The sequence below is a fragment of the Dermacentor andersoni genome, chromosome 7 (assembly GCF_023375885.2).
Source record: "Dermacentor andersoni chromosome 7, qqDerAnde1_hic_scaffold, whole genome shotgun sequence".
In the NCBI taxonomy this organism is placed as follows: domain Eukaryota; kingdom Metazoa; phylum Arthropoda; class Arachnida; order Ixodida; family Ixodidae; genus Dermacentor; species Dermacentor andersoni.
The window spans coordinates 35,740,629-35,812,717 of NC_092820.1; the positions used below are offsets into that span (position 1 = coordinate 35,740,629).

Below are 72,089 nucleotides of genomic sequence, written 5' to 3' on the forward strand. Positions count from 1 at the left end.
AAAACGGTAAGTGAGATCTTGCTGAGGGATAGTTGGTTCATATTTAGAACTGTGGTTAAACAGCGCGAATAAAACAAGGACAGATGGAAACAAATACCACAGACAAGCGCTTCCAGTTGCGATGTTGCAACAACAGTTGCGCTTCCTTTATCAGCTAGAAGAATGACGAAGTCTGGATTGCTTCGAATATGGTCGATAGCCTCAGGTTCCTCTAGCGACTGCGTGGAATTTGAAGAAGCGTTTCGAAGCCTAGAAAGTACATTAATAACACGCGTTGCAGTTGAAAAAACGTTCAAGAAATGTCATCGACCTTCAGTTGTAGGTAGGTGGTTTCAAAGTTTTGGTGATTGCATCAGAAAAACCAAATTCAATATATAGCAAGCATGGCGGTAATGTGTGAAGATTGCGAGAGTCCCTTAAGGTAGACGAGGGGAACGATGAGAATGGTGAGCAAATTGAGTCAATAGGCAGACACTGTGGTCTGGATGCTAGGCTAAAGGAAATGTAGGATGTCAAGGATGAGCTAGTGAAGCGGATCGAAGAGCTGAAAAACGAGCTCACTATGTAGTGTAATGCACGGAAGACGGCAGAAGAAAGACTTCACATAGCCGACGAAAAAGTGAACAGGGCAGTCATCACGAACGAAAATTGAAGGGATGGTGTTACGCCTGTTGTGCCGACAAAGTGCGTGGAATGCGAGGAACATGAGCCACGGGCAGCTGGTAGGAGGGTTACCTATCTTGAAGGTACCACAAAAGGAAAGCGGGAACGCAAGGATCAATGCCCGATGTCAAATCCGAATCACACGGAAACGGTTGACACGGGGAAACAAGAACAGGTGTCGTCAATAGGAAAGATTGAAAGGGTCATTATCACGGGTGCCTCAATTCTGTCTACGTGATCAGAGGTAGTTGTGGAGTGTGTAAAAGGCGAGAAAGGTCTGGCAGTAGCGGCCTTTCTAGGGCGTAAATTGGGTTATGTGAAAAAGCTAGCTAGAGAAAATGTTGTGGGAATGCACAGGGACAAACCTTTGTAGTAGCAGCGGGCAGCCTGAATAACGTGCGAGACAGGAAAGGGGCGGGGCTAAAACAAGGTTTGGCGAAAGGTGTAGACGACCTGAGCGTCATGTACCTTCATGCCGCAGATTGTGATGGGCAAAGTGCCGGAGCTCCGTGTACTTGACACTAACGTACAATGAGCAGTTGGCCACTAATCAGGAGGTTTGCAGAGTGAGGTAAGTGAAAGGTTTCTAGGTTGTAGAAGTCAACAGGGAAGTGAAAAGGTATGACGGCTTACAAAGAGCTTGAATACACTTCACTCACTGGCTTGACGAGAAGTGGGCAGGCGACTAGCAGGTCGGGCATTTGCTTGCTTCTTTTATATTTTTTTTGGTGGGGTGGGGGGACGGGCGCACAGGACGCCAGTGTAAGTAGTAAAAACGAAGGCGCCCTAAGGGCACTTCAGGTTAGCATCACTCGCAACGTAAAAACTAGAAAAAAAGAAAGAAAAGAACTCGACTTGCAATAGGTTACTCAACCATGTAGGGCGGCTGAACAAAAGTGGTTTGGAATATAGGAGTAGTTAAATAGAGAATAAATGGCTGAGTATGTCGTTACGGAAGCGCACGTTAGAGACCGGCAAGAGCAACTGATGATTCATAATTGTGTTTGGGCGCGTTGTAAGACAACAAATTGGGAAAGAAAGAGAGGGGGAGTCCGAATCTTTATACGTGCTGGAGCTAATGAGAAAGACGAAAGTCAAAATTTCAAGATCATTTTTGGCGCGCAAAAATTGCCAAGAATAGAATCTGCAGTTAGTGCAATGCCTTCGCCGCGATATTAAGAGTTTGAGAAATGTAACTGGAGTTATCCTGTTCATATTAATGCTCACATACTGGATCTAGACGGTTATACCGACAACAACGTGAATTTTATGTTAGGTTTATGTGAGCAACGTAACCTAGTTATCATAAATGCGTGGCCTAAATGTGATGGCCAGATCACACTGGAAGGCGGATTCAGGCAATTGGCCTTCGATTACTCTCTGATTACTGAAGGAGTTTGTTGTACGTGGAGAGAAATGATCATTGTCGAGGAAGGATGTAGCAGCATAGGGAGTAGACAACAACGCATAATTTTGCAAATTGGATTTGTTGTTGGGAAAAAGAGCAAGGAATGAAGAATTTCCAGTCCAAGTGTGAACTCTGAACTAACAAATATAGTTGCAATAGTCGAGGAAAGCTTGCCAAATGACCAAGCAATTAGTAGGAATATAGTTAGCGTTGATGTGTAATGACCAAGGAAATGAGAAAAGAGACGCAATATCATTGCTGGAAAGCGAAAATAAAGCCGCAAAGTTGACGGAATAGAGACGCATGGGAAGCGATCGACGAATCACAGAAAGGATCACGAGAGCACAGGGAGGCAAAAAACGCCCAGTTGCTGCAGGATGAAAGAGACAATGAATGGGAAATATATCAGGATAAAACAAAGAACATGGTTTAAACAGTATTTCAAGCAAAATGTGAAAGTGGAAATTGGTTCTGAGAAATGCGCGAGAAATATAGAATGCCGCACCTTGGGTATTTTGCAATCACATTAACTTACTAGGGAGAAAGTCGGGTGCAGTAGAACATTACCTAGAGGAGTATGGCAACGAACTTTAAGGATATGCCGAGTTAAATTTAATTCGAAAAACAACAGCCGAATCATTTCAAGGCCATGGCGAGGTTGTTTGTGAGGACAGTAAGAGAAGAAGAGAGAACCAGAATTGAAAGGAGCTGGTGCTGAGAAACTGGAAGGAAGGTGAGGAAAATATTCGTAAACGCACAGCCACAGGTTTAGACGAGCTTCTCTTTAGGCTAATTAATGAGCTAGGATCAAAAAGCAAGGAAGCTTTCTTGAAAAAGGTAGAAAAGACAGCTTACATTATAGGCAAATACCTGGATGCTTGCGACGAAGTAGAATGAACTTAGTATAACGAGCTAAGGGCAAAACAAAAATGAATTACTTCTGTAGTATGCAGGTTGGCAATGCAGGCCAACAGATAAAAACTGCAAGCACGGACAAATCAAAATGGTGTATTGGGAGAACTACAGGATGGATTGAAAATCGGTTGGCGTCTGCAAAATAACTTATTTGTTCTCCATCCGTGTATTGAAGTATCGAGAGTACTACGATGACGATAACATGTGGCTTTTTTTCTACATTGCCGGAGCGTATCACAACGTAGACCGCCACAGTCTGTGTTATTTTCTGGAAGGAGAAGGTGTAGGCTTCAACTGTCTAGAGCTTTTGAGGGAGATTTAGCAAGAAAATGACGTTTCCTCTGAATTAGAGGCGATAAGGAGCAAGCAGGCAGTTGATACCAGCAAGGGACATAGACAGGGGCGCCCTCCATCAGCGCTGTTGTTTATGGTGTACATGGTAAGGATGCAAAGGACGCTAGAAGGAATGACTATTGGTATTAGCCACTGAAGTAATCATGAAGGATGAATAGTGGAGCAGCAGACAGACAGACAGACAATGAACTTTTTTTGAGGTCTTGAGGCACTAGCCGGCGGAGACCCGTTGGGGCCCCCGGCTCGCCGCTGGCTGCTCCCATGTCGGAATCGGGAGGCCAAGCCTCTCCGCTCTTCCATGGGTCCTCTGCACGGCCATGGACTGGAGCTTGAGTTCCGTACTTGATGTGGCCTCGTCCCAGTCCCGTTGGCTGGTGAAGGACGTATCCCGTAACGCAGGACACTGCCAGAGCATATGAGATAGAGTGCTAACCTCCTCCCCACAATCCGGGCACTGTGGGTCAATTTCTGGGTAAATCCTGCTTAAGAAACCTCGCGAGGAATATGACCTCGTCTGAAGCATCCTAAGCGTGATCGATATGGATCTGCATAGATTTGGATGTGGATGCGGGAAGCGCCGGCGTTCCTCTTTATAATGGGAGACAATCTCATGAAAGGTTAATAAGGGGTCGCTGTGGCCGAGCTCCTCCGGATCCAATGTAGCCCCACCGCCGTCGCGGCGCGTTAATTCTCGCGCACGGCGGTGAGCAATCTCATTGGGGTTCGGGCGGCCCGGCAGCACGTTGTCGCTTATGTGAGCGGGGAACCATACAATATAATGCACGGGGTCACAATTAGTTCTGGACTTGTTTTTAAGAATCGCCTCCACCTGTCTGTCAACCATTCCCGAAGCGAAAGCCCTGATGGCCGCGCGTGAGTCAGTGTAGATATACGGCCTTTTTGAATCCTGCATCGCCAGCGCCACCGCCACCGCCACCTGTTCTGCCCCGTCGGCCGTCGCAGCGCCTACCGAGGCCGCAGATAGGTTCCAGATTTATTCTATGCGGACGACATTGTGTTGCTTGCTAACAAGCAAAATCATATGCAACGTCGGGCTGATATATGTCGACTAGAAGGTGAAAATTTATGATTAAAATTTAGCGTTCAAAATCAGGTTTTGTGGTACTAAATAAAAACAGTCAACGTACAGTGTTAATACAGTGCCGGGAATTACGTTGGGCAAAAGAATACAAGTACCTTGGTGCATCGACAAACAAATGTGATAGATCTCTGAAGCACAATCATCCTAAACGACTGCGTCCGCGTCTTCGACCTGAGGCGCAGCGTTTCATCGACAGCCTCTCGTGCCTCTAGCTGTCAAGGAAGAATGTGGGAATATTTCCTTAGCACTCAGTATTATTATTATTATTATTATTATTATTAATATTATTATTATTATTACTTCTGCGAGGAGCCAACACAAGCGGGAAGTTACGACGGCAGCTGCTGCGGGCCTTGGACGACGTCCTTTCCGTGTCGCCCAGTAAGCATTCAATACGTGAAGCGCCAATAGTGATGGCACACAAGAAGAAATACAGACAGGACAAGGCGCCTTGGACAGCGCCTTGTCCTGTCTGTATTTCTTCTTGTGTGCCGTCACTATTGGCGCTTCACCTATTGAAAGCTATGCACCAACTAGCCCCACAGCGTGTTTTAGTCCAGTAAGCGTTCGCGCCACATTATTTCGCCAAGACTACTGCAGCAGTCAGCTACCCCCGGTCAACGCTAGTGCGCGTGCGTGGCTACTTGCTGCGGCCTGCCGCTCAACGCAAAAGTGTCGGCCTCGCCGCCCTGCTCGTCATAGTAGTCGCTTTGGGCATGCTCGCTGCGAGGCGACAACACATGAAGACAGTTCTAGTGACAGTTGCGGCGCGCCATGAGCGATTTCTGCGCTTCGCCTGGTGAGCGATACTAGCTGTGTGGGTTTCGACAAGAATTCCTTCAATTAACTGTTTTCCTTCTTGTGACGCCTGTTCTGTAGACTAGTTTCCCGGCTCTTGTATATATGCATCTATTTATATTATCTAATCAGTTTGCTGTGTACAATGGGAATAGGTGAGAGCTGCATTTCCGGTCATAAGGCGCTGCCTACAGATGGAATAATAATGATGTGTGCTCAATGAAAATATTCGTATCATCTAGGACAGTCACGTTCCTGAATAGCAGCTAACACTTTCACGACTATGGGGAATGTCAAGAGAAAGAACGGGAAAACTCAGTAGATACTTAGAAGGGAACAACCTGCTACGTAACACTGAATTCGGCTTTCGCTCTCATCTATCGACGCAGGATGCCCTATTGTACCCGTACAAAGACCTCCTTGAGACACATCCCAATTCACAGCCAAGGGCCATCCTGGCACTTGATTTGAAAGGAGCGCTTGATAACCTGCATAAAAATATTCTGCAACCCTCGCTGGCACCAACTGTGGCGCCAGAGCCTACAACTATATCTAAAACTCCTTATCAGCAAGCCAAGCCTTTATAAACTTGGGTGGAATAAAATCAGACCCCATCACTCTAGGCCCGAGAGGAACTCCGCAAGGGGCGGTACAGTCACCCCTTTTGTTCACTTTGGCGGTGAAAGATCTCCCAGGCATTCTCTCCGAAATTCCGGGTATCAAACACACATTGTATGCGGATAATATCACTGTCTGGTGCAACCCTGGTACGCCAGGGAGAGAAGCCTCTACTGTGCGCCGGAAAAGTCCGAATTGCTCATCCTGAAGAAACCGAGGGCACACCTGGGGCAAGAGTAACGCTGTATATAGACAATGCGTGTATAGACAATATGTGCGGTATAAAACTAACCCTTATATATAGCTTTCATTATACAAGAAAGCGTTTGATTCTGTCGGAACCTCCGTAGTCATGGAGGCATTACGGAAGCAGGGTGTAGATGAGCCGTATGTACGAATACTGAAAGATATCTATAGCGGCTCCACAGCCACTGTTGTCCTCCATAAAGAAAGCAACAAAATCCCAATAAAGAAAGGCTTCAGGCAGGCAGATGCAATCTCTCCAATGCTATTCACAGCGTGTTTACAGGATAACATATTGAAGGCAAATAAGACGGGGACAGAGGGAGAGAACACATAAACAGCACGGGAGGTAACTTTCAACTGTTTTATTCACAGCAGCCCGTGGGCATATATAGGCCAATAGAACATGCGCAGATCGCAGCAAACAAGAATATACATCAGCTTAGCGTGGCAACCAATTATCAAAAAAATCTATTTCCTATTGAAACAACCTAATGGAGGTATCGCTAACACAGTCGTGGCCTTTCTTTTTTATGTGATAAGCCTCCATCAGCTCACGTGCAGTCTGGTCATGGCTTCTCCGCAGAATATTTATCTCCTCAAAAAGAGGTACACAGCGACAGGCATTGGAGTGCGCAGGTAAGTGCGCCAATTCATCTTTCGTTAACTTTTGTTCATGTTCCCTGGTTTGATCATTTAGGCACCGTCCAGGCTGCCCTATGTAGGACTTGCCACACGCCAGGGGGATTTCGTACACAACTCCTACATTCCATTTTGCATACGGCTTGGTGTGGTTTTTGCCTCAACCTTGCCTTACCTTAGGATCACGGAAGGTGCTAGGGCAGAGCCGCGCCTGCTTAAAAGGGGCTGAAAAGACAATGGGGACTCCATACCTGCCTGCCACCTTCCTTACGTTGTGAGCGACCCTGTGAATATACGGCACCACTTCAGGTCTCACGGCCATAGTAGTCACCCTTGCTTTGCCCCTAGATCCTTTTACCTTCTGCAGGAGGGTTTCCACCACTGGCTTTACCATCGAGTCAGGGAACCCTGCCGTCTTAAGACGGGAAATCTTATTGTCAAAGGCAAGCTGCATCTTGTGCACACACGATTTGCGGAGAGCCGATTCTGTGTGTGCACAAGATGCAGCTTGCCTTTGACAATCAGATTTCCCGTCTTAAGACGGCAGGGTTCCCTGACTCGATGGTAACGCCAGTGGTGGAAACCCTCCTGCAGAGGGTAAAAGGATCTAGGGGCAAAGCAAGGGTGAGGACGACTACTATGGCCGTAAGACCTGAAGTGGTGCCGTATATTCACAGGGTCGCTCCCAACGTAAGGAAGGTGGCAGGCAGATTTGGAGTCCCCCTTGTCTTTTCAGCCCCTTGTAAGCAGGCGTGGGTATGTCCCCGCACCTTCCGTGATCCTAAAGGAAGGCAAGGTTGTGGCAAGAACCACACCAAGCCGTATGCAACATGCAATGTAGGAGTTGTGTACGAAATCCCCCTGGCGTATGTCAAGTCCTACATAGGGCAGACTGGACGGTGCCTAAATGATTGAGCCAGGGAACATGAACAAAAGATAACGAAAGATGAATTGGCGCACTTACCTGTGCACTGCAATGCCTGTCGCTGTGTACCTCTTTTTGAGGAGATAAAGATTCTGGGGAGAAGCCATGACCAGGCTGCACGTGAACTGATGGAGGCTTATCACATAAAAAAGAAAGGCCAAGACTGTGTTAGCGATACCTCCATTAGGTTGTTTCAATAGGAAATAGATTTTTTTGATAATTGGTTGCCACGCTAAGCTGATGTGTATTCCTATTTGCTACGATCTGCGCATGTTTTATTTGCCTATATATGCCCGCGGGCTGCTGTGAATAAAACAGTTGAAAGTTACCGCCCGTGCTGTTTATGGGTTCTCTCCCTCTGTCCCCGTCTTATTTGCGGTCAATATGATATACAGTAAATACCAGCTAGGCCAAAGTGAAGTTCTTCTGTGTTTACAGGAGGTATTCAGAGACCTGGATTGGGAAGAATTGGCTATAAGAGTTAATGGAGAATAAATACATTAGTAACTTGCGATTAACTGGTGATATTGCCTTGCTTAGTAACTCAGTGGACCAATTGCAATACATGCTCACTGACCTGGACAGGCAAAGCAGAAGGGTGGGTCTAAAAATTATACTGCAGAAAACTTATGTTTAACAGTCTCAGAAGAGAACAGCTGTTTGCGATAGGTAGCCAGGCATTGGAAGTGGTAAGTGAATACATTTAGGGCAGGTAGTGACCGCGTATCCGGATCATGAGACTGAAATAATCATAATAAGAAGGGACTGGGGTGCGTGTGGCAGGCATTCTCAGATCAAAATAAAAGGGTATAAGAGCTGTCTCTTAGCAGTACTCACCTACGGGGCAGAAACCTGGAGGCTTACGAAAAGGGTTCTACTTAAATTGAGGACGACACAACGAGCTATGGAAAGAAGAATGATGGGTGTAACGTTAAGGGAGAAGAAAAGATCACGTTGGGTGAGGGAACAAACGCGGGTTAATTACATCTTAGTTGATATCAAGACAAAGAAACGGCATTGGCAGGACTGAATTCAGGAAGGAAGATAACCGATGGTCTTTAAGGGTTAAGGACTGGATTCCAAGGGAAGGGAAGTGTAGCAGCAGAAAGTTAGGTAGGCGGATGAGACTAAGAAGTTTGCAGGGACGACATGGCCACAATCAGCACATGACCGGGGTAGTCGGAGAAGTATGGGAGAGGCCTTTGCCCTGCAGTGGGCGTAAGCAGGCTGATGCTGATGATGTATAGGCAACCACTCAGTATGGAAACCCATGGATATCAAGAGTCTAGGGTTGTATATCCCTCAGGGGCGACAGAACACCACCACTATGAAGAAGATTACAACATCCACCGAGAAAATGCTCCGGATGATACATCATCTCAGAGTAAGCACCATGGCAAGAAGGAAAGGGCGCCATCCGCTTAGTGCAAGCTTACGTGATCTCTCGGATAATGTACGGGACGGCCTTCCTTAACCTCTCCAGGTCGCAAATTGAAAAGTTGGAGCCACTGATAACGAAGGTCTACAAGACGGCACTGGGGCTATCAAACTCCACACCACCGGCAAAGATCATGGCTCTAGGAGTACATAATACCCTCAAAGAGATGTGGGAAGCACAATGCCTGTCACAACTCAATAGGCTCGCACTCACAAAACCAGGTAGAGATCTGCTCGAAAAGATCCATATTAATCGGCCCTATACGATCGACCAAAGGGACGAGGTACTACCTGATGTGAGGACAAGCATCAACGTGTACCCCATTCCGCGGAACATGCATCCTGCATATAACATCGAAAGTGGAAAAGCATGAGGGGAAGCCCTAAGAAGAAATGGGACGAGCAACCTAAGATCCTTTACGTGGACGCTGCACGACCAAAGAACAATGGAATGATGACTATTGTTGTCTCAACGCCTTCAGGATTTTAACGGCGCCTCGATGAAAACATCCAACCCTATCACGCAGAGGAAGCAGCTATTGCATTAGCTGTAGCATCTAACCCTGAAGCTGATGTGCTCACTGATTCCCCAGAACGGCTGTCGCCACTTCAATAATGGATTAATTCACAGGTCAGGGCTTTCATTGCTGATTCAGCATCCACCCAGCAAAGCCTCAGTCATCTGGTTTCCCGGTCACCTGGAACTACCAGGAGGAAATGAAGCCGCTCACAGGCATGCCCGAGCTCTTCTATACCGGGACTCTCCCCCTGATTACCTTGAAGGGTGCTGTGACCTAACTGCTTTAGCAGTGTATGCTGACCATCTCGCACCATACAAAACAGCCAAGAAGGGGTACCCAACACCACATAAATCTCTCAATAAGTTAGAAGACAACAAACCAATACAAACCAATACAGAGACTACAAACCAATACATACCCAACCAATGGCCACGCTGTGGAGAGGTAGTTAACTTCTACCACATTGTGGGGGCATGACAACTTAATCCCAAAGTTGACCCCATTCCAAATCCCAAAGAAGAGCAGTGGGAGGCTATTCTGCTCAGCGATGATCTTGACCGTCAGCACTGGCTGGTGGCGAGGACCAGCGCAGCAGCAATAACCAGTGGACTACTAGACTAGCGGCCCACCCGCGAGTTCAACGAATATTCACCAAATGAAGATGTTTTCAATTAAACTCTGCAGGAAGAATGTTCTAGCAGCTTTATCGCAAGACTCTTGGCGGGTTTGCCCGTAGGTACCTATTTGCCACAGTATTCCTTGAGCCTTTGGTCCGGCCTGTCATGGCTTTGTACGAAAATTGAAGATCGCGGAGGGCCGTACGATCGTTAAAGATGCAGTGTGATCTACACCTCTATCTGGTGTACTGCTTAGCGTGTCGGCATGCTTGTGCAGTGCGATACCATACGGTGATGAAGTTGTCGTATCGTCGTTCATTGGTTAGGCAGTTTTGCAGCTCCCTTCTATTACCAGAGCCATAATAATGGTAGGTGTGGAGCCGACTGTTCAGCTGCCACTTCAGTTTCTATTGTCGCTAATTTCTTAACTTGAGTGATTTGCTGGGTGACAGGCGTTGCTGCCGTTGATCGGCGCGCAGTCGTCATGGCCCCTCGATACTCGACACTTCAAGCGTAAATTGAGGGACAGCGTCGGAATTTCGCACGTCATAAGTGCCAAAATGAAAATAAGTGGCATCAACGTTAAAATTCAAAATCAAGTTTAAACTGCGTATTACGGTGACGTTCAGGAGGCGGAAAGTCGTGGCTATCACCCGGTTCTTCCGTAGCCTTGCACGGCATTGAAGAAAGAGTGGGAGCACGGCGCAGAGGATCACAATGACCTCAGACTGCCACGAACCCTCCTTTTTTTTACCCATTGAAGTGATTTCTGCTCCTAAGTGTTTGTGAAATATTCTCTACATCGATAAAAGTCCTCGCAGGGCACTCTTAAATACCTTCGGGAGTCGCAAGTCCTCACAGAGCATCCTCCTTTTTTGGCGCAATAGTAATAATAATTTTCTGTCTTTCTTTCCTTTATTTACACGTATATAATTTACACGTATATAAAAAGTATATAATTAAATCAAAGCTTTCTTTCTCTATTTACCCGTATATAATTTACACGTATATAAAGAGTATATAATTACATCAAAGCTCTTCTGAAAGAACGGACAGCCACAGTGGGGATAGGACACTTACGCTCTGAGAAATTCGACATACCGCAAAAGGGAACGCCACAAGGCTCCGTAATTTCGCCCATGCTATTCAATCTGGCGATGAGCTCACTACCCAAGCAACTGAAGCAAATAGAAGGGATTGGTCACGCAATATATGCTGACGACCTCACCATCTGGACTACGGGAGGGTCGACAGGTAAACAGCAAGACGCTCTGCAAGAAGCGGTTGACACTACGGAAAAGTACCTGGAAGCATGTGGACTGACGTGCGCACCTGAAAAATCGGAGCTCTTGGTGCTAAAAAAGCGCACAAGAGGCCGACAACCGCAGCAGATACCAGACCCGGTAGTAAATATGGGAGGCATCATGATTCCGCAGGTTACGACGCTCCGCATCCTCGGACTCCTGATTCAAAAGGACGGGGCTGGGGGAGCAGAGTTGGAACAAATTCAGAGAGCAGTGCTACAAATAACCCACCTTATCAAAAGAGTGACGAGCAAAAGCCACGGACTCAAGGAAGAAGACTGCATGAAAATGATACATGCGCTGCTCACGAGCATCGTCACGTGCGGGACCCCATACGCTGACATGAAGAACAGTCAATGAGACAAAGTAAACGCCCTGATCAGAAAATCAAACAAAATTGCCTTGGGCCTCTCCCCTTCCACGTCCACAGCGAAATTACTCAAAATGGGAGTCCACAACACGTGGGAAGAGCTCGAGGAAGCGCACAACGTCAACCATCTGGAGAGACTAAAGCTGACAAAGACGGGAAGAGCCCTGCTGGAAGATCTGGGCTACCAAGTCAAGGATGAAAGAATGAACCCACCTCAGCGTATCCCACACGAGATCAGAGACAAGCTACACATAAGTAGCATTCCCAGAAACATGCATCCCGAGTACGACAAGGAAATGAGACAGCCGAGAATACAGGCGCTCAAGCGCATGCTCGAACGCACGAACAGCAAAGAAGAAAACGTGAGATATACGGATGCAGCTGCGTACAGTACCAACGACCGATTCGCAATCAGCGTGGTCGACGAGAAGGGCGACCAACTTACAGCCACATCCATACGTGCCAAGGACGCGAGCACAGCGGAAGAGGTGGGCATAGCCCTGGCCATCGCAACGTGCAAGAAGGCCATGGTTACCGTCGTGACGGACTCGCAAGAAGCATGCAGAAGGTATATGAACGAAAGGATTGGAAAGGCAGCACTTCAGGTCTTGAACAACACCAAGATAGAAGCAGCACAAATCCTCTGGACGCCGGGACACGAGTCTCTCACGGTGAACCAGGCGGCGCACGCCGCGGCTCGATATCATGCATGCCGAGCCATCTCCGACGCGCAGAGAACACGTACCAACGACTGTGACGAGGGTGATGAACGGATATCTAAGAAGTACTCGGATATCTTGGCGCACTACAGGAAGCAGAGGCGTCGCTACCCGCCCGCTCATAAGACGATGAGTAGGGACCAAGCGGTAAGCTGGAGAAGACTACAGGCTGGAACCTACCCACACGGAACACTGCTGCAAGCCATGTGCCCCGGAATCTACGGGCGAGACTGCAAGTTCTGCCCGCCGGACACGCCCAACACCTTGCGCCATATGGTGCTTGGATGCAGGAATAATCGAGATGCACCACCATCATCATCACCACCAGGCGATAACATGCAGAAAGAGGCGGATTCAGAAGAAGAATTGGAAGACCAGTGGGAGGCTCTGCTGGTGACACAAGACCCTCACAGCCAGCTGCGGTTGGTGAACAGGGCTCGGACGGCGGCAGCGAGCCATGGCTACCAGGACTGAGGAGGCCACCCACCATTGGGCTCAAGAGGCCTGGTCTCACAATAAAGTTTATTTCTCTCTCTCTTTCTTTATTTGTTTCCATTGCTAAATATACAATGGCGGGGGAAAAGATAAAAGGTGCAATGAGGCAGCTTGAGGTGCCCTTAGCCCCCGCGTTATATGGTGGCAGTGAGTCGCACCATCAACCGTATACAGAAACGTTACATATAAATCTTAAGTACAAGAATTATTCAATCTAAGAGAATTTTCAATAGGGGAACAAGGAAATGGCAACCATGAACCATGCAGATAGTGCACACCACCACATCACATACACTTGGCAATACGTAAATAAAACGGAAAATTGTGCACAGGATGATCCATTTTAAAGGGGAAAAGAAATGATACTCGATTAATATTGGAATGGTTTGAAGAATGAATAGGATGAGGAAAAATTATGTCAAACATATAACACGCATGTGTAAATATGGATGAAAAAGAAATTACGCTTGATTCAATAATTATGAGAACGTTCGTATAAGTGACAACAGTTCTGACCGTGATGTAATAATGATTCCAATGCCGGCGTCATGGAATGCAGCAGTCTGGGTAATTTATTTTTCGTCATTTGCAAGGCATAGCTCGTTCTTGAAAGGGCTGTATGTCACTGTGGATGAACTTGCTGTTCCACAGTTAAGGCCGTGAAGAAGATATATCTAACCAACTTTTTAACCCGCCGTGGTTGCTCAGTGGCTATGGTGTTAGGCTGCTGAGCACGAGGTCGCGGGATCGAATCCCGGCCACGGCGGCCGCATTTTCATGGGGGCGAAATGCGAAAACACCCGTGTACTTAGACTTAGGTGCACGTTAAAGAAACCCAGGTGGTCTAAATCTGTGGAGTCCCCCCACTACGGCGTGCATCATAATCAGAAAGTGGTTTTGGCACGCAAAACCCCATAATTTACTAATAATCTAACCAATTTCATCGCTTGTTTTATTGCGGCATGCAAGTTCTAGGTGGCATGCCATTAAAAAAAAGGAACCAGTATTACGTCAAACATCGTGTATATTGTTGAATAGAAATATGTTATAGTTGCTGGGATCGGGTATAAATCGGGCAGTGGCAAAACTGTTAATACGATTTTTTTTGCGAGCAGCCATCGTTATCTTCCTCGGCCACCTTTCATATATGACGCGTTCCGGCACCTGTGTATCGTGCGTGACGCTGCAAGATTAGAAGAAGATGAAGGAAGAATAAAAAAGTGCTTCTTCAGCACCCACAGGTCTGACGTCTTTCACTCTCGGACTCACATCTTGTTGTAGTGGACCTAACCTCAGTCCCGATAACGTCTAGACCCGGGCATGCTTGTAAGGGTTGGAGAATGTCATAGACGAGGCGGTGAACGTGAGACCGACGACCACTGTAGAGGGCCTCACCACGCTGTAGATTAGCCCGCCGTATTTTGGCTACTGTATTCTGGAGCCTGGTTTACACAGTCGCAAGTGATCTTCGACCTTCAGCGCTTTACCTCGCAACGCCCGAGGTTCTTCCACGCTGTCTCTGCATATATACAAAGGTGCTTGAGGAGCTCCAAAATGTTGTGGATGACACCGCCCCTATGACCACTGCAAAACGACGGGGCTGCAACGCAAGTTCCTGCCTGTGCGCAGGCGCCTCCATCAGCTTCTTAACGAAGAGAAGCTTGGCGAACATCGACCGTCAGAACTTGTACGTCCTATGTGGCGGCTCTTCATTGACTGCAGCCTAGAAACAAACAGTACGCATCTTCTTGAACTGTTCCTTCAGCACCTGACGCTGAATCTGGTTATTGCCTTGGCTACCACAACAGAAAACACGTCCCTCGACATTATTTCAGAGCTGTCCGACCGCGCCGCTGACTATTCAGCGGGAGGTGCTGTGGCAACAACGACCGTTGCGCTGTCACCGCTCGAAGATCGCCAGTCTCGCCTTAACCTAATGGTAGACGAACTCACTGAGACGAATAATGTGCTACGGTCATCGCCCTATTGTTGTCATCGAGACCCCAGTAGCCATTCCCGATTTTCTTCTCGGTGCAGCTCCCGTTCTGTCCCTCGTCGCGGCTCATACTGGTGGCATCACAACACATTTGGTGCCAGTGCACGCCAGTGCCTTTCCCCTGCAAAGGAATAAAACCATGCAGTAGTAGCTGGTGGCCTAAATTGCGTACTGAACAGGAACGCGAAGGGACTAGTCCAGCGTTTGACGAAGGATGTAGACGGCTTGCTAAAGATGACGCCTCGGGTGCACGTTGTGGTATACACGGTGCCGGAGGTACTTGTATTTGACACTAACCTATGAAGAGCACCTGTGGGCACTAATGAGATTTGGAAACTGAGCCCACTGAAAAGATTAGAGTTTGTGGAAGCCAGTAGGGAGGAAAGAAGGTATGGTGGTTTTCTAAGATACGGAATCCACTTTATTCACAGGCTTGCAGGAGAAGTGGGCCGGTCACTTGCTCGTCGTCCAATTGTTTATTTAAAGCACCCCGGAGGTGATCAAGGGGCAAGGCTAATTAGTAATGAAGAAGATGCCCTAGGGGAGCCTCAAACTAGCATCACCCGGAACAATAGAAACAACTAAAAATATACGAGCTCGCAGTGCAATGGGTTGCATAAACATGCAAAGCGGCAGATATGAAGGAGTCAGAGATTGAGGAACGCATAAAGTGAAAAAATTTCGCAGTGCCGCCCGAAAGGCGAAGCACTGATTGCGATAGAAAATTAGTTGATAGCTGTACGAAGTAAGGATAGTATATTTGTTAACCGCATAAACTTGTGAGCATTAGCTTGCTAATTAAATAACAATGTTAAGATGTGTAAGCGTCGCTCAACTAGGACGTAGAAAGAAACACTCACCGAGACAGAGCTGTCTTTGTGTGTGGTTCTTTCTACGTCCTTATTCAGTCGCGCTTACGCATTCTATAATGGATTCAAACAAAGTATCCCGCCAACGTGTTTTCACTAAATTACCAAGCACGATGTCGCGCCCGCAAAGGTAAACACGAACACATCTCGCTCGATGAGCGCGATAACTCGCTGTCAAAGCGCTGGAGTGAGGAATCACGGCAGCACCAAGTGAATTTGAACCTCGCACACCTTTCGCTTCAACGCCAACAAAACGTCGCAAGCACAGCGCATACGAAGCTTCCGGCACTACACGCACTCTACAAGCATCGCAGATCGCTTTGAAGCTGAGGCCCTCCCGGCGGCGCACTTTGACCACGTCGCAGATTGCTTTCCAGATATACAAGCGCCGGCACCGCGTCCCTACGGCGTCCGCCAAAGGCGTCGACTACGGCGTCCGCGATTCGCATGGCCAATGCCATATTAGACCCCGCTGTTTTTTCCACTCTGTATGGAGCGTCGGGCGAGGAAGACATCGAGGCACCCTGGCCGCCGCGTCAGAAAAATGCCCCTGTTCCCTCGCCTGACATCGTTGCCTCGCGCAACACAGGAGAGGGCATGCATCTAGGCGGCGTTCCTTGCTCGCGTTCGCCTGCTGACCCTCCCTGAGGAACAACCTGAATCTGAGCATTTTTGGTGTTTTTCACTCTTTGTTCCATCGGCCATTTTTGGTACGATCTCGTCGTAGTCGGTCACGCCACTGACTGCGGCGGATTTTCGCGTTAATGGGCATTTATAATGCTTTCGCATGAATAATCTGCTCTGTGCTCTAATATTTTTTTTTTCCTTCTATAGACACAAATCACAAATCAGGTCATGTTAGGTGCTTAGTAAGACCGAGAGCATATATAGATCACGTCCTGTTCATATTTGGCTAGTTTTCGGCACCCACTCCCTAACTGAATGATTTGCTTTTGTAACTTGTAGCCAAATAGCACGAGTAGAGGCATCTCTATGGACGTATTCTCGGATAATCACTCTCGCCGATATTATAGCCTTCGAGTAACGCAGTGCTCCTCCATCCAATAGGCAGTGGGTGCAGGATGAGTTTGGACCGTTGGCGCCTTTATGTGGCGGCGCCACGAGTGCAATGGCATTGTGCCGTTCGGGCCGGGCTCAGCAAGTGTTGCCGCCAGCTATGTTGATTTAATGTGTTCCGTCACTTTGTTTATGATTTGCGTTGCCTAAATACCACGTGAAACCAAATCCAAACAAACATGTTGTGTTTTTGGGTGCACGAACAGTTCTGAAACATGAATGCAGCTGCTTCGGCCTTTTACTTTAATCGTCGTTTTTAATCGCGGCCTCACCAGATGAAATGGCGGAAGGACTGGATACGCGCCTCCTTTAGGTAACAGTACGTGCAGTGATTAACCATTCACACGCGATACTCGAAGGGCACGCTCGACAGCGCCTTGTGCATAGACTGTAAGTGTTGTGTACACCGAGCTGATGCATCGTGGTATAGAGTGAAAGCGAGAACCATTGTAACGCATTATGACTTAATTTTGTCCCGCGCAGATCACGACGAGCTCACCTGTGGCGCAAAAAAAAGAAATGAAAAAAAAAGCGGTGGCATCCGTGCGCTCCGAGTTTGTCTTTCAATAGATCTGACACTGCATTGCTACGATCTTGCTGTTCCAGCATTATTAAAAGAGCCGTTAAAGTGGAATAGCTCCATGTCCCGTGAGAATTAGAAGTCTTCCCCGTCGCATCTGTAAAGGCTCCGAAACTAGGGCTACGAAGGCGAACGCTCAGATTTTATCACGATGGTTGGGCGAGTTGGTTGGGATTCATAGTAAGCTTCGTTACACCGCAACACAAGACAAGGACAAAAGTTGTTTGAGACCTTCTTTCGTCCTTGTCTTGCGTTGCACTTTAACGAACCTCACAACGAAACTCAGACTGTAGTCGCCTTTTGCCGTCTTATCAGTACATCAGTCTTCCTGTTAGATAGATTCTCTTTGAAGTGCTTCCAAACTGTAGTTGCGTCCAGCAAATGATTACTTGCTGTGCATTGGTGGCGAATGCGAACGAAGTGGTGTATTCAAACTTGGAACCACAGGTGGCTGTCGTCGCGCTAAGCGTTTTGAAAGGGCTCATGACTGAAGATTGGGCTCGTATGTACGACATTAAGAAATACGAAGCTTAAAGATAAGAATAATCTTAGCGAACAGCGAGCGGGAACTTACCAACACATGTGCCATCGGCTAAGCAGCTCAAAAACCAAAAGAGAAAGTCGTACCGTCTCGCTTCTTTGTCCATAGCTTTAGTGCAGTGCTCTTCGGCGCCCGTTCCTGCGTTGAGCATCGGCGTTTCCGAGCAAACGAGCACAGCGAAGGATAAAAGAGCGAACGCGAAGGGCAGCTGGGTATCAAAGACGGCGATAGCCTAGAGAGTGCAAAGCGGGCATTGCAACGAAACCATGAGCCAGAAGGCGGAGGAGTATGGTATTGCGAAACGGTGAGAAATAAAGCGTAGTGCCACGCAAGACGGGCTCGGCAGAGATGACTGCTACGAGTTGGCTCTAAAATAGCTCGCTATCGTCTGTGTACCGATGGCAGGCGGAGACCGCGTACACCGATACAATATGTGGAAACAATGCGCTGCATGAGCGGAGGTCTGTATGCCACGGCTGCTGTCAATTGCGCCTAAGTTTCACCCACGTCCTGCCTCACGCAATGTACCGATTAGCGAGGCAGTCCCGCTACACTTCGCTTCGCTTGTAATTTCTCGCACGAGACAGATTGTCCGCGCCAACGAATAAACCGCGAAGTGAAAACACACATATATTTCGCATTAGGGCGTACCGTAATTGTCAGTGAATTTTCTGCCCCAGAAAAATGCTACAACCTGAACCGAACCAGAAGGCGGCTCAATGTCTCGCCGCGGCTTTGTAGCATTATGCTATAGTATACGAGGAAATGACTGGGCAATGAGTGCTGACTGCAGCTGCAACCCAAAATGCGGCGTTGTAGTTTAACACAGCGTCCTAAAGCCTTAGCTGCCACGAGGTGAGGATTGGAGAAACGTATAGCTCCCACTTGTTGGTCAAGGCAGAAAATAATTATTTCTAGTAGCTCAACGGAAGCTACCGCACGCACAACTGCGCCAGCTCGGGCTATGTGAGACGTCACGTATACGGGCCAGCCGTGTCACAGAACTATAATGCAGTTGAACTCCTTTAAATCGGAGTGCTTGGGTCCTCCGGAATCCTTCGGCATACCGGTCACTGCATTGTCAAGTTCCCGCAGCACACAACGCACACAAGAACAGGGACAGAATTATTCCTTCGTTTTACAAGTCATTCTATTCTAGAGACGTTCGTTACAGAGGTGCTAGAGTGTAGTTGGCGTAGGTATCAGAGATGCATGCCTACGGTTTGAATATCGCGTTGGTATGCCTGCGGCATCAGCGGTTCGATCCAATCATCTTTGCTAAGGTACAAGATATGAATTCTACTGATATTGGAGTCGAATAATAGACGCACAATCCTAAGTGTTATCGCTCGTACCCGTGCATCCACTTTGGTAAGCTTTGTAGTCTTCTGACAAATACTTTGTTATGATGTGATTATCGAGAAAATCGGAACAGTCTTCTTGAACAGCTTCGGTAGCAACGAAAGGTTCTCTATTTCTGCTACGCAAAGCCTGTAAATATCACAAATGCGATGTTGAAAGTCATCTTTAGGAAGAGAGAGAGAGAGAAAATACTTATTTGTCATGAGATTGGGCGACTTCCTCGCAGGATGGAGGGCTTAGTTCAGGGCCCCATTGCCTCGCGCCACTTCGCGTGCCCGCCGGATTAGTCATCGCTGCTCTTGCGGGTCTGAGATGGTCAGCGCAGTCAACCAGGAGGAAGGTGAAGGTGCAGAAATAGGGGAGTAGCCCGGAGGGTGTGGGCACTTCCAGATGCAATGATATACTGTGGGCTTTCCTCCACAATAAGGAGAGTATGAGGGATATTGTGTGGGGTGGAAGAGGTGAAGATAAAATAGGCAGGGAAACGAATTAGGTGGAAGCTGTCGCCACGTGACGGCATCTTCTAGATTAAGGGAATTATGTGGTGGAGGGAAGTGTCTCCTGGTATCTCTGTAATATTGTAGAGTTTCAGTGTAGTTTAGTGGTTCTGTCGGTGCATCGTCTGGGTTGGACAGCTGTTCTGCGCCCGGTTAGCGAGCTCTCGGGCTACCACATTAGCGCGTTCATTACCATGGAGAGAGGCGTGTCCAGGTTTCCAGACGATACACACCCTGTGTAACGCTGTAGGCTGTAATGATGTAAGGATGCGGTGTGTGTAGGTTGCCACCCTCGCTTGTGCTGAAGTCCTCCAGGCGGTCTGAGAATCAGTGACCACTGTGTTAGGTCCATCCGGCGCCGGTATGATTGAAGCGTGTACGATGGCTAGGGCGATAGCAGCCTCTTCCGCCGTGCCACTGTCCACAGTGTTGAGCGTGGCTGAAGCCCTCAGAATGTCTGCACTATCTAGCACGACTAGACATAGGTCACGTTTCTGTGGGTAGCGGGCCACGTCGGTGTATGTTTGATGTGCATTCGCCAAAGAGTCGAGCCAGGGCTTGTGCTCTTGCCTTTCTTCGACCTTTATGACGGTCAGGGTGCATATTCCGGGGAATTGGGGCCACGTAAATTTTGTTGCGAATACTAAGCGGAAGAAGTGTGCGATTTTGCTGTTGGGGTTTTCTTGGTGTTTGGTATCCTAGCCGGGATAGCATGTGGCACTCTTGCAATGTTCGTTGCAGACGTTGCAATTGGCTGTTAAGATGACCTTCGACTAGTTCGCAGATGGAGTTGTGCACCCCCAGTCGTAGTAGGAGCTGCGTAGACGCATGTTGGAGTACTCCCAGCGCTGCCTTTAGTGCCGTACGGAGGAGGGTGTCCATCTGGTGCACCTCAGTCTGAGTCAGATTATGATAGGAGAGGTGGTAGGTCAATCAGCTAATTATGAGGGCTTGCACAATTCGGAGTACGTCTTTTTCTTGGAGTCCTTGTCGGCGGTTTGTAATGCGCTTTATCATGTGTGTTACTTGGGTAAGTTGTTGGCGGAGCACGTGTGGGGTATGTGTGGCCTTCCCGTTGTGTTGTATGCGAAGGCCTAGTATACGTAGTCTGTCTACCCTTTGAATAACGTTGCCACTGAGATGCAGTGTGATGGCTGGTGGAATATTGACCTTGTTCCGTTTTTTTTAATACAGGCAAGAGCTCCGACTTCTCAGCTGTGCATGTCAGTCATCCGCCTGTTGCATACCCTTGAACTATATTTACGGCTTCCTGTCGTGCGTCTTGAATGGCGCCGTCTGACCCTGTGGTCACCCAGATTGTAGCATCATCGGCGTACAGGGCGTGCTGCACGTTCAGAAGTTTGTCGAGGAGCGGTGGTAGCTTTGCCATCGCCACGTTGAACAGGGTTGGTGAGAGAACCAAACCCAGGGGAGTCGCTCTGCCGGAAAGCTTTATGAAATCCGACCGAATATCACCTAGGCCGATGGTGGCTGTGGGGTCATATAGGAAGGCTCGGACATAATTATAGCTGCGTTTTCCGCATCGGGAGAATGCAAAGTTGTTTAGAATGAGGTCATGTGAGACGTTATCGAAGGCTCCTTTGAGGTCCAATGCCAGAATGGCTCTTGTTTGAGCTTAACTTGGACTACCCACAACATCCTCCTTAAGTTGTAGGAGTATGACCTGCGCAGACAGACCTGGTCGATAGCCGAATAAGGTATTGGGGAAGAATTGGTTTGCTTTCGGGGTGGGGCTGGAGGCGATATAGAACTACGTGCTCGAAGAGTTTGCCAGTACACGAAGTCAGGGAAATGGGTCTGAGATTTTGGAGGGACAGTGGTTTCCCGGGTTTCGGAATTAAGGTGATATTGGCAAGCCGGCAGCCCTGTGGAAGCGTTCCGTTTTTTCTAATTGTCGTCGTAGTATGCAGTGAGTTGCCGTATGGCCTGGTCTTCGAGGTTGCGTAGCAGTGCAGAGTGAATGCCGTCTGCTCCAGGCGCCGTGTTTCGTCTTATACCGTGTAGTCCTGCCCTCACTTCTGTCTCTGTAATATCGCCGTCCAATTGGGTTTCTTCCTCGTGTGGATAGTCTTTGTACTCCGGTCGGTGGCCTGTAGCAATGTATCTGTTTTGCAGTGTTTGGAGGAGCGCGTCATCATCCATTTATTGTTTGAGGATGATAGTGCACACTCTGTTCGTTGTGTGCGTTTTTGTGTGCGTTGAGTTAAGAAGTGCTCCGAGGAGGGACCGCGTTCTGGAATTACCTTGTGTGCCATTAGGGCGATCGCAGAGGTTGTGCCATTTGCTATTAGTGAGGCTGGTGGCGCATTCTTCAGCTTCTGCTATGATCCGCGCGATTCTTTGTTTCAGCGTAAGGTATTTATTTCAGCCTACGGCGCAGCAGAACCAAATCTCAACAGCACGACCCGCCATCTGTACAAGAGTGGACAGAACAGCTGCAAGATTTTAAAGCAGCCAATAAGCAACTTACATCAACAACGGACACAACGGATGTGGACACATATCTGCTCCATCTCTGGGATGCTCGAAGAGGCCTGAGCAAACGATAGAAGAGGCAGCGGCACATCTTTAGGAAAATCGTGCTTTTTCAGAGCCGAGAAAGATCACCGTAGACGCCGACCTTCATTTGCAAGAAAAATCGCTTTACGTGAATGTCACCGTGTAGGTGTGATGTGATACTTGCAGTGACCCATGTTGACGTCAACAAAGGTTTCCTGAAGAGCGGCAGATTCCCTGCTTCTCCCTGAGACACATAACCATTGGCCTCATGGCCTCATAGCCAGTGAAATGTAAGTTATACATTTTCGATACATCGTGGGCGAATTCTCTTGTGCCGTTTTCCCATTTGCGTGATTAGGTACATGACAATGTTACTGTGCACAACAAAATAACACGTGGAATATAAATTTTGGTGCTCCATGGCGGAGCTTGCCGCGCTGAGCTCTGTCGACGGGGTGCATTTGCTTCTCTATTTGCATAAATCTGTTATATTACCTGATACTATGAATTTGGCCTGCTTCGTATAAGTGGGCACGTTTCTCAGAAACGGACACATGAAAGTGTGTTTTCTGTAACGTCAGGCCTTAAAACCCCCAGTGCGAAATCACTGAAAGCACCGTGAGCGCAAGAGACTGCTGACGACCAGTCCTTCACAGCGGAGTTCTTTTAAATCATATACAGGCCCTCCAGAAGGCCCAGGATATGGCAATAATGTTAAACCTTACTGTCCCGACATAGCAGCCGCCTTTGTCAACCTTAGTGCTGATCTGGAGGACGTGAATAAATTTCATCATACCGTACCATACCATGGGCGCTGTCATCCCGTCGTCTGCTTCACATACCTGTGCTCCGACTTCTGCTGTTCGCCAACGCGTCGCTGGCGCGTTTCGACGGCCGCCTGGTACCTATAAGCGCCCCTGAAAGTCATACGGCCGAAAGCGATCATCCGAAAGTAAATTTGCTATTCGGTAAGCTTTAATACATGCTGTCGCATGCGACAAACCTCGTTTTCAAAGAAGTGCACTACAGAGACACTGTAGCGACGCCGATAGCGAGAGACAGGAAAACGGGCTAGGCTGCAGGACTGTCGATGACTGTCCCAACATAGCAGCCGCCTGTGTCAACCTTTGGGTTGATCTCGAGGACGTAAATAAATTCCATCATTCCATACAATACTGTGAGCGCTGTTATCCCGTCGTCTGCTTCACGTACCTGTGCTCCGACTTCTGCTGTTCGCCAACGCGTCGCTGGCGCGTTTTGGCGGCCGCCCGGTAACTATAAGCGCCCCTGAAAGTCATACGGCCGAAAGCGATCATCCGGAAGTAGATTTCCTATTCGGTAAGCTTTAATGCATGCTGTCAGAAGCGACAAACCTCGTTTTCAAAGAAGTGCACTACAGAGACACAAATGGCGCAACGATGTACGACTGTCAATGGAGCCAGCCCTTCATGATATTCGCACTCGTGCTACGTTACACAAGCTCCATTCATGGGCTGGGATCTTTACATAAATATACCTGTAATTTTCAGAAAGTAAGGTGCGTGGGCAAAAAGTCATTAAATAATATTTATGTAAAATATCCGCAGCGTATATCTTTATATGGACAATGTTCTTTGCCATTGAAAAATCCCAGTGTCCTTTTTTTATTTGGAAAGTATTCGCCACCTACTACATAGCTTGGTCGCGCGACAAGCTGCGACAGCGTCATCATCTTATCGCTAAACTATTTTAATAAACCTGGGCGTATAAGAACCGTCAACTGCAAAGGGGCCGCCAAGTTGCTACGTCCAATATTTGTGATGCTCAAATTTTGCGAAAATCATATGCGAGAGCTAGCATATACACGAGCAGGTACGACTGGACAAGGTGCCTATACCAAAGCGAAGGGGAGGGATCTGCGGGAACTTGAAAAGACACGTGGAGTTTCTATATACCAGAAAGCTTGCGTACCCTGATTTATAAGATTACGATACGCTCTAAGCAATGAAGTTTGAGTATAAGATTTCGGCCGGCTTGGGCGCGCAACTGCTCCGTCGCCGGGGTGAACCTTGCTTAGGCAGGGTTGTGTTCGCTCGTTTGTGTTCCTGGCGTGTGGTTGCAAGCGTATTTACGTGAAAGTCGAGTGTGGTGTCAGGAGAGTTACAGCATTGTGTATGCTCTAGTAAGCCAAGAACGCAATCCGCCGTAAGGTACGACGTACTCGTCGCAACACTTGATGAACACTCCTACCGCATGCCGTCAAAGTTTTATAGCAGAGCGATATTCCATAAATGTGAACAGCCGCCGGATAAATCTGTAAGCGACTACTAAACAGCGCTATGTAAGCTAGCTACGCTCTGCGACTTCGGTATTCGACCACAGATGATAGTAAGGATGGCGGTTGCGATAAGACAACGCCGAATGTAGGCCGTACTGCTGAGTCAGCGTTGATATCAACAGCTACACCAGCGCCTTCGGTGGGGACTTCGACAATTTTACAATTGAAAGAAATTCCTCCGCGATGGGTTTGTGTGAGGCCTACGTGGCGCAAGTCTCCAGCGATGGTTACTGGCGGAAGATGTCACCTGTGACAAGGTCTTTGATGCCACTGTCGGCGCAGAGCACGCTGTTCAGCGACAAGACAAGACAGTACTACCGGAATAAGCAAGGTTGCGATGAGCGGAACACACGGAAATGCTACAAAAGTTCCCCAACCAAGCCAGCTGAAATTGCGTGAGCGCTGTTGGCGCTGTAATGATTGGCACAGGCCGAATATGTGCCGCGTGTGAAAGCCGCGTTTGGCCACAGTCAAAGAAAAGCACAGATCGAGAAGGCATACAATAAAAAGAAAAAAAAAACTACGAAGATAAACTCGCAGCGCAATATTTCTGTGGAGCCACTAGAAGAACGCCCGATCTAGCAACAGCTGTCTACGCTTCATGACCGAACGCTATAAAAGGCGTGTGGACTGCCCGGAAGATTGCGGTCAGGCTGTGTGAATAGTGAATCGGTGATTTTTAGGTTGGTTCAGGCGCGGCTTGCTGTGTGGTCAGTCATAGCACATATTGCGCTACCTGGCCCACGAACTCACCCCAGCTTGAAAAGGAGGGCGTTCATCTTCGCAAATGGTCAGGAAAATCTTTGAGAGTACGCTGATCTATGTTGATGACTGAATGCCTCAAGCATTAGTCAAGCAAGTTGTCATTGCTTGTAAACCAAGGAAGTGGTTGCGACCTAGTGGGAGGCAACTTTCTTTAAAGCACTTGGAATCGCAGTGAGCGGCACACAACTGACAATCCTTAGTGTCGACCTGACACAGATGCTTCAGAAATATCATTCTGTGTTCTCTGAAGAAATCACAGGACACATAGGGAGCAGCAGTGTAACCTGTAACTGACTGAAAAATCAGAAGCCCAAGCTCTTGGAGGCACACTTTGTTCCATTTACCATATGCTCGACACTGAAGGCGCCTGCTCCTACAAGCAATCATACAATCGAGTCATTTATGGGGTGCTCGCCTTCTATGATCATTCTTTAGAAGGAAAAGCAGTGGTGGAATTCCCGCAATGCGAGTTGCTACAGAAGGACGTACCATGGCGCTCGAGCCAAGACACCAAGTAGCTTTCAGTGAATCGAAGTAACTCTTATTGAAATGAACTGTTCTCCCTGAGTATCATTAGTACAAGCCGCTATTCATTTCTTCTCATGCCTCACCCTACCATGTTGGAACAGTGTCTCCTCACGTGAACGGTCTGGGTAGGAAGGCAACGATTGCTTTCGCCTTCACCTTGCGAACCTTGGGTGCTGCAGAACCGAATTACGCTCAAGTAAATCGTGGACTGGCAATCGTGAACTCATTTTCACGCGTTCGTCGCAAGGCGGAAACTCGGATTCTTCACGGACCAATAGCCCTTTTTAGGAATAGTTGGCCCTTGGAAACCAGTGTTGTTGTCTTGGTGCATGATTCTGTGGTGTCTCAAACTTGCAACGTACGATTATGAGCATAAATATTGATCAGCGAAACGTCATCAGAATTTGGATGGTCTCAGTAGCCTGCCATTTCCAGCGTGATTTGAAAAATTGCATGCCCATGGCGACATTCAAAGTTCTTCCAGCACCACGTCGTACTTCGGAGCAATTAGCCATCTTGACTGAGAATGAAGAAGTTCTCTCCAGAGCCTACACTGCTCTTGAACAAGACACGCTAAACCACACACAGATGGAAAGGGACGACTTTGCCCCGTATCGAGGAAGATCCACACAGTTCGCCGTTCACAATGGTTGCATTGCCTTGGACCCTAGGGTTCTTGTACCAGCAGCCTCGCGAGAGCAAGCAATGGATCTTATTCATGCAGGTTATCGCGGAGAAACTGCGATGAAAGCCTGTGCACTTAGCTACTTGTGGTGGCCGAGCACTTAAACCAGACGTTCGAGCTTGAGCTGTGCCAGCGCAGAGAAGAAGATCCAGCCAAAATTCCGATTCCTCACTGGACACAGCCACCAACGTCGTTGCACACTGTGCACGTACATCTTGAAGGACCTATAGAAGGACGCCCCTTTTTTGTAGTTGTTTATGTCTTTACCAAGTGGGTGGAAGTGAAGAAATTAACCACCCGACTTCAGTAGCGCCCATTTGTGAGCTGCGATCACATTTTGCGACGTTGGAACTACCTCGAAAGGTAGTAAGCAACACGAGAACGTGAGACCAGGAGCCAACGTTTCGAGAAGTTAACTTGGCGAAACGTTCGCTAATGCTCCCCCCTTGTTCTCGGGTTGTCCATCTTCTTGAATTTCTATCTCCCGCATTGTCGCGTCTTATCTGGGCTCGCAAGGTAGTGCGAGATAACGAGCCATTGCTCATTTAGTTCTGTGATAAATCTAAGGTTTGTACAGAAAAAAGGAATGCAAGCCGTCACCTCTGCACTTCATCAGCCCGCAACCAACGGTCAAGGTGAAATATATGCTGGTGAGCTGAAGAAAGCACTAGGCCGAGAGAAAGATCACGATTCCTTAACCTTCGAGTTTCGCGATTCTTATTTCGGCTGCATACTATGGTTTATCAAACAACTGGAGCTACACCAGTTGGAGCTACGTTTGGCCGCGAACTACCGACACTCATTAATCTCCTCGTGCAGGAAGTTAGAACTGCCGACGAAAATGAATAGCTGCCCAAGAACAAGTTTTCGGGCAGATGAACTCGTATTCGTAAAGCAATTCGGAAAGAGTGCTTACTGGCGCCCGGATCTTCTCTTGAACCCTTTAGGTCGCCGATCATGGCACGTGAAGTGTGGCACAACCACCTGTAGACGAGCTCTGAATCGACTAAAGATGTACCGAGCTGATTCAACAGGCAGAAATCGAGTCAACGCCGAACCTTTCGTCGGGTATAAACTTCGACTCGCAGCTAACCCGAGCACAGATGCCTAGGGAGCAACATTAGGTCGTGGTTTCGAGGCGATCAACACGCGTTAAGCGGATGTCTAACTTTTGCAGGTGGCTTTCCTCTAAGGGGAAAGCGTTTTGTGTTTGTCTGTGTTTGTGGCGTCTGGTTGCATGCGCATTTACATGACACTCGAATGCGGTGCTAGACGGCGTGTGGGTGATGGGGTCTGCCATGGTGCTGCGGAACTGATGGCGCTTCTGATATTCGCCTGCGGATGACCACTGATACGGAAACGGAATTCAGCCGCAGTGTCATGTTTCTGGTGTGACAAAATCTAAAAAGAACTGCTGTATGATTGGGCTAGAACGGCGCAGGCTTTATACTGGCATGGCAGAAATAAAGGAGTTCTATTAACTTGAGACCCAGCTGCGCTCTACTTCACGCCTCAGTTACCCTGATTGTCATACACTTGCGAGGGCTCTTATTGCGACAGCAACTATATAGACAATCCAGGCACATTTCCATCGTCGCCGTCACCATGCGCCTCTGTATAAAATTTAAGTGCGATAACGCCGCGTTCGTACGCCGTATGCTGTGGGTGAGAGTGAAAGCTTGCGAGAGTGAACTGAGAAGGATGGTGGCTCGACTTCGCGCGCATGGGACAAAAGCGCGGAGGAAGCGCAGCGTCTTCCACCACGCACATCTACTCCGGCTGCGGCTGCATACTGCGTGGCAAGCGAAAGCGATCTGCGGTGAGTGCAGTCTAGGCGTGCCGAGGGCTGACGGCTTGTGTGCGCAGTGTTCTCGCCGCTTTGTTCGGGTTAAAACAAGGTGCAGCACCAAGGGCAATTCGCTGCTGCGCTCTTCCTGACGTCAGTGCTCAGACAGCTAGCGGCCGTGGTCGTCGAGTGAGATAGGTTCGTGTTTGCCTGTGTACACGTGACACCATGCTTCTTAGTTTAGTTAGTAAGCGAAATTAGGACGCTTGGACGGCCTATAAAACTATCCTTTCTTCCTATAGCTGTCTGATAATTTGCTATCGCAATCGATGCTTCGCCTTTAGGCAGAAAATGCACCATTTTTTTTTTTATTGCCACCACATCTCCCCGGCAAACAACTGCGTACGCTCCTGCACGCCAAAATGTCTTCAATAAAACTACTACATCCACACTACCGTGGTTTGTGCTTGTTGCCGCAGCGGCTCCTCACTGAAGGGAACCCGACGTATTGTCGCACTTATTCGGTTGACGCCGGTCTATCAGGAAGATCACACGGCCCTGCAACTCTGGTATGGAACCATCACGAGCACCACAACCTCTGCTACCACTTCACTTCACTACCAGCTTCACTACCAGCTCGTCACGAGCCACGCTGCACATGCACAGTCCCACGCGACGCTTCTCTTGGGCTGCTCTGCTTGGTTTGTACGCACAAGCCGTCCTTTGGAAAGGAAGTCTTTGGTAGTGGGGCGTCATGAATTCGTCCTGTGCTCCGGTATGCGCGCTCCCATGGCCGTTTCGGTCTCCGTGCTCCCGAGTGCCTTTGGCAAACTCGCCAGGATGCCGCTCTTACGTTAGAAACGGCGTCTTTAGTGCCCGCGAATCTCCGTATGAAAAACCATAGGAGCTTAACGTATTGCTCACGTGAACATTCCCAGAACGCTTCCGCACCTGTACTGCATGGAAGTTTGGAGAGGATTCTGATACTTGCAGTTGCAAACAAGTCCTGCGTTCAGCCCTCTACATGCACTGTTTCACGTCGCGATGACGTTCGATGTTAGCATTGAGGTAATAATTGATGGGCTTGTCATACTGTCTGGCTGAACTGCGATTTTCTTCTTCCTTCTTCCTTTGAGTTGATCAAGATACAGCGCTTCATGATTGAACACATCTGTTTCACTGCTTAAAGCCTACTAGCTATCCGGGAAGCTCTTCGTTTTCTCTGCGACGAGCCGCTATGCATATGGATTAAATTTGTTAAGCCAGCCAGCCGGCTATTTATTGCATTATTGGCTTTTGTGACGACACTCATATTTATCTTTGGACACAGCTGGATGATACGCACACAAAAAATTCCGAACAAGTAATCCCTCACTTAATACCTACGCACCGTGGGATGATCGATAATGAGCCGGTAGACGCATAAGCAAGCATAATTTTGATTATTCCTCTGAATGGTGGATGGCTTTTCTCGACTGTATACAAGTTCCCTGGAGCGCCATGTGATGTACCGCATTTGAATCGTTGAATCAAATTCCGGCCGCCTCCCGAGTGCAAGCACGAGCGAACAAGTGTGGCGCATTGCATTTGCTCTGCGTCGCGTTCACCAGGCGCTGTCGACATCCTAACCGTTGTAGTAATGGCATTCGAAATCGAAACATTGTGTTCCTAGCTGGAGCATCTGTTTCGCGTAGTCTCCCGAATACAGGAAAAGGGCCAATGGCGGTTCCTGCGATTACGGCCCCTGTAACTTCATCTTGAGTCCTTGGCATGATCAATAATCTGCAAAGCTGTGGTCTTTTCAAGACCTAGAACGTTACCCTGCACTGTAAACGCGGCAGTACAAAAAGTTCAATATGTTGGACATAGTGCGTTCCCTTCCCGTCTCCTTTTAGCAGTGCCGTTTACGAGGCCAGGGCAAACTGTAACTCGGATCGATTTCTCTCGCTTTCTTCGAAGACCTGTCTCCTGCTTTAATGGGCGAAATTTGTCCGAACATAGCTGTAAATGAATAATTTGTTTCAGCATAGTTCTTCAGAATTGAACGTTCCATCAACATTTCCTGATACCTGCTGGACGGCTTCGCTATCACATCGTTGACCATGCGAATTTGTTGTTCAAGCAGCCTCATTGTTAACTGTAACGCCTGTAGCTGAATTGAATTCAAAATTCTGGTGTTTTGCGATTTGATTATCAACCACGCCGCAGCGGACGACTCCGGAATAATTATGACCACCAGGGGATCTTTGGCGGAAGGTTATTGCACTTCGCCCCCATGCGAATGCGACCGCCGCGTCCGGCATTTCCTCCCGCGTTGTGTTATTCGCGTTCGTTATCTTTCAAAGGGCACTGTGCCCGAATAAAGGGCCAGTTTTCCTTACTTCGAAATGTGGCTCGTTTGCAGTACGGGACACGCCACGTCATAGACGCACTGGCCGGCACCGGTCACTCAGTGTCCAGCCTGCTCATGTGCGGGGGCGTGGCCAAGAATCCGCTTCACGTTGAGCTGCACGCAGACGCTACGGGTGAGTGGAAGACATGAATGCACTTGCATCATCATCATCATCATCATCATATTTTATGTTAATGAGTGCTGTTGCAAGTTGCGCAACGCGCAACTTTCAACAGCGCTCGTTCATACGCTAGTGGGAGGTGTTTGGCAAGAAAGGTGATGCTAAAGGTGACGCTAAGCGTTTAGTACATTCAACATGTTTCCAGTAGCTGTTCCGAGGAGCTAGAAATTTCCGATTTCTGTCGAATCAAGAATTACGATCCTGGATAATCCCAGTAATCTCCGAGGCATCCCAGCCACTACGACCACCTCCTGCTTAGCACGCGGTAGCCGTTTCGTTGCCTGCCCATAGCTACCGCCTCCCACTGTGGAAGGGAGGTTGGTGAGTAAAGAAAAAAAATCTTTGCACCGCGTTTTCAGTGCACGTTAAATAAACCAAACAATTCCAATGAATCGGAAGAACCCCATTACTGCGTCTATAATATTTCAGTGTGGCGCTTTGGGAAGTACGTCCGAAAAATTTAGGATCTGTTTGAATGTCCACAGAATACTGTTTCTATACTGAGTTTTTCGAACGATGCAAGCTTTGTATGTAGAAAGGTAGTCAAAGGTGCGAAATATGTGACTGTTTTATTTCGTTTGTTATGTGCCGCGCTTCTCTGCCGTCATTTAATTGAGGACTGCCTGTAGATTTCGAAAATAGGAGGCGTCAACAATTTCCTGGTTGGCTTACGAGCAACTATCTTCAAGTCAAGCTTTTTCAGTGGCTAGCAAAGTCGCCTAATCCTGCCTTTTTGCGTTAGGCAGGTACATAAACAGGCTCTCAAAGGAGGCGAATGTCGCATTTCGCTTACTTTGTTTATTTCCGACATTGAACATTGCAGAGAGAAAGCCGGGGGAGTTGATAGGAAAATATACGAGAAGACACCAGCTAGCTCCAACACAGGAGAGTGTCACAGTTACGAAACATCATGCCTTCGCATGAAAAACAAAGAGTGAAAGAAACAACATTTGCCATCATTTACGTCATGTGCAAGAATAATAAAAGGGCGTTCTGGCCTGGAAAACCACCTGCTTGCACGCGAAACGTATGTTTAGAATCTATATGTTAGATTTCAAGCCATAGTATTTGATTTGTATTAGCAATAACAAGTATAATCTTATATTAGTCACATATTTCCAGAGTGTTGTCGCCCTAAGTCAGCACGTTCATTCCACTGGCGGGCTGACGACCTGGTGATACCACTTTATATCTAGCTGATGTGGCATGAATTGAATCTACAGCCATATTTAGCAGATGTTCCCAGGCCGAACGACCCGCGACGAGCTCCTACACATTGCTGTGTAGCGCATGCCGTGCGCTACGGCGATGTTTCTATTTCTCTGTGACACTTTAGGGACATGGAGACCTTCATAAAATGAATCCACCACTCATACGCGGAACACACTGGCACTGCATTACGTGTAAGCTCGCCTCAAGAACTTCGTCCTCGAAACTTCTGCGACATTTACTACTGCACATTTTCGCCGTGGTAGTCAAACGAGCCAACGTTTAAGATATTTTCGCAAAATGCCTCATTTGCAAAACTTGTTTACAATGGTCGCATCGACGCAAATAACTTTACAAATAATTTTTTTACGCATAATTTGCGGCCGTACTTTTGTATAGTTGGCGTAGATACTTCAGCTTGTCCAAACCTGAACCGGGCCCATTGGTCCAGGACTTCAACCAATGTGCATTACTGGTGTCTGAGTATTCCCTTGTTTATCCTGTGTTAATAACATCGCCTTTATCTTCCTGTGAGCCAACTGCTTTCTTTGCAAATGTAAAAGAGACTGATCATAGCTTTCGTCTGTGTGTGTTCGTGAATTGGGTGTGCTGTTTACAGTTCTACGTCCTTTGTGTATATTATAACTTTTGCCCAACCTCTCGGTAAGCGTGCTAGGTGGATGGGCAGACAAGCATTTCCAGCTCACCATTAAAATAATCGTCTCTATTGTGTGTCATTCTAGTGTGCCTTGATGTATATTTTTACTTTACGGTGCCATGATAGGAGGAGGCAATCTGCGGGGCTTAAATCGGCACCCAAAGAGAATGAGTCATGAAAGCCTGCTATTTGAATGTTAGCGTTTGTAAAGATTAGCGAACGTATAGGATGGTATGCAGGGTTCTGTCCCTGAAGAACTTTCGCATTACCCGGAAGAAAAGTACAGATGGGCAGTACTTGGCTCTATGGACCTTGCATCACAAGGGCTACAAGCTCCATAGGTACTGCACTACGTTTGGGTTGCCTTATTGAATCCGTGGAAAGTGCAACTACTCTATCGGCCACAGCTATTGCTTTCAGCTACCAGAATAATAATGATTCCGACGTTAAAAATTATACACAAATTGTGAGGTTTGTCCGCTAATGCCTGAGCACTCTTTTGCTCGGTTGTTACTTAGCATTGGCTTTTGTTTCCTAAATTTCAGTTGCCCCACCCCAAAACTTTAAATTAGTCCACCTTAACATTTAAGTTCGTTCTCTCCCAAATTTAAAGCTGACCCACACCCAAATTTTAGTTGGCCCGCCCATACTAAAGGCTTCCCCGTGCATTTTGGAGGCAGCCGTACGCATCGCTAGTGGTAAACTGTCATGCTTTGCGCGTTGGGCATACGATTTAGCTTACGAAATTGCCAGGGTACATGCCTAAGAATGCTTACGAATTAATAAATATGCTTATTTTCTCCCTTTATTCTGCATGAAAAATTCATACCCAATACTGGTATAGCAGGATACTTGCCCTGATGAATAACATATGTTGCAGAAATCTTCAGTAGATTCAATGGGCAATCAAAAGAGCAGCAGTTGATTTGCCCATGCTTCGTGTACGCTTAACTATAGTATCACGTGTTGTGGTGACACTACGGCAGCTTCTAGACCCACATCGAATGCTAGAGGCAACTGCCAGAATGGCGGCTAAACTTCCATACTGACAATGGGCGTAGCCATCAGCGCAAGTTAACTTGTGCACGCTGTTTAGAGGTCCAAAGTAATAGAGACTCTTAGCGTGTCCACTATTCCGGCAAACGGGTGTAGTTTGGGCGGATTGCCTGATGGTCGGGGGTGTAAACGTGAGCGGCCGAGCGTGCAGCCGCCTGGTGGCGTAGAGCTCAGTTAAAGTTGCAATAGCCTACTATATTCTGTTTCACAGCTGGTGCAAATTTTCAGCAACACGATTGCGTCGCTTTCGAAAATTTACACCAGAAGCTAAGCAGAGATTAGTAATTGGCTCTGTGCTTATGTGGCTGACCTTTGCACCACCAGCTGGAACCACCAATCTGACCACTCACGTTTACGCCCCCGCTCATCCGGCAAACCGCCCCCGCTTGCCGGAATACCGAACGCACAAAAATTCTCTAACATGGCTGCCCTCTCTACGCAGGGTTGCCGGTGTTACTACCCCCAGAGACGGAGTCGATGCTGCTCGGTGGCGCCATCCTGGCGGCCAGCGCAAGTGGTCGCTACTCCAGCGTCACGGAGGCTATGCTCCGCATGGGCGGCTCGGGCAAAGTGTTGGCGCCGCGTTCGAGCGAGCGGCGGTTCCACGATGCCAAGTACGCCGCTTTCCGCGCGCTCCTCGACTGCCAACTAGGCCTCAGGGAGATCATGTCGCCCTATGGGAGACCACCGTCCTCGTGTCCTTGACCTTCATTCTCGCTCCTATTTTTACGACGTCGATGCAGCCCCCCTACCCCCCTCACTCGGCATCCAAAGGAAGAATACGAAGGCGTGGCGCCGATGGAGGCCTCCTTATCGCTCAGTCGCGAAGTCAACCAAGAAGTTCTTTTTTTCTTACTCTCTCGGACGGCGGATAGCTTCGTGATGAGCTTATTCCATCGTTATTCTACATTCCCATTTGTAAGTTGTGGACAAAAGAAACTTGAGTGCAAGCAGTGTGAAAGAGAATGCCTTATCATCATGCAGGCGCGCGCCCATCTGCTTCTCACCTTATATGGTTTGCTGTCCAAAGAGCTATACCTCAGTCTGAAAAGCGGCGTCATTTAAACGTTTCGCTCCGGAACGTGTTCATGCTAAATCTGTCACGGACGTTTGGGCCGAAGCAACCCGTGAGTGGGTCGGCGCTTAAGTCATTGTGATCAGCTTGTACTGTCATGTTAATCAGCGCAGATTGTGACACCACTATGAGAAGCTGAATTTGTTACAGAGTAACACATATGCGTACGTGCGTTGCAGCCACTACCGATTACAGTACACATGCCTAGCCTTCTTTCTGTCTCAAGCACAGATGGATTTTGATTGTCGTTAATTTTCAATTGGTCGTTTCTATTCAGTTTTTATGATATTCCTCCGTCTCGTCACATTGCGCAGCTATCTGCAACATGATGCTGCAATACGTTCACGTTTGCGAAACCGAATGAACATATTTTCCGGGATGTCATACTAATTGGATTGTCATCGGTGCTTGCTTGCAGCTGATTCTTGACTTGGGAAGCACTTTGCTGCTCAGCTGGACACTCATGAGGGGCAACCATGAATGGCATAGTGCCGCTTTCTCATAACTTTCAGGGAAAAACGGCTCTATTAGTTCTTGAGTGCTGGCGTTGCTTGACACTCATTGGCATAATGTGGTGCTCCTTGAAGAGAAGATATTTTTGACATTCATGAAACATGCGCCTAAGCAATACTTTTTCTGAAATTTATTGATAGTACAAATGCTTTTGCTTGTAAGAGCATACGGAGTGGCGGGGACGCCGTCAGTGACAACTCAGCTTAGATATATATCGCGTCAAGAAATTGCTCCTGAAAGACAAAATTTGCAAAGGGGAAACAGCTATTTCGTGCAAGTAGTGTTGTCTCTTGCAAAAGGAGGATTGGAAGATGAGGTGAGCTTTTCAGCGCAGTCAGAAGATCCGTGCACTAACCTACGTGAACTACGTAGATCAAGAAATGATATAAATTGACAATTTTCTGGCACCAAGATTATCATTAAAATGTCCGCGGTGTAATTGCTACATGAGTAAATTTTGTCACTATTTGACTTAACACCATAGCGTGCCAACCAATGCCCACCAAACTAGCGCTGGGCAATTTTAGCGACCGTGATGTTCATCATCAATCTCTGCGGCTAAGTCGTTTCGATGACGCCTGCACGAACGGAAGTTACTCTTAATTGCAAATAATGATAGCCATTTACATGCACCTGTTCAAGGAGAGTGCCCCTGAAGTGAACATACAGAGATGGTGCCAAAATAGAGCGTAGCTTCCCAATTGTTCGGCTAGCTGGAGTCATTAATTCCATGAAATCATCATATCCAGATGTGACATAAGAAAAGAAATTGAAGCGATATAATATATCACAGAAATACTAATTCTAAAAACTCTTACCTAGTTTTTTCACGCATCTTATGATGCACTTCACTCATTTTCTCAAACCTGAGAAGAAGGCTGAGGTCTCCATTTGATTTGTTGGGCTCCTCAGAGTCGTCGTCCTCCTCAGAGACAAGGACTTTCGCTGAGGATGTCCAATTTTTGAAATAAATTATACCATGTGTTTGGCGCATGATAGCCTGAGTTGCTTATGCGCCATAAAACCCAACCCAATACAATACAATACAATGTTCAATGACGATATCCGACATGCCTGACGGCAGTGTGTCGCTTATGGCTGCAATAAACCTCATTTCAGGGAAGAACCCCTCTAAATAATTAGCTATGCCAGTCGAGTTAATTTTCATACACTAATCATAATAAAAATGTTCCGTGCAAACTTGTTCTCTGCAAACTACTTCTTGTATGCGCAGAAACATTTAGCGTGCCTTAGATTAAAAGGGTTCATTACTTTGCAAACTCTGTGCACTTGGTCTTTACTTGAACACTAGAGTTAAAAGAACGAAAGAAAACAGAAAACATACACCAAGAAATAGTTTGCGCACGATTGCGATGTCGTGGTTCGTTAGTTTGGCGAAAATATTACTACTATTTACTATTTCTGTAGAGGTATACGTTTCCACAAGGGAATAAAGATGTGCATTTCTGCAGTTCTGCGGCTGCCGCCGCAGTAGGCCTGGTCTATACGTATCAAAAGGCGCTTTCATGAACTTTGGTTTCTCTAAGCGTTTACCGTCGAGGAGCCGCAGCTGCTCAGTAGCACCGAAGTGTGGGTCAATGATCCTGTCTAAACAATTTCATGGTGATATTGATCTGCTTTCTACGATAAGCAACGGGCCAACCATCTGATAAAAATAAACTGAACTATATTGTCCCGTGTTGTCTCTGCCCTTTTTTTTCTAATTATACGTGCACCACTTGATCAACTTATGGATATTTATTTATCTAGCCATTTATTTGTTAATTTATTTTGTAGTTACGCAATCCTAGTCAACCGACATTCCAGAGTGAGTATTGTATAGGAAGTGTGAAGAATTCGGCACAAAATTGTGCCTGCGAATTGAATGCAAGTAAATGTAAATGCGGATGATGAAAAAAAAATTTTCAAACCATATTATTACTAGTTACCAGTGCATCCAGTCCCAAATTTATTGGTGTCTTGAATTGTGACAATAATTTATATACCAATTACAATTTTATTCGATCCACAAATTTTTCTACAAAGCAAACATGTAAAACAATCGTGCCAATCTCATTGACAATTTCGATCCCTCGTTTACACAGCAGACACTTAGAGTTGAACTTTACAAAATATATTACATGAGATCCCGTACACCAGAAAACGCATGCGCTAATAACAAAACAATGTTGTTTTCTGTTGTATTAAAGAAGCCATAGCATACAGCAAAAGAAGGAGGTCACACGCAGTGTAGGAAAACGTCAACGCAAAGCTTTCATTGGGTGCTTGAAAAGAACGCTGCTCCTGTATAGCTCCTTTTTCCAAGCATAGATGAAATGACCAAGTTGGACAAATTTTCACAAAAGAAAAACGCCGGCGTCAAAGATCTGGTGCTCAAACATGAGAATCCCGCGTATTTTGACGTACGTGTGACGACAACAGCGTGCCGACATTTACGCGATAACGATGGCATGAAGACAATGGCGTAAAGATACCGAAATGACTACGTCAAAGTGACAACTATTAAGGACTGACGGCATCACGAGAATGAAATGACCAAGCAGTAAAGACGGCGACGGAGCGCCTGCCGCAGCATAACAGCAATGGAATGATTACCCTGCAAAGATATGGCAGCGGCATGACGACAATCAGGTGGTGACGCACATTGAAATGCTGCCCCACTCCTATCCAGCGCTTCCACTGCACACGCTGCGCTATCTAACAGTGCCGCCGTGAAGTTCACGCTTGGAGCAGGACTGATTCCGCCAAGCACCGGAGAAACAAAATGGTCTTTTTTATCATTGCAAAGCGACATATTCCCAGTCTCCCATTTCCACTTCCCAGTGGCCTGGGACGCTATAACGTAAAGCTATTCCAAACTTATCCAATTGTGCAGTCAGCCCTCCACGGTTGGTCAAAAATTCTTTCAGAGTCACCACGCACTGCGCCTATCACACGGCGTCACGAAAACTGCGAAAACATCCCACATGATAGGATATGTGTACACTGATTAAGCATGATGAGGCCGAACGAAAGAAAAATAATTTCTGGTTCGACTACTTTTTTCGCCATTACCAAAAAAAGCACCATTTGAGCAATTCCTCTTGGTCAAACGTTTTCGGGCAACGCGCATTGTACCTGTCTGTCACGCGACATCACAAAACCATGAAAACTCATCACGTAAAACTGGCGTGTACGCCTGGCAGACGCATTATTATGACGAACAAAAAAAGTTTCTCTGAATAGCCGGACACTGCCCCGTTCCAAAAGGAATATAAGTTGGCTGCCTGCCGATCGCTGTGGCACTGGCTGCTCAGATCTGGCGGGGAGCATGAATTTATTTCCGTATAAACTTTTTTGTGTTATTATGGCGTTATCTAGACCTTGTGGCACGTATACGACATAGCTATTTCGACTTTACCTTGTTGAGGATCCGTTTCAATGGTACTTTTATCCTCCCGTTACACACCGCCGCGAATTTCGACCAGCCACTGCAAGCTAAGCAAGGAGAAGCGGACCAATCGCAGACGCCGGTAGCACCCTCTTCATCCGGCTATCTATTTTCACGGCGCTTGCTCGGCCCCATCGAAATACTTAGTTTGAGCGTGCTCCTCGCCTCTTCTCAGCCAATTAGGTGCGAAAAACTGCTCAACGTAGGCTGTGCTATTCGATTTTAAAGCAAACGAAAGCGACATCCTATAAACGAGAATGGGTATTGATTGGGCTTTCCAAACAACGCTGCGGGTTACCACCCGATGCTTGCGTTGGTGCTTACATAAATTTGATGTCAGGAGATTGGAATAAAAACAGATTGGAATAGTTTTACGTTATATGGCTCCTAGTTACCAAAGTTGGCGTCAAGGACGTTTATGGAGAAATGCACGCACCCGCGACTACAACCTTAGTGACCCAAGTTGGTATCAAAGAGGCCCATTGATGAGCAGCACAGGCCGAGTCACACAAACAGATTGTAAGAGGTCAGCGTCAAAGAAAATTTCAAGAGCCTCATATAGGCAGTCGCCCACCTCCAGTGCACTATGTGGGCTCAAACAGGTTTGTTGAAACATTGTGCATAGGTGCATGGTGCCACACACGAAGTGAACCAAATTGATCCAACTGTTGGTTTCGAATCCTGTTCCCTCAGCAAAGCGGCCCAACGCACGGCCCATTCTACCATGGACTACCTAAGACTGAGGGTTCCGGGAAAACGGTTGGCGATATAGATAAGTAGACGTCTATGAAAACCCGAAAGTATACCCTAAAATAGCGTTGTCACGAGAAAGCTAATGAAAATTTAAGAAAATTACAAGAGCCAATGTCACGATCAATGTCGACATTATGAGATTAACATTGAAGGCGTGCATGGACAAACCATATTTCCACTGACGAAATGCGTCTTGTATATAAAGCTTGGGTCCTTTCTCGCGCTTCCGAAGGCGATGGTGATGTTTATTGACATTCCCTGCAAGATAGGGCGGGGGGCAAATTGTCCCAAAGCCTGCTTGACTTAATAACGTTTTACTACAACTGTCGATAACGAAAGACTAGAGTATTTCATTGTCTGATCTATATCTTACCTTTCTTATTTAAAACATTCAACACCCTACTGTTCCATTACCTACACCTGTAATGACTCCGGTTGTTTCAAACTCTTTCCTTCTTTTCTTCCACCAATACAACAGTTCTTTCTTACTTGACGGCCCACCAGTTATTCTTTCCATCTTCTTTGAATCCCAACGATTGTTCAAAGTGGATGCTCTCTACGGGTGTCGCCGGGTCGCATTCCTTTACTATGTGCCGAGTCGTTGCCTCATCATGTAGTGCATATTACCTCCAGTACGTTATGTCCCCAGGCAGCCAGCTCGGGTCCTAAGTAGTCAGGCAATGCCTTTTGCATTATTATTCATGACGACAATCGGCATGACGACAATTGGGTGGTGGCGCACGCTGAAATGTACCACACTCCTATCCAGCGCTTCCACAGCACACGCTGCGCCATCTAGCGGTGCCGCCGTAAAGTTTACGCTGGGAGCAGGATTGATTCCGCGAAGCATCGGAGAAACAAAATTATCTTTTTTATCATTGCAAAGCAACGTATTCCCAGTCTTCCATTTCCACTTCCCAGTGGCCTGGGGCATAGTTTGTATTGCATATTTGCTCCAGTACGTTATGTCCTCATCGAGCCAGCTTGGGTCTCAAGTAGTGAGGCAATGCCTTTTGCGTTATTATTAAGATTTTCCCTCCCGATCACTTTTTGCTACTTTTAGTAAATCTCTATCATTTTGTTTGTTTCCGTCCTTTGCATCCAGTTTACCGCCATTCTATCTGGTACGTATTTAATGACTTCTGGTTTTCTATACACACGTCTAGTTACCATGTACTTGGTTGCCAATTTTCTTGAGCTCTTACATCATTCCTTTTTACACTTTTCAGGTCCAGATATTCGTTCAATGTATCCGGCCATATATTTTTCATTCATATTGATTAGGATTTCTTCAAAACTAATCTTGCTCTGCGCTTCTCTAACGTCGAAAGAAGGACAGCCCTTGTTATCTTTCCAATGCCTCATTCCCGATCTTATCGTGGGTCCCAAGCAAAGCCTGTCGGCCCACCGCCCTCTGTTAAATATTTAACCCCGACAATATTTCCGATATATAGCACAGAATAGCATTTATGAATTATAGCGCTGGCAGCTTTACAGTTTTCCAAATTCTTCGCACCACCACGTATTTAAAGTAGCCGCAAAATGCAACTTATGGGCACGCTGTATTATCTAGCAGCCCCACCCACGAAGTCCGCGCATGCATACGCGGAATTCGTATAGAAAGACGCACCATAGTTCGTCCTTGTATCCATGTTAAGACAAATTCGTCTGAATATTTGTTTCACTGGTTTGATTCCGCCCAACACTGGAGACATATTAAACAAATGTTTCATGTCATTAAAGCATGGCTTGTACTAAACGGCACACACCAAGCGATGAAAAGAAGTTCATTGAAGAGTGGAACATAAATTCTACGTACCTAGTGACACGTTGTAATGAAAGAGGTCTATTGAAGTGCGACACATTGCCCAGTGACCAAAGTTAGGACAAAAGATGTTCATTGAACAGCGGTACATACTAAGTGTCACATAACCAGTGACACAAGTAGGACACTGCAATGAGTCTTTGAAAGCGTCTGCTGCACACTGTTTAAAAGTGCGGTCACAAATCACTGCGGAACAGCGGTAGCTCCAAATAACCTCGAGTGGCTCGCAAAGAAGGTGATGTTGGCGGGTGATGCACGAGACGACGGACGAGGGAGAAGGAACGTCACCCAATCAGGCGGCGGCACGAAACTAGCGGGATGTGGAAACAGGAGAAGCAAGGAGGACAGGCTGGAACGCTGGGAGAAGTGAACGCTCGAGAATGGGGCTCGAAGATCGCTGGGGTCGTTGTCTATTGCAGGGGTCCAGACTCGAACCCGAGAGCCTCAACAGAACCAGGATGACCCCGCCTGCTCCTGGAGAGTTCCGCCGAGCGTAGGGCTCAGCTGTTCCGGCTGCACCTGCTGCTGATCCTGATCCTGGTCGTGGTCCTGATCGTTAGCCGCCGAGCGGAGAGTGGAGCTTGCCTGAGGCAATGCTTGCGAGAGGTGCTCGGGAAGAACCGCGAGCCAAGGAACCGGTACAGGTACCACTCGAGACTGTAGCGGTCACACTTCGATGGCCTTGGGCTCCGACAGCCTTGGCCTTGGACTTTGGCCTTGGACTCGGAAATCCGGGGTTGGCGTTACAGTGTGTCCGCGTCCCTCGTTCGCCATTGCTCGCTACGGCGCTACCACCGTCAATGCAAGTGCAATCGCTGTCAACGCATCGCCACCCAAGTAAATAAGAGTGCCGATGCCGAGTTCCTATTCTTGTTTCGGACCGTGAGTAATTTGAACTCATAGCATGGACTAACGCGGCCAACTGTACTTTTGTTATCTTGTACTTATTGTGTGCTCTTTGTTATTCCCTTGTGTTCTTTTTTATCGTAGTGAATATTAAGTTTTGCTTTTGAGAAAAAAATTGTTTCGTCTTTCCTGGACTGATGCTCTGCCTCAGTTGAATAAATCGTACTCGAGGATCCTGTCATCACATACACATGCCCAATATAACGTACCAAGAGGGCCAATTTCGTCTGACCGTTGGTTTCGAGCTGGGAGCGTCGGCTGCAGCAGCCAGACGCTCTACCCATTAGGCCATGGGATCGAACTTACCCAGCGGCCCAAGTAGCCAAGAAAGAGGTCAGCCACCGAGACTGACACTGTAAACCCGAAAAATGTGTAAAGTACCCTCAAATGCTAATCTTATTATGAAAAGGTGTGGCTCGCCTTCGACGTCCGCAGAGATGGAAAGTGAGGATCTTTAAGTTAGCACTGTGTTGTTATTTTCGCATATTCATGGTCTCGTTGATTTATTTGAGCGTCGTCCGTTGGAATAAGCTTTATTTTTGACATTCGCAAGTCTTCAGTGACTCGGACCATCCTCCTTGATTTTGCGATAGGTGTATCTTGTATATCAAAGTAAACGATACTTCAGTTGATGTATTGATAATGCGTCTACTGATACACATATTTCCAAATACAGCGTGATACTGACACAAAACAACCGAATGGCATCTTTAGACATTGTTAAGATACATTTACCTTCAATACTGCCTAGCCCCTACACTGAGTTGCACACTTGGGCACTTAAAGGTCAAATCGCTGTTAGCCTAATAATAAAAGCAATGCCGTTGGTTGACATCGTGAGGGACCGCTTGTGAAGAGAGTAGCTACATTGGATTCAAAATTTCTAAAGGTTGTCCCAAGAGTCGCTACTCTAGAACGCCATTGCACGGAGGCGGTCATCGTAGCAGTCCTGCCTCAGTACATCAGATGGTCATTCTTCAACGTAGTTGAGTTGCAGTATTTTGTGAAGATGTTATACCACACCACTCAGCATATAGCCTGGTGGTCACGTGATGACGTCTGCCACTGTAAGAAGGACAATACAACGGGGCACGACATACACAAGCCAATGCTTGCGCTCGGAACCCGTTTTCATGACTACCTGGGCCAGGGCAGCAGGCCACTGACATGGGACCAACACAATGAATGGAATGCTTAATAAGTTCGCTAGCACGAAATAAGTCTACCATGATGTCATTAGCTTTTCGTAAACTGATGCTACGGCACAGAACAACGAGAATTATAGCAAATCATTAAGGGCGCTGTTCTTTTTTCTTAAATAGTAATAGAAGGGCTCATGGAAACAGGTGAGCAGTTCTTCCCTGCACCACATGCAAGGAAGAAGTACAAGTGCATGCGTCTTCGGATGGTGTCAACTTGGCAGACATCCCCGTTTGCCAATAAGACAATAGAAGGGCGCCCTACTTGCAGCACCGATAAATGTGAGCCGGCAGGCAGCAGGACACACTTCGTAAAAAGCCATGTGGTAGCGCTAATAGCGCTAGCGCAATAAGCGAACGCAAGAGTAGAGTGATGTCATAGGGTAAGGAACCGTAATACAGCTGTTACGCGGTATGGACGAGTCAAGATGGTTTCATCCTGTCGGGATGATGATGAAGATGATTTATTGGCATCCCTTTTGAAACGGGGCGATGACATATAGTCACCTAGCCTGAATGATTTAATGATGTATGCTATACATGTTTTTCAACGTATCATATTTGTATACATCTCCTTAATCTCTATTTTCGTGCTCAAAGTTTCTCTATCCACCTTGTACCGCTACCTACGAAGGTACACGATCCGGTCCTTTCAATCTCTTCCCCGATTTTTAGTGCGCAGCTCTTTGGCGGTAGTTCCTAGGTTAATGCCTTCTTGCTATTGAGGGAGGAAGTGCTTAACAACGTAACACCTGGAAAAGAAAACGTAAGACTAGCGCTGGATTTGAAAAGCGCATTTGACAGTCTCTCGCGAGGCCATTCTATGGGCGCTGGAGAATGTAAATTGTGGTGAACGTGTCTTCACGCAAATCCACAACTTCCTCACGGAAGAACTGCAGTGATAGGCCTAGGAACCATTAGGTCAGAAAATGTCGAGATGCCACGCATAGGAACCCAATCAGGGGGCCATCTTATCCGCTTTGCTTTTCGATTAAGCAAAGTTCGATATCTGTATACGACTAGATCAAATACCAGGCCTAGGCAACACCATATAAGGAAATGATATCTTATGTACTTCTAAAGGCTCGCTTGGAGACAAATAATGGACACTACATCAGGCCGCTGACGCAGTGTCTACATTTGCGCGTCAGAGTGGTCTGCAATTCGCACCCCAATACTGCGAATTCATCCGTACACGGCCCCCGCGAAGCAGTAATAAAAATACTAAGGAAATTGTGGAGATTTTCGTTGAAGGCCACCGCATACAGGAGGTACCCAAACTCGGAATACTGTACTTCTGGTTGCAGCAGAATGGGCGAGCCACTTATGCGATCGGGGCCATACGAACAGCGACCAATAACGTAGCGAAAATGATACCTCGAATTACCTATCACAAACAACGAATGAAGGAGGCAGACACCACCAAGCTGGTGCAGGCCTTAATAATCAACAGGTCATCTATAGCCTTCCCTATCACGCATCTAAGACGAAGAATCCCACAGGGACACCATAATCAGACCACCCTAAGAAAGACACAGCCTCCCCCAAAGCACATCAAGAGAAAACTTACTTGCGCAGGCCAATTACGATATTTACAGTTAACTCGCTGCGGCAACTCTGATCACTCAGCGCTAGCAACTCAGCCGGACCACAGCGGGCCGAGACATGTTAAAGGAGATTGGAATAACGCCATACCCACAGCACGTGCGAAAGGAGCTCGGGAAGCTTGGTCCCTCGACAGGGACCACTTATACTTGGCGCCTTCGCCGAGGAACACGTAGCCAGAGCGTCACAAAGATATATTTAGGGCTCGCACAGTGTAGCTACAAGCAATACTGTGCTGTCTGAATAGGGAGGAAGCCTACTAGATCGACATCGCCCCCAATACACAAGCTAATCGACAGAGGACACGCCAAGACTACCAACACTTAGTCGCTGTGGTGGTCAACGAACACGGTGAAACGGCAACTGCACCCTCCTTCAGAGTCCTCAGTGGTGGAAGCGAAGACAAGAGATATGGCTGGCCATACACACGGATGAAAGTAGAGGACCTGACAGTACCATCGTCACGGACTCTCAGGCCACATGTTGTCTTCTACTACGAGACACAATTCCCAAAGGCTGTAGCCCTGTTATGCAACGTCGCTGCCGCAACCACCAGTCGATCTTCTGGTAGCCGGGAAACCAGGAGTTGGAAGGAAATTAGAGGGCAGACGCCGCGGCTCACGTCTGAAATTTCCGAGCAGCAACATTGGCCTCCTCAGAACACTTCCAAACCACATCCCCTAACCAAGATTATAACAGCAGAATTGAAGGGATTTGATCAGCTATGAGAGTTTCACCCGAGAAGTACACACCCCTCCCCATAAATATCTAACAGAAGAGGACGCCATCAACTGGAGAAAAAAAAACTTTGGTTTATTCGTACTTAAAAAGAGTATGCCCAATGATCCCCACTTACAATTGAGGTTCCTCTCCCTGGTGCGAAGGCAGTCCTACACCTTATCAAATTACCTGGGGCTGCTCGAAACAGCCCCCCCCTGAAAGACACAGATTTGGCAGCACAATGCACGTTGGGCCTGTTGGAGGCGCGACTGTCCAGCTCTGACCTTGTCGAGCAGCAATAGCTGATAAACCGGGATGAATGGGCGGCTGAGGCCAGTGGGGCTTTCGACTACGGATACACCATGAGAATAATCTATTTTATGACTGAATAAAGTTTTTTCTTCTGTGTCTTTGTCGCTGATCAGCGACTCGCAGGTAGCAATCCGCGGCTTCGCGCGCGGTCGTGTCTCGCAGGAAGCGGTCCGCATACTCCAAATTTGTGACGACAGCGACTCGTCATCGCCCTCGCAACCCCAAAATTTTACGGTCTTCCTTCCACCGATGTCCCGCTCACGGGCAACGAGGCGGCCCACGCCACGGCTCGAGGTCTCACACGCCGAGCCGCCGCAGATTATGTGGCCGCCGCCCCCGCCCCCGAGAGCGGGGCATCGGATCCGCCGGATCGCGACACTACAACAGAAATGCCGCAACAAGAATCACAATGGGCGTGGGGCGATAGCCTGACCACGTTCAGAGACCTCAACCAACACTAAAGACTCCAAAGACACACATTCCCGCCACCACACGATAAGTTAAACAGGAATGAGGCCGTAACTTTACGCTTGCTCCAGAACCAGACCTACCCTAGCCCTGCAGTTCTACATCACTGCTACCTGTGTTTATATCCAACAGATGCCTGTGAAGCTTGCGGACAGAGAGCAACGCTCCGACACATGCTCTGGGAATGTGCCGGCAACCACGGTAATCAGACCACCTCCGTTCGCGACGCACCCGTAATCGCGGCCGTTACCACAGTACGGAAAGCCTCGAGCTCGCTTCTTCCCGACGCCGCTCTGGCTGCGGGGGCCGCCGGCGACCTTTTCCATCGGCGTCGCCGCCGCTGGGAGGCGGCTCTCAAAAGTTCCGAGTTGGCAGACCAGCTCTGGGCCGTCTGGCAAGCCGAAGATGCCACCCGAGTGCAAGGACTTCGAGCCGCCACCTGAGGCCACCGCAATGAAACTGCCGGCCACTCATTAATAAAGTTTCTTCTCTCTCTCTCTTTATCTGTTTCAGCGTCTGCATAACCGCGCAAACGCGCGTGTCACTGGTGGCGCGTTCGTCATCGTCGTCTACCACAGCGAAGACGCTGTAGTCACTGACGGCAGTGACCCACTACAACTTGGTGCGGTGATTTCAGTCTGAAAATATTTGCCTCAATATATTATACGAGTGCCGTGCAACTAAAAACTTTCTACCCCGGTATATACGCGATCCATACGCGCAAGCTATGCAAGTCTGTTTTAGCCACCGTTCAACACATGTTGTGGGGATGTGAAGTATACCGAAATAAAATGGCAGTCTCCCCAGAAAATTTACGGGTGACGTGGTCGGCCATGCTGCTCAGCTCAGAACTCCAACAGCAACTTTGGGCCATCCAGCGAGCCAAGGAAGCCGCAAGGAAGCAGCAGCTCCCAGTGGCCATCTAGGCGGCCCCAGGCCCGGGCCTCCCAATCGCCGGATTCCAAATAAAGTTATCACACCATCATCAATATATCACTCGCGCCTTCCTTATCCTCGTCTGCCCCAGATGGGTCCGGTGCCGCTTGTCGTGCCATCATTTCCCCACTGCCTCTCGCACCCGTGCCACTGCTGGCACCTTCGTCGTCGTCTTCTTCCACACATGGCTCCGATGCCACCCACCGCATCTAGAGCTGGCGTTGGCGCATTGGAGTTGCCCAACCAGTGTTAGGCAACGCCAGAGAAAGAGAGAGAGACAGAATAAGCTTTTATTTAGCCGGGTACTTATGTAGGGCCGGGGTACATTGCCCTACTAGATGGCGAGCAGGTGAAGCCTACTGGCGACCTCATAGGCGCGCTTGACGATCCGGTGTCGGATGCTCGGGTCCTAGCTGCGCAGCAGGGTCATCCAGTCATCTGGAAGCAGGATTTCCCCTAATTGTGGAGGTGGGGGATTTTCCTTGCATCCCGGGAGTATACGGTTGAGGGTGGCTGTCTCATCACACGGTATGCAATCAAAAGAAAAATGTGATGCAAAACATATGGGAGAGAACTACCCGGTTAGGAAAGGAGTTTGTTTGTAGTCTCCTCCAGGTGATTTCCTGCTCTTAATTGAGCTTATTATGTGGGGCGGAAACCTCCTTCGTTCAAGGGGGAAATGGTGGATTAGATCGTGAAATGAAATTAGACTGTCCTTGGCAGGGCCAGCCAGATAAAAGACGACGTATTTTAACTTAGCTGGGTCATTCAACTTGTTGTGCGCGCTCACCCGTTCGGAGGACGTATACCAGTTTTCAACGTCTTCGTCGTCTGCATCGCTGAAGATCTTGGGGTCCCGTTGTGGAACGCTGGAGCGGGTGACGGAATGTCGCGGCGGCGCCGTTTGGGAGGAGCTGTTGGTCCTGGCGGGCGGTATCGTTCTTCATCGCAGCTCCAGGGTTTCAAGTGACGGGGTTTGGAGCCCAGCACCTCGACTAATTGAGAAGAAATTTATTAGCAGCTCCATATGCAAAGGGCACGGCGACCAGGAGCAGCGAGGCAGCCCTGAAGCACCATCCAAAATGACACCAGAACCAGCAGCGTGACCAGAGCCGAGCCGCGCCTTGGTGATGCGGCTGTACAGCGAGTCGCTTCTTCTTCTTGACAATGCAATCAAGTTACCCGACGCTGTATGGCAAGACACACGACAAGTACAAGGACATTGAATATAAGAATCGAATATGGAAGAAAATAGCGCACGATCTTGGCGTTAATGGTAAGTCCACACGGCACCTCGTCCCTATACATGTTTTTGTTTGTCGCGTCGTCGCATAGATACGCTTTATCCGTGTGGTTAAGAGGTCGCTCATTGCATGCGTAGCCGTCAGCACAACCATCGACATTTTGGCTAAACCAGCACGCGCAGGCGCCTGTCTTTGTGCGACGCAACACGGTGAAGGTGTCTGTATATGCATGTCACCATGCGCCTCAAGACCACGTCAAAATCGGATGTCGTAACCTAATTGGCATGAGCGGCGGCGGCAGGCAGCTAGGCCGGCGGGCGGTCTAAACAACTCCGCGTGCACACTCCGTCGCGGCGCGTTTAAAAGCAACTTGGTTTGTGCCGCTCCCTGCTTTCCTGCTTTGCCGGTCCTGCATGCGAGCGTTTCTGGCCTAAGTGGGCGAACGAGCACAGCCAAAGATAAAAGATCGTACGTGGAGGCAAGCGGGTGATGAGATATGGCAAGAGCAAAGAAAGCGTGAGGAGGAAAGCGATGAAGGAGTTTGCAGCGGAAGCATGGGGAGAAAAGCGGAGGAGGCCTCTTTGAAGCACAACTAGATGGTGCTCCACAGCGCGCATCGAATATTCGCAATTAGATGAGGCATGTATATACTGAAAAAAAATCCGGAGACCTTTGAGCACATCCTAGTGGCATGCGACGGGATTCACCCAGCGAAACCAATACGGCAACGTAGTTTCCAGAACCACTTCAAACTAAAGTGGATGGAAGGATCAACCAGTTAGCAGCAGAGATAGGCATGAGACATTCAGAGAATTGGTGAAAAAAAAGCAGGGAAGAGATGATATGATAGGAACATGTACGGACATAAGTAGCGGCACATGGTCGATAGAGAAGTTTCCAGTAAGAAAGACATGAAGGAGATGTAATAAGAAATGCTACGATTAAAAGAAATGTATAGTTCACCTGACTAATTCAAGCAGGCTAGGTGACTATTTGTCACTGCCCCATTTCAAAGGGGATGCCAATAAATCATCATCATCGTCATCATTAGGACCGCGCCACCAGCAGCTCAGAAAATAAAAGAAGCAGAAAGTTCACCTTCGGACAGATTACGGCTACTGTGTGGCCGGTCTATATATTGGGCCGTGCGTAGTGGGTCCACTATTAGGTGCGGTAATCGGTGCGATGCTTCAGTACACTATATCGCGAAATGAAAACGCGTATAGAGCTGCGCTCAAATTTCGCATTAGCTCCATCGTAATTCTCGGGTTTTTGAGAGCGCAGCTCTCGGGCGCCCGTTCTTGCGGCGAGCGTCGGTGTCCTACCTCGTAACCGACCGAGCGAATGAGCACTGCGGAAGATGCGAACGAATCCGAAGCGCCGAAAGTAAGTAAAAGGCGAGGAGGAAAGCGGAGGGGGAGGGTATGGCGAAAGTGTCAGAAGAAAAGCGCACTGCCGCGCACGAGGCGCTTTGCGGCTACCATGGCTACGAGACGGCGCCAGAGTAGCGCGGGTCGTCTCCATGGAAACAAAAGCGCTGCAAGAGGGGAGGTTGTCTGCGGAGGCTGCTGTGATCGTGCCTACGCGTTACGTACGTGCTTCCTCTCGCGACCTCCCGATTAGCGAGGTAGTCGCGACACACTTCGCTCCCTTTGCAGCGTGCCCCACTTGACATATTGTCTGCGCCAGCCATTATATATCGCGAAATAGAAACAAGTATACAGCTGCGTTCGAATTTCACTTTAGGGTGTATTGTAATCATTGGTGAAGTTATTAGTCATGTTTCGTCGGCTTTCGTTCTTCCTGTGCGAACTTGTTTTGAACGCATATATACAATTAAGAAGAAAGGGAAAGCGAGGAGCAGGCTGGCAACTGGCACAGGAATGAGCACAACACTTGCCTACTCTTCAGAAGGTAGGTGACAGCAACACAGAAATGGAAGATAGAAAAGAGGGGAGGAAACAGGAAAGGAAGAGGAACAGGAAAAATCTAAAGAATAAAGTAGAACACAGTACGGATCACACAGTAGCGGCGGTCACTGAAGGTCACGCAACTACAGAAAGTTGAATAGAATAGTTTCGACGCTACAAACGTCAACGTCATAAGTTGGTTAACTCTAGAAAAAGTAAGTAGAGCGCGATGAGCCTGATCACGTTTAGACGCACAACCACAGGGATACAAACATTCGCCGAGTGTCGTACACCACAGGCCAAAGAGATGATAGCATCTCACTAGAGACATGCGCTGCGCATCGAAAGCGGGACACTCAAATATAAGGTGCGGAAGTGTCTCGCAGTAGCCACAAGATAAATACGATGGACTCGCCCCACGTCCTTGTCTGTATAAACGTTCATGCACGTTCACGCAGCCAACCCTCAGCTTGAGCAGTTGTGCTCTAGCGCGACGAGGCGTGCCTCGACCGCGAACACGCGGCCGGAACGTTACATTTGCGATGCGCTGGTGTGGATGCTGTTTGAATAGGTGGCGACGAATCAGCAGACGAGCGTCATTAAGCTTGCGAAAAACTTCTGGGCAGTCACAGTTGTTATGAGCGCAAGTTGAAGCGAGTAGATCAGCCTTTTCGTTTCTGGAGATTCTTGCGTGTGAAGGTATCCATTGAGCAACGAGGGATACCCCACTTGATGAAATTTTGCGTGCAGAGTCAGTAATGCTGCGCACAACAGGACAATCAATCTCACTGTGTTGTAACCTGCTAAGAGCATCGTGCGAGTCCCTAAAGATGGCAATCTTCGATGTAGTTAACACCTCTTGCACGTATTTCAGTGCAACATTAATCGCTGCTAGCTCCGCAGTTGTTGACGAAATTGGATGAGGTATTTGAACGATTCGCCGTACTTGAGTCCAAGGGCAGAACAAAGCTGCAGAGGCGCATTGACCGTCGCTGTGTACAGATGCATTTGTCAATACTTGAAGATAATCTGGAAACCTTGCGAACATGCGACACTTAGGCAATTGAAATATTGTCGAAACAGGCATATCAGACTTACCTCTGGAGGCCTATCCCTGCGAAAAGAAGCAGACAAACCTAAGCACATAAAATATATTTGAATCGGAGGCTATTTGAGGCTCTTTGAAACTTTATATTTGACGTGCTTGAGATTCAAGCAATAAGTGAAAAGTTGACCGAATAAAAAGAATTATTTAATATGCAGTGATCAAAAAATTGTACTTTTATGTGCACACGACTACCGGTAATACGTAGTCGGTACAATGTCTAAAGAGCTCTTGGTTCATTTCTATTTTTTTCTTTTTGAATCTTGCTCTAAGTTAGCTGCGACACCGGTATAGAAGAAATGTGGGGGTAATAGCTGTAATAGACAGAAAAATTTCGTGTGTTACTTCATTACTGGCTAAATAATGATAATTGAACTTTTGCTGTTTTGTTGTGGTTTATTTGGGGGTGTGTAGAGCTGTTATTCAAGTGCTCACAAAGTTTCCTGGGCACCCTAAAACACTCGAAGGCGTTGGAAATTCTACATTTGCACAGAATGGGTGCCATGGTATGGGGAGTATAGCTTTACACGCTCACTTTACGAACCACACAGAAAGTATGCCCAATACACTGAAAGAACTCAACGTGCCGCAAAGTTGACATTTTTAGGAAAAAGGGGAAGTGTTATGAGTAATCCACCGAGAAAGTTTAAATGCGTAAGTATTTCTATGCATGCCCAACTGGAAAAGCGTCCCTCCGTCCGTCCTGTAAGACGGCTGACTTAGAGATAGCGCTGAAGAATCGAGCGGATTCACCTTCGTGCAGCCGTTCGCTTCAACGCCAACAAAGTGGCGAGGACACAGCGCTCACACAGATATCAGCACGCGCCTCACTTTGCCACTTTCACAGGTCGCTTTCAAGGTACGAGCCCGCACGGCTCTCTTGAACGCTGAGAAAGCGTCGAGAACACAGTGCGAGAAGCTATCAGCACCCGGCACTCTTTGTCGGCAGCGCCAATCGCTTTCAACACTGTAAGAAGGTTTACACCCTTAAAGGTGTTTTTTTCTAGCACTGGTAACACCCTTGGCGTTAGGGCCTTACAAAAATGGTGGACATGGTGGAACCACTGTGACGTCCGGTTTCGTCTATTGACGTAGCACGCTTAATTTAGCTGACCACAAGCACAATGACAAACAGTAGTGCTGCAACAAAACAGAAGCACGCAGGTTTTCAACAAATTTGCAGAATGCCGAAAATCATAATTTCGCTAGTGGGTTTCTGTGCTAAGTTACAGGATAAGGTATTCATATTATTCTTGATTCAAGACGAGTCTTTCTTTTATTCGAAAAGGCAAAGGACAACTTCGCGTACATTCAACAAAATTCTAAATCTGCTTTTTTTTTTCCTTTGCCGGAATAGTGGACTTGTAAGATACGCGATCGCAACCGGTGATTGCTCGGTGCTGCTCGGTTATTACTGCAATGGGTGCATGCGAAAGCGCACCACAGACGATTCTATAGAGTTCTCCATAGTTCTACTCAAGCTATAGGGGATATACGAAATTGTGTAAATAGGATTTACACACCTATATCTTGTGCATACCAAGGTGGCTACATTTCCGTTAGAAGCGGAGTTAAAGCTGAGGCGCAAATTTAGAAAGCTTTAATGGTGCAGGGACACAAGGCGGACCGGCCGGCAAATCGACGCCATAGCCCCATGGCACTGCAACGCCATTCAAGCACGAGATCCACTATCTTGGTTAGGCCAGACAAGGTGTGTGTTGAAGCGCACTTGCAGAATTTCGCATATTTCTATAGCACGCCTTTGTTTCGATAACGTGAATACCTGCCCACTTGCTTAAGATTCAGGTGTTCTCCGCATTGAAGCAGTCGCCTTGGTAACTCGGTGGATATATAATTTGAGGTTTGATTTCTAGTAGCGGAAGCCGCATTACGACCGCAGCTGAACGCAAATACGCTCGTGCATCGCGCACTGAGTTATTGTTAAAAAGAACGCCATGATTTGCATGCGGAGTCCTCCACTACGGCATCATTGAATAGGCTGTGTTTTGTTTCAGGCCGCTGAATTCATTGCATGAATGAATGCATGAATCATTCAATGCTTGGTCCTCTACCCATGACTGACCGGAGCAAGCACGGTTGAATGCTCGGCCCTTGCTTTCACAGCAGATATTAGCTTATCGCCTGCGTCATTCGATCAGAAGAAAAGCAAGAACTATGGTGCACCTGAGCAATTCTTATGATGTGTAAATGTGAGAGCATTATTTGTCGTTGAGTCTGTGGCTGAGTTTGCTGCTAAGTGTAGCGTTGCGGCGAAATGTTGCTGAGTTTAGCGCCGCTTTGTTATGCTTCCGAGCGTAATGTTGCTGCTTAATTAAGAGGTCGCAACAGTGCAAGATGACAAACCAGCCGTATTGTGATCTCTCATCGGAATGTTGTTTGCGGGGTTCTGATTAAAGTAGTGTTGAACGCACACTGCTTTTGTGTTCTTTCACTATGACGCCACTTTTCAGCATGATGACATCACTGTGCCGAGCGATGGCAGTACTTTTCTGAGCGGCACCATTGGGTTCACACTACAGTTCTTCATCGGATTCTTAGGCGAAGTTCACCTGATACTCAGAGAAGTGGAGGAGGGAGGAGTCGTAGTCATCATCCGACGGGTTTCTGAAGTGCGTTGCACCTTATCGTCGCAACGACGGCATCTGCGAGTCCATGTTCATCAACTGTAGCATGACTCTGTGATCGTAGTAATATCGCTGCGTTGCGATGGTCTTGTACCTCGTCGGCAGTGAACTTGTGCTTCCGGCAAGGCTTTGCTGTCTCGCCTGATGATGTAGACACGAGCGATTCAAATTTGCACGGAGATGACTCCATAGCGCCGTACGACAGACGCCTAGAACGCATCATGGTTTCCGAGGCTCCATGCGCATACGTACGTAGTGCAATCCGCAAGAAGTGATTACCGCCCTCATTACCGTGCAACCGCGGATGCAGGAAGACAAGCTTTCTGGTTCTTTATGTGTCTGTCCCGCCGCACGGCTGACGCCGCCACTGCGGTGTTTGCGATGTGGGCGCGGAGGCGAGTGCCATGTAGTGGTTTTATTTTTCGCTAGATGAAGATGGTGTAATTTGTGTGTTGTTTTACGGCCATGGGTTTCTGACGATGGCAAGGCCACGCAGGGAGCCCAGTAAGGCTCTCGCATTGAAAGTTCGTGGACGTGCTCGCATTACGTCCTCCTCAGCTGCAGCCATGGTCTTTTGCCCTCATGCTGCAGTGATCAGGAAACAAACAAAACGCTAAAAAAACTTGAAAACGTGAATGAAAACCATCGTCCATTGAGACGATCATTCGGCATTGCCAAATAGCGCGTTTTATCCCACAATACATGTTTTAGCGCAGGTTTCTATTTCAGCGTTGAAAACAGCGCAGTAAAAATTAATTTTGCACCGACTTATTGCTCGACGCTGGCAAACAAGCAAAAATGTGCGATCGTCGCTAAATTGTTTGACTACTACGAAATAACACTTTCAAATTAGCTTTCATTATCTTACTTAAATTGTACCTAAGCTGGGAGCGCAAGATGGAAGCCTGTCATTGCTCTAGGGATAAACGCGCACTGTAGGAATCGGTTGGCTGGAGCAAGTTGCGGGAAAATCCGTGCGCGACAACAAATTGACATTTTCCGCAGCTATGTCGTGAGCTGGAGAGTAAGTAGACTTACTTAGAAAATTCGAAGTGACACTGCAACAATATACGGGGTGTTTTTCTTTTTTGGAGGATATACTTAAATAGCCTGTGGCAGATAGCGTAAGGGGTCTCCTTGAGTTAGATTTCTCGAATAGTCTCAGTATAAATGGAAATGTATAATCGACTAATAAACGATATTACTCTAGTTACTTTCTTAAGTGCTTTCTTTACAGCATACATTGTAATTTACATATTTTAGCCAATGAGTTTGCCAGACATATGCACTTGTAATGAATCCTAAGGATTGTGTGGGATTCGAGATATAGCCCGTGTCATCGCTGTAAAAATGCACTAGTGTTGAAGTTAGTTTTTTTTGTTATTGTCAATCTTTTTCATTCAAGCAAAGGTAACTCGAACGCCCATACCTCATCCTTGGAAATGAATATCTCGAAGCTTGTGCCATCCTGAAAATTCGTTCCAAGTGGATAAGTCTTGCTTGCGAACTCACCGGCTACATTGAGTAAAATCCAATATTTATCGTGAAGCAATTACTTAAAAAGAGATTTGGTGAATTTTTCGTGCGTGTGAGTCGATCGCGCAATTACATTTCTCGTGGAAATAATGTAAATAGCCCGCTCTGTTCGAGGGGTACGGTGTGCTACGCATACAGCAAAGTCATCTGTATAGCCAAGGATTTCGGAGGTCCTAAGTACTGCCTTATAAAGGCGTTTGACTTGTATTGCAGTGACACATGAACTTTGTTTCGCGTCATTTCCCCGCTTCTGTTGTTCTGTACCACGGTGATTCCTACCTGCCGCACTGCGCATATGCGAGAATTGTTTAAATCAACAGTGTCCGAGTTCTGAAAGAACTAAAGCAGTTGAAAGTTTTCCCGCCAGTTTGTTTTTGTCCATTGATTCATTCTCGCGATAATTTTTCCTTCGACACAATGAAAGAGGTAGCCCAGCAAGGCGCCTGCGCAATTTTGATGTGTTACCTAAATATTCGTCGTACCATCTGATGTACGTAAAAAGAAATTGTGGCCGTTTGTTATCAGGTATCATTGCTTACAAAATAAAAAGATGTCAGTATCTTATAAGTAGATTTCAGACGCAGCAGATGTGGCGCCTAAAATATATGCCATGAACATAGCTTGAAACTCGGAAAGAAACCAACTGCTCAGAACGCCTGTTACCCGTAAAAACATCATGGAAGCGCGGCTTCGAAACATGAAGTAGAACTACGTGTATGTTTTGCAGTGTCAGTTAGGCAAGTGTTACAAGCGCCGGCGAACCTGTAAACGGAAAGACGCATTGAAGTGGTTTCGGAATTGTTCGAGTTTGCATTTATGCTGATGCCACGTCACAATGACACTATCGCGCTATAAAACGGGCCAGCTACACTAAATGCCTATTCCCTTCACCTAAGCCGTTAGCGAGAAATTTGCTTGGGTCTCAACGTAACGAATTAACACATATATCACAGCATCTCAAAGATCGAAGAAAGCTTGAGCTCCGTATAATGCATTACCAACCACAGCCCTTTTTATAGCCGACATTGTTGTTGTTTTCTTTGCTCAACACGCGCACGAGCATACACCTAAAGGCCGGGGGCATTGGTTGCTTAACTTGATCTTATGAATGCGTAAGCACATTGATCAAGCGCGTTTCTACAAACACAAACCATACCGTTAGTTCCTGGCCTGCGCACGCCTTTTGGATTAGATTATCCATCAGACAGTGATTGACTTTGGTGCACATAGCAGAGTAACACACCCACACAGATCCTCAGCATCCTAGAACGCTCGCGCTACCTGTACATTGCCAGATCAGAGGCTGCGCTTTGGCTGGTTCAGAAAAACTGTTTGCTGGACTAGTTATCATTGAATTCGTGAGGCGAGCAGCACGAACATACTGTGTACGAACTGAGGAAGGCGAATGCTAGTTTACTAGTTGCCGTGTTTCTTTTTTTTGATTTTTTTATTGCGCATCACGCGCGTAAGCACGCACAACTAAAGGCCCCGGAAATTCACTTTAAGCCCACCCACACAAGCAGAAGCGATCCCGCACACAGAAGCGTGAACACACAAGAGACAAAGCTATCCCTCTGCTTCCGCACCAGGAGTCCCCGCTCACGGCAAAGAATAGGTATGAGGGCACGTCACAGGAGAGCGTGGGCGAGAGGAAACACTTTTGAACCGCCGGTGACATTACGTCCTGCACCCCCTCTCCTGTTTCTTCGATTTGCTATTCTAACAGTCTCGCCCTCTCCATTGCCTGTCGCGGAAAGATGCGGCGTATGACGGTGCTCTTCCCGCCAGTTACGATTTCAGTCTTCTTTAGGATCGCCATTTGCGCGCTTCTGGTTGTGCGCCCGTGCCGAGCTGTTTGGGTGCAGCATGCTAGCTTCCCGCGTTTCGCTTACTGTCCAGCGAAAGATGCGGGAATGATGGAGGGTACGCATTACGTCCTCACAGGCTTCGGCGACTTCTTGGAGCGACGGCGCATCGGCTTCGTTGACCCGCTGCCTCGCAGCTACGTGTGTTGTGCCTGCGGTTTCGTGTCGTCCCTGTCCGTGCGGCTACCGTGCAGTAACGTCTTGTGCCGGCTGTGCAAAAGTCAGATCGTGAGTGATGGTGCCAGGTGCCCCGTGGAAGGCACACAGTTCAAAGAAGACGACGTCACGTCCCAGACCGTCGAGCTGCCCGACTTGGAGCACCTCCGCGTCTTCTGTATCAATGGCGGTGGCAGCGGCCGACGCTGCGACTTCGTCGGCAAGCTGTCGGAGCTGCCCGCCCACGTGTGCGAGTGCGGCTACGACGAGGTGAAATGCGACAACTGCGACGGTTCCGTTTCTCAAAACGCGGCCGTCGATCTCCGCCGACAGTGCTCCGTCGATCTGCCGCTCGCGGGGACAGCAGGAAGAGCTGCTGAAGTCGCGGCGGCGGAGGAAGACTCGGGAGCCGTCGTGGATGACGTCGAGACGTTGCGCAATCACGCGTCGGGGGAAGAAGTCGACCGGGAGGGATTCGAGAAAGAAGCCGACAGCAGCTTGGCGGAATGTGCGACCGACCACAGAACACACTCTGCTCGCGTCAAAAGAACGTCCAGCGGCGAACTCAAGGTCCCCGACACGTCGTCTGCCGGGCCCGTTTCCAGCTATCTTACTCCCGGACCTCACCGCGCCGCTTCCAAGCAATGTGTATTCACCACGCGGTGCAGGTTCGACAACATATACGAGAAATACGAGGAGCTCCGATACAAGTACGCTGCGTCGGCTGTCGCAAAGGGTTGCGCGGCGGGCGCCTACCCGTTTTCGCTCAAGTGCACGCTCACCAAGGAAGAAGAGAACGGGGGTGTGGAGGTCTACTTTTCTCTCTATTTGCGCAGAGGGGAGTGGGACAGTTACTTCGAATGGCCCTTCAGTAAGGACGTGACGGTAATCCTTACACACCCTAGCAACAAGGAAAAGGACATGAGATTCCAGGTCTGGATATTCAAGAGGGACAGAGTTGAGAAACCTGCACCACTTGGTGCCACTTGCAACGAAGGTCACCCCATGATTGACGGCGAGAGTTGGGAACGCATTGAGTTCGAAGGTTTCATCCATAAGAACGCCCTTAACATCATTGTGGAGTTTGAATGACGGACAGATGACTTCGCACCACGAACATTACTTTCGAACGTTTTTACAAATGTTCAGTGCAAGTTGAAGACCACTTGATTTCGTAAGAAGATACTCACGTATGCTCGAAACTAACCCGCATCTTTGCGAGAACCACCCGCCGCCAATTAGATAACGCTGCATGTTTGTATTCGGTGTGTCCATTCATTCTCATTTTCTTTATTTTAGCGCCATGTATTGACGTCATGCTGGTTGCGTGCGTGTAAAAGTCCTCATTTATTGTTAGCACCATCTAGTCTTGCATATCTTCACTATCGTGCAATGATATCTTATTGCGGTTTTTTGTCAACCATGAAGCCTGTTAATTGCAAAGTGTTTTAGACGGTAGCAAATTTTCCAACGGATTACAGCAGTTTTGCGCAAGTTTACTCAGACTTTTCGGCGGCAGTATTATGCACCGCAGCCTGTTTACACCGACTTATTACCCAAACCGCAGCCTTTTGTTTCTGCAACCCTAAGCACTCAATGTAGCAGGTTATGCATATTCTAGAGTCTATACTCGCCTATGCAGCTCCCATTTACGTTTCTTTTGTAACAGAACATTGTTTAAATTGATGGTTGTCAGCCTTGAATTCACGTCGTGAGGGCTGCCGGGGTTGAGGGGCACCTTTCTCGTAATTGCCCCAGCGTCGTGCGCATGCATCAGCGGCGAGATAGACATTTGGCGACTTTCGTTTCCCAGAATCTGCATTTGCCTAGGTACTACGGCACAGCGGAGGAGAACGCGCTTTGATTTGTTTGTCCCTAGCCGAGCTTCACTAAGCGACAGCGTGTAAATAGCTCGGAGGGGCTCGCTCTCTGCGCGTCTTTCCTGGCGCCGCACGATAGCATTGCGCTAATTGCTGTAAGTTCCTAGGTTCGAATCGCGTTTACAAATAATATTTTTAATGCTGCATTCTACGCCATCCTCACCGTTTGACTTCTGCAGTACATGTTGATTCTTCCTATGCTTAACCACCGCGCCCGGCATGAGCGGCTCCTGCCAAGTGATAGTGTATAAGGAATATTTTGACCCGTCGTGGTTGCTTAGTGGCTATAGTGTTGGGCTGCTAAACATACGGTCGTGGGATCCAATCCCGGCCACGGCGGCCGCATTTCAATGGGGGCGAAATGCGAAAACACCCTTGTACTTGGATTCAGGTGCACGTTTAATAACCCCAGGTGGTCGAAATTTCCGGAGTCCCCTGCTACGGCGTCCCTCATAATGAGAAAGTGGTTTTGGCACATAAAACCGCACAATTTTTAAGGAATATTTTGAGAGAGTAGCCAGGGTTTCGGCTTCCGCTGGTGCGTTTTGAGTGAGCAGCCGTACAGCGGCAATCTCGAGGGCTGCCTGAGCTCGGTTAGCGTGCGGCCAAGCGGCGGCTGTACCCTAGAAGCTGTAATTCTTTGGTTCTTCTTGGTACGGAAACCTTTTGGAGGATATTTTTCCCTAATGATGCAGTATAAAATGGTACTTACCATTTCTGATGCATTGCTTCAGGGCTATCGCAGCAAGATGAGATATGAATGATGTGTCAAACAGCAGCTTGCACGGCCTCGCACCGATTCCACAACACGGGAACAGTTATGCACGATTTGACTACGGAGAGAAACGTTAAAAAAATTGACGCGTACAAGCATAGAAGGAAAACAAAATTAGTATCGGGAAAACGTGCGAAAAATTTAACCGTGCAAGAATAAAAGAAGTTCATTCACGCAAGTCGACAGAGTCAAAGTTTTAGAAGTGCATTGCTCACGCGCGGGGATGACTCCACTCACCGCCATTCGATTTTCGTTCACGGTCGTCAGTGCTTTGCTGCTATGGACGCAGAGCATGATTTTAACGAAACTTCTTAGCTCCGGCTAGCAGTCTACCAAGCGAAGTATGTAGAGTAGGGTGGTTTTGTGAGCCACTTGGTCCATGACGAGATTGTCAAGGTTCCAGCGCGTAAAAACGCGAGCATTTCGAAAGAAGAAACGCACAGGAAAACGCTGAAAACACACCTGAAGTTTATTGCGAGCGAATTCCGTAGATCGCCACCACGCATACCTGAAACAATGCTAAAAAAAGAAAAGAAACGGAAGAAAACTTCGTCATACAACCTCCTCCTTTCCACCCTTACCCCTGGATCTCGAGACGTGATAAGTGTGGCATGTTTAGAAGTAGATTTCGAAATTCAAGTGCCTTATCGATTCACTTACACATAACTTGGCGCCAAAATTTGTTATTTAGAAAGCTTCACATATCTGTCGTCCCGTTTTATCGCGCTCTCTGCTCGCTATCGAAGCCAAACTTTTTTCAAAGCAAGGGCAAGTATCCTCCTGTACCTGTTGGGAGCAAATAGCGGTGCTCACCCATGCGCTTATTGATGCACCGGCATGTTGGGCGAACTTCAAACTGACTGCAACAGAGAGGTGTCTCATAAATGACATAAGAAGCGCATTTCCTGAAAATGGTGGTGTGTTGTCTTTTTCCACAGCCACTGCTGGCTTCATTCTTCGATCCTGCCATGCCTTTGAACAACCCTTCTAGTTTTGTCGGCGCGTAAAGCACCAGTGTGATGCCATTCGTTGTGGTCACACGTTTTTGGTTGCGACATAAACCATGCAAATACGCCGTCACTCAAGCTTTCTTTTTTTTCTTTTCGAGGATTGGGTCTTTTCAGATGTCTTCACAGTTTCTCTTTTTTTCGTTTTCCTGAAAGAGATTTAAGCAACAGCCACCCAAAAATTTAAGTTTGGGGGTTTTACTTGCCAAACCCACGATCTGATTATGAGGCACGCCGTAGTGGGGACTCTGGACCACCTGGGATTCTTTAGCATGCACTTATATTTAAGTACACGGGTGTTTTCGCCCCCATCGAAAGGCGGCCATCATGGCCTGGATTAGATCCCGCTACCTCGTACTTAGCAGCCCAACACCATAGCCACAAAGGAACCACGGCGGGTAGCAACAGCCATCAAAAGTGACGGCGGGTAAAAAGTGATGTGGTCAGAAAGTGGCCGGGTAAGTATGCGAGGCCGGGGTAGTAAGCGGCGCATAAAGGAAACGAGAGAAAGCGTTGCGCAGCAAGGCCATGCGAGTTTATTTCGGGTCAAAGGTAGCGTGCGGCAAAGAGTTTCCAACGGTGTCCAAACAAACAACGATGGCTACGACATTCAGGGTCACGGTGGCTCTTTCTCTTGGTGCTGTGGTCACGTTTCTTTTTTGTGGCTTCGAATCGAGGTGTTTCGTGTAACACGAAGGGATTGCTGCCAATCGCTTTATTTATATCGGTGTCAGGAATTTCAGCGAGGAAATCATGGAAATAGTTGCAATGCGCGAGCTTCAGCCTGCCCAGTTAGCTGCGTCCGGTTTTTTTAAATAACAAAGCACCTTTCAAGCGAGCCGGAGTTCACAGACGATTACGATGCTCCACAAAGCGGACTTTGAGTGCAGCTGCGTGCGTGTTTTCACAAGAATTTAAGCGAGGCATGTAGCAGAGGCGGCAATCGTTGAAAATTTTATCTGAAGATGAAGCGCGTCGGCTTTTATACATGACTCAACGAAGGTTACTGGTGGCTATTGCCTTCCAGGAAGTACTTCAGAATTCACGTCGAGCATACCATCATATTACATACAATCGCAACCATTGCAATCGAAACAAGCGCGAACGAGACCAAACCATGCAAACCAGTCACATTAAACCACGCCCCCACCCCCCCCAAAAAAAAAAAAAGAACGCGCGGACAAGAAAGAGCACAGGACCAGCGCTGACTGCCAGCAACACCTTTATTGTAGCCCGCACAAAAATACACTATTCGCAACGTGCTGAAAGACAGAAAGGAATACAATGAAGGCGAGACATCGTCAGTCAACTCCTGCAGCGCATGCGTCACAAACGTAAAGCAATACAAATGTAAAATGCACAATATGGATACAATCGAAACGGATTCATTTCTAAGGAACTTAAATTCCTTATCGCAAAGAGCTATACAGAAGGGGCGCTTACGCAAGCGGCTCCTAACTCACAAATTTAAAAGGCCTCATACATTTTCCTGGCCGCTGTACCTTCTCCTTACACGTGTGTGTTTTAAGCGACTGCATCTGCACTTTGCACACTGAACAACTAGATTACTACCAGTCTTAATCTTGACATAGTGTGCATGCTCACGCAAACGTTCACTAAGGCAGCATCCCGTTCGCCCTATGTAAGTGCAGCCGCAAGAGATCGGAATGGCATAAACTACATTAGTAGTGCAACGTACGGGCATGGAAGTATGTCGTTTACTAGACAATTCAGGCGTTTGCCGGCTATCGTCTTTTTTGAATAACCTTCCCAACTTGTTAGTAGCGATAAGCACCACCTTAACACCGGCCCGACTCACGACTTTATTGATGCGGTGGGACACACAGTGTACATACGTGACCTAAACAGTCTAGGTTATGTACTTTAGCACTTCGCTCGGTTTCATGAGGGAACGACCCTCTTGCAATTAGACTTCCGTAAAGCATGACAGCAGTTGTGCTGGACGGCTACTTGCCGAAGCCAATGGACTTGGTTAGCAAAGCTGCTTGATATCAAGTGGGAGCAAGAGCGAACGACATCATTTCTGAGAGCTCGCAGGGCTATGAAGCGCTTCACCACTTCTGAATGATTAGAAGCGCAGGGGAGGCTTTGCGATAAGGAAATTATGTTCCCTAGAAGTTCATCAGTTTCGATTGTGACCATATTGCGTATTTTACACTTGTATTGTTTTACCTTTGTGACGCATGCTCAGTAGGAGTTGATTTACGATGCCTCGCCAACCCTTTCTTCCTTTCTCTCCTTCAGCCCGTTGCGAATAGTATATATTTCCGCAAGCTTGACTAAGAAGTCGTTGCCGGTCAGCGCTGCTCAAGTGCTCTTCCTTGTCCGTGTGTTTAGGCACTGTTTAAAATGAATGACCTGTACCAACTAGCTTGCACAGAAACCCTTTTAATTCATGCAAACCGAACAAGCACGAGTGAGAGCTGACGCGAGCAGAGGATAGTGCGAAACGAGTGGTCCGGCTGAGACCAGATACGAGTACGCATCGAGAGGCCGGGCGGGTCCGCATAAAACCAGTTTCCAAAGCACACATCATTGCAGGACCACTTCCATTGGTCTCCACCTTTCGCGGCTCACGTCTTTCCATCTGCCGCTCCGGGTTCGCTCTTTCATCTTTCGCTGCAGCGCTCGTTCGCGCGGCCAAGTCAAGGTAAATATACGTGGTAGCGAAGCTTCCATAGGAGCCCATACGTTCAAAACATGGCGGTCCATCGGCGGTTCATGGGGCTTAGCGCTATCTGTATGTGGTGGGAACACTTCCGGCGGAAGGAAAAATAACGCGACGCCATGTCCGTTAAAAGCAAAAGTGGCGTCATTTTGTTTTCGAAGGCGCGAAATTTGTTTTGTTGTCCTTCATTTGCAGCTATATATTCATATGCCCCGCCATTCGACTTGATGGGCGTTTCAAGCTTTCAGCGTGGAAAACGATGCAGGGAAAGGCTAGCCGTACGGTTGTCGAAATCGCATCCCTGCCCAGAACATACTTTCTTTGGAGACCGACGAAAGCTTTAGGTGTAGAGTGCTGATCCTATTGTCGGATGCCAAGCCCGTCGGCCAGCGCAGTCACACGAAAACAACTACACAATTATCTGGCGTTCGTAACTCACTACTTTTCACTGAACAGATTAAGAAGCGATGAAGCTACCCGCGTCACTAAATTCAGACAAACTTCGACAAGCAAGAAAGCACAAACTGTAAGGGGGGCGTATTTCAACAGGTGAACTTTACGAGTGCGCCTTTCTGCCCATTTCAAGACGTACATTGCATTGCGAGTGATAGCGGTGTCAACGCCCCCTGTAGCGATGAGCGCTGAAAAGAAATTAATAAATTAAACTTGTATGTTCTTAACTCGTCACGAATAAATAAATTGACTATGAATTTTATTTTCGTTGAATGAATCTGTGTCTCGTTTGAATTAAAAAACGAGTTTTTCTTTCCCAATGTTTGTTCCCTCCAAACATAGTCGCGCTTCAATCACTGCTCCCATAAATCCCGATGCTGATGTCGCTGACAGTCTGTACTGAACCGCTTTTCGCCCGAAGCTTCGCGACCTATTTGAATCGACCTTGGCCAAGCCGCCGCCGCCGCCACTCGCCGCAGAAACGGGCCATTAAGAGCAGCGCTCCTACAGAAAGGCAGTGCTTGTGCGTAGCAAGTCTCCGAAAGGTGGAAGCACTCATTCGCGGCGTTGCTCCACTGGCACAGGTACGATGCTTGACTATTTTCTACCTTCATAGGTAACTGCGCACTGCCGTTAGTGTTGTAGTCTATCGCATAAACATTTAGCAATATTCGTTAAAACTGATAGCGCTAAAAAGGACGAACACACGGTCGTGTCGTCTTGTCACCGTGTGTTCGTCCTTTTTAGCGCTACCATCAGTTTTGAAGAATGCACCACCAACTAGCCCTGCACAAAGTTTTATCGAAGAATTTAGCAATATATAGGCAGTAACGTCTGTCGTGCTCTCTGAAACTAAATATTGCTATTCTGCACTGATCTGAAAAGGCTATAAACTGTAAAGTTACATGGTGAGAGTGCATCCTGGTATATAAAGAAATCAGTATTCGTTTTTTTAAGTTAGGATGCACGTTCTTTTCATAGTTCGCTCATACGTGTGTTGAGGTCGCCTGCTTCCGGTCACTGACGCTTGTTCGTATTCACAGTAAAAACGCCAGCAATTCCGGGCATAGCGTTGACACCACCTGACGTACGGACCTTCAAGGTTCAAAATTCTAGTGATGGCACACGGAGCATACTAGACGAAAACAGATTACGCATAGCAAAAAAAAAAAAAAATCGGGACCGCGCCAGCAACTTTCACCACAGAGCCTGAATAAGTAATGTCTGATCTGATATCCGCCGCTCGCATCAGACGAGCGGCCTGATGTCTCGTGTAAACCAGCAGTTTTGTTGGAGCTGATAGGCGTACAAAGAGGTTCAGTCGCACTTGAATAACGCGGGTGCAGAATCTCAAAAAAGTGGTTTGCCCCCCTCGCCCCATCTAACTTTTTCACGCAATTGTATTGTCCGGCGGATCTGCAGGGTTTGTCTTTAAACCCGAGGCCGTCGTTTTCGCAAAACGCAATCTGAACAGCTGATTTTCATGAAAAAATACAAGCTTGCTAAATGGTGGTAATGGGCGCTAGAGGTTTTATTAGTTTGCTGCAGGAGCATACTGAACAAAGTAGTTGAGCTTATCGGTTTGATAGAGTCAGTAAAGTCAGATATCGTAAAGGGCACGGAATCTCAGCTAAATCCAACAATTTGTGATAGCGAAGTATTTCCGCGATGCTAGGTAATCTATGGCAAAGATATGCCTCGCCTCAGCGGAGGCGTTTTTCTTTTTGTTCATTCGGCATTACGCTCTAGTGCTCTGTATACGTGTCATGACGCTATTGAAACAGTCTGGTGAGCAATTGTGTTGTCTAACAGTTCTAGGTTTGTTGGTGGGGCGGTTTAACGAGCGCCGAACTCTGATTCGAGCACACCTGTCTAGTGAAGTCATGTTGTTCGGTGGTGATTTCAATCTGCGAAACCTGTACTGACGTGATAACCACTGTCACATCGAAACTCGTTGCACTGCAAACACTGAAACTAAAATAGGTAGCAGACACGTTTAGCCTTTTAGAGTCCGTCAACGTGCCAACACGCGGAGGCAATATCCTAGATTTGTTGTTTTCAAGCTCCCGTAACTTAAGTTCTCCTACAATTATACCAGCAATGAGCGATTATTGAGCTGTAGTCGCCACAGTTAAAACCAAATTTCAGCGATCGATCTCTTGTGACAACAGAAGGGCGTTTTTATACAAGGCAGACTACGAATGTATAAACAAAAAAAAAATCTTTTTGATTACCTGCCGGTTTTTGAGTGCCTGGCGGAAGAACATGATGTACATGTACCATGGAATACATTGGAATGTAACTTGGTTGAAATTACAAACAATTGTATAGCGAACGTACATCATTCCAAACTTAAAAACCTCAAAAAGCCTGAGGTGACGACAGCCACCTTATGGTTAATTAAAAAATGAAAAGGAATTTTCACGAACTGCAGGAGAACAAAGAGGGAGGCTCACTATGAGGAATTGGCACATATAACGCATGGTTATAAGCTGAAGAGTAAAATCGCAAGAGAGCACTACTTTAAAGGCCTAAATGATAGACTGACAACAAAGCCTACGCTTATTTTGTAAGTACCTAAAGGGTATGGATCAACTCATTTGGGTATTACGAAAATCTTCTGTAATAACCAAGTTGAAACAGATGAAGTAAAAGCGACGTGCGCAAATAAATCCTTTCAGTCTGTTTTTCGGTACGTGCGATACAGCTGGCGTAATGTGAACATTTTTTATAGGAAGCTTTCAATAGCTAAGATGAAGTATACCGAACCACAAGCTTTTCGGGGCAAGTTGCACGGAATTAACTAAATAAAGTCCAATATCCGCGAGCTACGGAACTCGTCTCAAAATTCGCGTGTGCAGTGCGGTGTTCTCTCGGGGCAATGTACATTGCACATTTTCATTAGGGTGGGAATGCGCTCAGAGCGCCAAAAATTCATTTTATTTCACAGATATTGTGCAACGCAAACTCATGAGGCAGGTGCATTCGCCGTTTACCGGATCGAAAGATAGTCTTTGAAGCGGCTCTTATGTTATGGCGTAATTCTTGGTCCCAGTTGAAAGTGGTAATCAATGCATAAACAAAGAAAATAGTACGTGAAGCATGTGTATTACAAAGGAACGGCACCGTAATTTATTTTCTAAATAAACGCGGCGTGTGAATCATTCACAAAAGACATAGTATCGGCGGGAATGGCGCAACAAAGCAAAGCCTTTAGGTAAAACAAAGGAAAAACGTCACATCTTGGAACAACAGAGAAATGCGTAGGAGTGTGCATCTTTTACGTCTTGGTGACACACTTTTGACTGCCTATATCAAAAACGTAGCCGTCGCGTATCTTTAGGCGTCGCATTTATCGGACGACATATTGAATGCACGACTACGGCAGTCTTTTTGCGTGAATCCCCATAGGAGCAGGTGTTCCAGCTTGCACAGGAGCTTAAGGCGGTAGTAGGGCCCACGCAGAGTGAGGAACACACAAGCGCTGGACCATGAAGCGTCGTAGTCAATGTCGTACGCTGCGATGTGGTAAGCGAGCGTCTTGGCGTTCGGTTTGGTGTCGCATATCTGCGACGAGAGAGAAAGTGAGGATGTTGCCTAGGCTTCTGTTTAAGAACGCAGAATTGCATTCAGGGCAACGGGTGCTTAAAAGCAATATCATCATAATAAGACTGGTACTCATAGATAGAAAAACTGATATGACTCACTAAAATATAAAAAAAGGTATTTAAAGATCTTCTGGGACAGTAGTCTCGCAGGCAGGGTGCCCGCATTTTAAATAGGGCTGCTCTCGAATAGTGTGTGCGGGTGAGCGTGCGTGTGAGCGTGCGTGTGTGCGTGCGTGAGTGAGTGCGTGCGTGTGTGTGGGGGGGGGGGGGGGGTGCGCGCTACTGCAGCATATGTAATCGTAATGTTTTCCTGGAAAAGCTCACGGACACTATGCATGAAGCCGAGCTTTCTGATTTCTTTTTTTTCTCCCCCACGGCGGGCGCCACCGCTCCCGCGGATGCGCGGAGACGAATGCCATCTAGATGGTGCTGAGAGGAATGGAGAGGAGCGCGCCGCAAGAAAGACTTCAAATGGCAACTGGAAAAGGGGACTAAGTTTCAGTTTTCGCGTAACAGGATTATGTTAATTCCCACGACAAATCGGCAATGTTGAAAAAAGGTTTTAAACTTAAAGGCTCAAAATTTCCATTGGGGAAGATTTTTCTCCTAAAATTCGGGACATTAGAAAGAAACTGTGGAACAATGCCAAAGAAAATCACGACAAACACGACATAGTCTCCCTTGCCTTCGACAAACTGTGCATTAACAGTCGCGCCTTTGTATCGGACGACGAAACCAATGACAAAGTACCTCTTAAAAAAAACGAAGCGGAATCGAGCAATATGAGCGGCCGCCAATGACGCGAGAAGAGCTAGATAAGATAACAATCATAAATGTAAATGCAAGAAGCTTACTACACAAAATAGAATCTTTCGAAAACCTGTTAGGTGATCAGGAAACAGATATAGTCGCCGTCACGGAAACGTGGCTTTCATCGGATGTTTCCAACCATGAAATCATTCCACCGAACTATTCAGTCATTCGCAAAGATCGGGGTGCCCGTGGTGGTGGCGTGGTTCTTGTGATAAAGAAAAACCTTCCATTTGTTTTACTGCCAGATGTGTCAGGTGCTGAAAGCGTGTTTTGCAGGATTCTTTGTAACAATACTACTATTTGTGTTGGTTGCTTCTATAGAAGCCCCTCTTCGGGTGATGACAGCATTTCTGCCATTCATGAGTTTCTACACCGATATGCTAAACACTCTGGAATAATCCTTATGGACACTTTAACCTTCCAGACGTAGACTGGGTAACTATGCATCACACATCATCTTCTACAGAAATTCTGTTTGACCTAATGTTATCATTTAACCTTCACCAAATAATCCTCGAACCGACGCGTAAGCATGGTTCAGCAAACAAGATCCTTGACCTGTTACTAAGCAGTGATCATTTTTCAGGGCACCAAGCACAGACAGAAATAGTGAAGGTATTTCAGATCACAACGTACCGCTATGGAGTGCTCGATAAGAACGCCATGTAGTATATATATAGCATCCAAATTCGAGAACGCAGATGACGCCAGCATACTAACCCACCTTGCGCACGAATTTCAAGCCTTTACTGAAATAATCTCCGACCCATCAATCGATGTGAACACAGCCTGGCTTCATTTTAAGGGTATGGTTTGCTACTGCGTAACTAACTATGTTGCGTTAAAAAACAAGCGACCACAAAGAATAAGCACATGGATAACTCGGGAAGTCATCCACGCAAAGCCTCATGTAAAAAGGATACGTAACTCTATTAAAGTGATGGATCATGCCCATTCAAAACTAACAAACTAGCATGCGCAGCAGCACATTTTCGACGGACAGCCAAAGAAGCTAAGGAATATTATTTTCATGTAACGCTCCCGAACTTTCTGACAAACAGCCCTCAGCGATTTTAGAAAAACTCCCATCCTACTAAAGACACGTTATCGGACTTGACTCCTGAAGAAAAAACTGACAACGCTAATGCGTAGAATAACCATTTTCACTCGAACTTCACAAAAGTAACGGTAACCTGTCGGACTTGAGTAGCAGTTTAACATCACGCATCGATCCTTTAAAAATATCTGACGCGGGTATTCTTAATATGTTGCTCACCCTTGACCCTAAACAATCATGCGGCCCAGATGACATTCCAAACCATTTTTAAAGAGATACGCAGAGTGGTGCTGCCGATACTTGGGCCTCATATTTCGAAAATACCTATTGCAATCATCCTTACCTGACGACTGGAAAAATTCGAAAATCATCTCAATACACAAAACAGGAGACACCTCATTGCCCCCTACTTATCGACCAATATCTCTCACTAGCACCGCTTGCAAGATGCTCGAGCATATCATCCTTAAACACATAACAAACTTTCTTGACAATCACAACTTTTTAACGCCACACCGGCGTGGATTCCGCCACGGATTGTCAACAATCACGTAGCTTACGGAATCTGTGCATGACCTCGCATTTAACATCGACAACTGGAACCAGACTGATATAATATTATTAGACCTATCGAAGGCATTTGATCGCGTATACCTCAGTATATTAACAAAATTGCAAGGTTTTATTGGGGATGGGGAAATATTAGACTGGGTAACAATTCTGGACACAATTCGTACTATTTCAGCATATGGAATCTGCGACACTGCCTGCCACATCAGGCGTCCCACAAGGATCCGTGTAGGGGCCACTGTTATTTTTAATTTTCATTACCGACATAACCAGAAATATTGACTGTAACATCAAGCGGTTTGCTGATGACTGCATCATATACCAAACAATTCACGCCTACGAAGATCATGCTTCGCTTAGCAACTCACTAGACCAGCTAAATAAATGGTGCAGAAAATGGCAAATGACGATAAACACAACTAAACTTTTTTCATGACGGTAACAAGAAAAAAACAACCTTACGAATTTCCGTACTTTATTAACGACACAATGCTAACGAAAGTTCACCAGCATAAATACTTAGGCATCACTCTAACTTCGGACCTGAGATGGGACGCGCACATTGTCAACGTGACCTCGAAGGCATTACGCAAGCTATTTGATCTCCTAAGATGTCTCCGCCTCGCACAAACGTCGACTAAGCTTCTCGCGTACACTACTTTCGTTAGACCTGTTTTAGAGTAGGCTAACACAGTTTGGTTTCCCCACTCAGTAACTAACATAAGGAAACTGGAAAAAGTACAGCGAAAAGCGCTGCTGTTTGCTTACAAGTATAAGGGAACAGATTCACCCACTAACCTTGCGGTTAAATCGGGTTTAGCGACGCGATCATCAAGAGGGAAGCAAGCACGGCTCAAATTTTT

The 72,089-nt window shown here is 47.4% G+C and overlaps 1 protein-coding gene across 1 annotated transcript; it reads left to right on the forward strand.

Moving 5' to 3' along the window:
* The first annotated feature begins 28,591 nt into the window (after positions 1 to 28,591).
* Positions 28,592 to 34,855, forward strand: LOC140219555 (FGGY carbohydrate kinase domain-containing protein-like). The gene is made up of 3 exons (XM_072289447.1): positions 28,592 to 28,687; positions 31,059 to 31,179; positions 34,593 to 34,855. The coding sequence occupies exons 1-3, from the start codon at positions 28,592 to 28,594 to the stop codon at positions 34,853 to 34,855; spliced, it is 480 nt and encodes a 159-aa protein (XP_072145548.1).
* The last annotated feature ends 37,234 nt before the right edge of the window (positions 34,856 to 72,089 follow it).

Coding starts and splice junctions, on each gene's coding strand:
- LOC140219555 (XM_072289447.1), top strand. CDS start 28,592: ATGGGACAAAAGCGCGGAGGAAGCGCAGCGTCTTCCACCACGCACATC. Junction 28,688..31,058: donor GCAAGCGAAAGCGATCTGCG/GTGAGTGCAGTC, acceptor GCTCGTTTGCAG/TACGGGACACGCCACGTCAT. Junction 31,180..34,592: donor GCTGCACGCAGACGCTACGG/GTGAGTGGAAGA, acceptor CTCTCTACGCAG/GGTTGCCGGTGTTACTACCC.